Source organism: Nicotiana sylvestris, chromosome 12 (assembly GCF_000393655.2).
Source record: "Nicotiana sylvestris chromosome 12, ASM39365v2, whole genome shotgun sequence".
NCBI classification, from domain to species: Eukaryota; Viridiplantae; Streptophyta; class Magnoliopsida; order Solanales; family Solanaceae; genus Nicotiana; species Nicotiana sylvestris.
In genome coordinates, this window is record NC_091068.1 from 133,930,779 (window position 1) to 134,002,867 (window position 72,089).

The 72,089-nt window shown below is 38.3% G+C and overlaps 1 protein-coding gene and 1 long non-coding RNA gene across 2 annotated transcripts; both read right to left on the reverse strand.

The window, feature by feature from the left end:
* Nucleotides 1-16,454: 16,454 nt before the first annotated feature.
* LOC138883773 (uncharacterized) lies at nt 16,455-22,607 on the reverse strand. The gene is made up of 3 exons (XM_070164484.1): nt 22,116-22,607; nt 17,891-18,190; nt 16,455-16,598 (listed from the first exon to the last, which is right to left on the reverse strand). The coding sequence occupies exons 1-3, from the start codon at nt 22,605-22,607 to the stop codon at nt 16,455-16,457; spliced, it is 936 nt and encodes a 311-aa protein (XP_070020585.1).
* Nucleotides 22,608-23,517: 910 nt separating this feature from the next.
* Nucleotides 23,518-25,957, reverse strand: LOC138884211 (uncharacterized). Its single transcript, XR_011404395.1, has 2 exons — nt 25,501-25,957; nt 23,518-24,271 (listed from the first exon to the last, which is right to left on the reverse strand). It is a non-coding gene; the product is annotated as an uncharacterized lncRNA (long non-coding RNA).
* Between the last annotated feature and the right edge of the window lie 46,132 nt (nt 25,958-72,089).

The following is a 72,089-nucleotide window of genomic DNA, read 5'->3' on the forward strand; positions in this document are numbered from 1 at the left end:
TAAATAATTGTTCAAATGTTCAATTCCAAAAATACCCCTCCGACCTTACTAAAATTACCATTTTACCCCCTGAACGTACGACAATTTACCAATCTACCCCCATCAGCTATAACCAATTCACCTAATCAATTCCAACCAAAATATAGCAAATATGACCAATTTCTAAACAAACTCAAACAACAAATCCCATGAACACAGATTGAACAACATCAAATTAATGGGAATAAGTTAACCATATTGGGAACCAATCCTGGTTAACTTAGACACAAATGAACGAGCAAGGAGACAACAATATTAACAACAAAAGTAAACTTGAAACAACATGAATCATAATTAACTGAATCGAAATGCAAACTGAAATCATATGTTGAACAACAAAAAGCAGGAATTATTTTGACTGAACAATTTTTTAACAACAATCCTACTTTCAGATTTAACAAAAATAACAAATTGATCATAACAAACAAATAGATTCAAATCACTAAACTCAAAGCAATCAATTGAACTTTAAATTAGATCTAACAACATTATAACAAGGATGAAAATGACTCAAACTAAAATGAACACTCGACATCAAATCACTTGACGAAAATCTAACAAACTTCAAACAAAATGAATACAAATTATCTCTACTATAAACAAAGACCCGGGTTCGAATTCGAACCACACCACTGGAACACAAACACAAGAAGAAAAGGAACAGAAGATGAATTCACTGAATGAAAACTAAGAGACAAGAAAAATGGAAACCTACTAGTTTGAAGCCCGGATTCGAACGGAACCTCGACGCACTAGTTGACTGGAGTTAGAAGCAGAACGATGGGGGTCATTGGTTTTGAATCCAAATGCTCGACGACGACGCAGCAACACAGCTGAAGCAGGTGCTGGACGACTGGAAGCTGAAGCAGATGCTGGACGACACACAGTCGAGCTTGGAGCTTACGTCGTTCATGGGAGGAGCAGGGATGTCGACGACTGGAGCTGGAGTAGCAGTCTTAGAGATGTTGCTGCTTGTTTGTTTTCGACGAGAATGGGGTCAGCTGGTCTGTTGAAGACGAAGCAAGAGAAATAGTAGGTGATCGGGTGGAGAAGAAGAGACAGCAGCAGCCGTGGGTGTCGAGCTCAAGATCAACGACGAAGAAGACGAAGCAGTGGCAGTGGGGTCTGTTTGGACGTAGCAGAAGCAACAGTGGTGAAGCAGGGGTGCTGGTTCATATCTGCCATGGATGTGAGACGGAGCTCGAAGGTGGTCGTTTGGTCGTTCATAGCTTGAGGACGACAATGGAGATGGTGTTGGTTGTTTGTTCGAGCTGGGGTCGTGAGGGCAATGAAGAGCGACGTGTGTGTGTGTGTGTGTGTTGAGGGTGAGGCATGAGAGGGAAAGGCAGCAGCCATGGCTGCTTGCTTGGGGAAGGTGATAGAGAAGAAGAGGGAAAGAGAGAGGGGGCGGATGGGTTTGGTCTAGGTTTAGTTTTTTTTTTCTTTTTTTTGTTTTGTGAAATGTAAGATAGAGAGATAGGGGTGTTGGGTATTTGGGTTATGGACTGGGTCGACCCGGTTTGAAATGGATCAGGTCATAGGGAAAGGTTGGGTATAAGTGTTTTGGGCCTCGGTTCAAAATTGGAGAAGAGCCCAATTCCGATTTTCTTTATATTTTTGCTCTCTTTTCTTCTTTTATTTTTCTAAAATTATATTCTAAAAATCCTTAAATTATCATATAGAACTAAATTAATTTATAAAAGCACAAATTAACTCCCAATAACAATTAACACACAATTAGGTAATAATTAAGCATAAAATTGTACAATTGGACATTAAATGCTAAAAATGCAAAAGATGCCTATTTTTGTAATTTTCATTCTTGTAAAACAAACTTAATTATTCCTAATTGTAGAATTAAATCCTAAATGCAAATGCGACATATTTTTGTATTTTTTTTATTAATTTAACAAATAAACATGCACAGACAAATACAAATAATTATCCAAAATGTCACAAAAATTCTCAAAATTTCACACCAAGGAAAATCGTTTTATTTTGAATTTTTTGGGAGTAATTCTTTCATAGGGCAAAAATCACGTGCTTACAGCTGCCCCTCTTTGCCCGAAGACACGAAGGGTTTTCGTGCAAAGATAAAGTAAGCGATCTTTGCCCATCCGAGTACTCCGTGTGAAGCATTTTTTGAAAAAGATTTAACTGAACCTTTGTTTCAAAGGTTTCCTACTTATCCCTTGCTAGAAGGGAATCAGGTTAATGTAGTTCGCGAAGTTTTGGTAGCTGGGACTACCATGGGACTGTGATTTTGCTGTTACTGCTGCTGTATGCTGTTACCACTGCTTTACCGATCTCTTTATTACACCGTGCTAAAAAGAAAACAAGAAGCTAGGCTAGACTACGGATCATAAGATCTCATCTATCTTCAACTTGATCTTGTTGCCTTGCTTTCTTGTCGGCTTGTGTTTCTTCCGGTGCTTTTATTCTGAGAACTTGGGGATGACACTGGCCTTTTGCTTTTCTGAATACCAGTTTTCATCATTTTGTTCGGTCCGCTGGGGATATGGCTTCCTTCATCAAATTTTGTTATGCCGAGGATTTTTTGTTGTAACCTTCTGCCTTCCGGTGGGTTACTGATTTCAAGACCTGAAGTATAAGACTGAAATGTATTCCCTCGTTATACTGGTGGGCGACCTAGGACATGAAATAAAAAAACAGAAATGTATTCCCTCGTTATACTGGTGGGCGCCTAGGACATGAAATGAAAAAACAGAAATGTATTCCCTCGTTATACTGGTGGGCGCCTAGGACATGAAATGAAAAAACAGAAATGTATTCCCTCGTTATACTGGTGGGCGCCTAGGACATGAAATGAAAAAAATAGAAATGTATTCCCTCGTTATACTGGTGGGCGCCTAGGACATGAAATGAAAAAACAGAAATGTATTCCCTCGTTATACTGGTGGGCGCCTAGGACATGAAATGAAAAAAAACAGAAATGTATTCCCTCGTTATACTGGTGGACCCCTAGGACATGAAATGAAAAAACAGATATGTATTCCCTCGTTATACTGGTGGGCGCCTAGGACATGAAATGAAAAAATAGAAATGTATTCCCTCGTTATACTGGTGGGCGCCTAGGACATGAAATGAAAAAACAGAAATGTATTCCCTCGTTATACTGGTGGGCGCCTAGGACATGAAATGAAAAAACAGAAATGTATTCCCTCGTTATACTGGTGGGCGCCTAGGACATGAAATGAAAAAAACAGAAATGTATTCCCTCGTTATACTGGTGGGCGCCTAGGACATGAAATGAAAAAATAGAAATGTATTCCCTCGTTATACTGGTGGGCGCCTAGGACATGAAATGAAAAAAAACAGAAATGTATTCCCTCGTTATACTGGTAGGTGCCTAGGACATGAAATGAAAAAACAGAAATGTATTCCCTCGTTATACTGGTGGGCGCCTAGGACATGAAATGAAAAAACAGAAATGTATTCCCTCGTTATACTGGTGGGAGCCTAGGACATGAAATGAAAAAATAGAAATGTATTCCCTCGTTATACTGGTGGGCGCCTAGGACATGAAGTGAAAAAACAGAAATGTATTCCCTCGTTATACTGGTGGGCGCCTAGGACATGAAATGTAAAGACTGAAAAGTATTCCTCTCGTTATACAGGTGGGCGCCTGTTCTCGACAACGACTTTGAAAAATAAATCGTCATTCCTCTCTTCAGGCGGGCTCCTAACTTCAACAACAACTTTGAAAATAAAATGTCATTCCTTTCTTTAGGCTGGCAAGATTTCAACAACTTTTAAAAAATAAAACGCCTTTCCTCTCTTCAGGCGGGCTCCTGACTTCAACAACAACTTTGAACATAAAATGTCATTCCTTTCTTTTGGTTGACGAGATTTAAACAACTTTAAAAATAAAATGCCTTTCCTCTCTTCAGGCGGGCTCCAGACCTCGACAACGACTCTGAAAAATAAAATCCTATTTGAGGGCGGATGAACCCAACATATCCTATTTGAGGGAGGATGAACCCAAAATATCCTCTTTGAGGGCGGATGAACCCAACATATCCTCTTTGAGGGCGGATGAACCCAAAATATCCTATTTGAGGGCGGATGAACCCAACATATCCTATTTGAGGGCGGATGAACCCAACATATCCTATTTGAGGGCTGATGAGCCCTACATATCCTATTTGAGGGCGGATGAGCCCTACATATCCTATTTGAGGGCGGGTGAGCCCAACATATCCTATTTGAGGGCAGATGAACCCAACATATCCTATTTGAGGGCGGATGAACCCAACATATCCTATTCGAGGGCGGATGAACCCAACATATCCTATTTGAGGGCGGATGAACCCAAAATATCCTATTCGAGGGCGGATGAACCCAAAATATCCTATTCGAGGGCGGATGAACCCAAAATATCCTATTCGAGGGCGGATGAACCCAAAATATCCTATTCGAGGGCGGATGAACCCAACATATCCTATTCGAGGGCGGATGAACCCAACATATCCTATTCGAGGGCGGATGAACCCAAAATATCCTATTCGAGGGCGGATGAACCCAAAATATCCTATTCGATGGCGGATGAACCCAAAATATCGTATTCGAGGGCGGATGAACCCAAAATATCCTCAAAACTTGAAAATGTCTTACCTCAAAACCTGCTGGGGATTATTTTGCTGGGGATGAATTTTCCTTTTCTTCCTTCCCCACTCTGGGTTGTCCGACCCTCTCGAAACTTGGTCGAAAATCTGTCGAGGATGCTTCTACATCTCGTTGATCTGCTGGGGATAACACTGGGAACCGCTGAGTAACACTGCTGGGGATAACACTACTGAGGATAACTTTGCTGAGTAAAATATGTTGTCTTACTCCTTCCAAAACTACTTCCTTTTAAGTAGGATGTTTCATTCCTCTGCAAACTGTTTCCTTTTGCAAAATTGGTTTTTTTTTATTTTTATTTTTATTTTTATTTTTATTTTTATTTTTATTTTTCTTTGTTTTGCTGGATTCTTCCTTCGAAGACTACCTCCCTTAAAACTCGTTTTGCCTTTTCCCAAAAAACCGCTGAGGATACCTATTTTCACCAAACTTGTGTTGGACTCCTCGAAAATTTTTGAAATGAACGAAAATGTTCTGCCCCAGTTTGACAATCTTTCTTGCGGCACATCTTTCTGTCATCGGTAGCATTCCCTGTCCCTGCTTCAAATCAAAGAAAATTTGGTCAGTTTAAAAAGTGGCGGTTGGTTGTGATACTCCTGCTGGGGATGCCATCAACCATTCTCCATCTATGCGTTTTCTGTCCATCTCGAAGCTTGGGCTGATACCTTCCACCCTTCTTGACGATTCATTATTCCCAAACCTCTTAACCATTTTCCCGGTCTCCTTATCTGACCTCACGCATTTTCATGACAGCTGATGTAACTTGAAGATCGTGCTTGTTCATTGAGATGATCTGCTGGGGATAACACTCCAAATCTCTGTTTATTCGTGTCACTGAAAGCAACCTTTTTTGTTGGGGATATCCCTCTTCTTTTGCGGCATAGCAAGTGAAACTAGCATTTCCCCCGACCTTTTAGTCTCATCTGAATTTCCCAAATCATGCCCACTGCTCTTCGCGTTGTTCTTTGTTGATTTAGACCATTTGGGTGTTCTAATCGGATCTGGTCTTGCATAATTGGAAAGCTGATGGCAGATTTTGAAGTCATTTCTCACTTGTTCTGACCAAACAGACTCAACTGGGGAACTTTTCTATGAAAGGAGAAAGATAAACAAAAAGGGAACCGAATAAAAGACAAAGAAAAAAGATGACTCTTTAACAAGAGAAACTATAAATAAAAGCCTATCAAACGCAGATACCGACTCTAATAATCATGACATGCACATGTGGCCTATCCTCTACCGTCAATTGTCTTTCAAGACTTCATTTGGCGATTCCCCATCTGATTCTTAATCTTATTCGACTTGTAGTGCCCGAAGGGTTTTCACTATCAAGCCTCTCTCATTTTGTTTTTTCTCTCAGCTTTCCTCATCTTATGGTGTCCGTAAAGATTTTCACCGATAAGACTCTCTCATTTGTATCACTTTCCAGCTGGGGATTTGGAGCGTTGCCGATATGACTCTTTCTACTGGGGATTCTTTTCGGCTATCAATTCATGTCCAATCCATGATCCTTTTCTCTGTTGTGGATCGGGGTGCTATTCCCGACTTTCGTTTGTATGACTTGGCATCTTTCGAAGACTGGTCAAAAGGTCTTTCTTTGGACCGTAATGTGGGGTTTTGGATAGGGCTAGAAAGAAAGGGTATTAAAGGCTCAAAAACAAAATAAATTTGGGGTTCAAAATTACAACCTTCGGAATCATATTTGCTTACAACAAGCGCAACTCTTGCCCCAGTTTCTTGCTTGGGGGATTTTTATTTTTGTTATACTTTGTTACACTATGTACACTATGCACATTATGCACATTATGCACCCTATGACCGAGCTGTGAGGCGCCTACGTATCCTCTTTGAGGAATCAGGTCAAACGTAGTTCCCAATTCCTCTTTTGTTTTTCATTTACCTATTATTTTCTTTTCTTTTCTTTCTTTTTCTCATTTCTCCTTTCTCTTTTGTCGTTTTGTTGTTTTCTTTTTTTTTTTTTTTCTTTTTCTTTTCTTTATCTTCCATGCTTGTGTTTTCTAGTCGTTGCTACTGATTCCGAACGAGGGGTATGAAAGAAAAACAATAAGGCTCAAAAGGGGTAACGAAGGATGAAGTGTTTAGGTAGCGGAATAAAATGCCTTCGTCATTCCAGTCATCAAAACATGCCAAATGCAAACAACACAATTAAACAAAGATTTGTAGCCTCTTCTGATGGTGCTGGACTTGACAATTATATTCACACATTTGCTTTTTCATTTGTTATTTCTAAAGCACCATTGGGCGACACTCTCACTCTCATTATCATGAAAGGCGAATCTTGCTTTTAACGGTTTGCTTTGTGTTTTACTTGCCCTAGTTCCGTATGACTCGAGCTCCGAATAATCTCAAACCGTCCTTATTTTCTTTAAATGTTCTGATCACCTTTCCGGGGTTTTATGATTAACTATTAGGATTAGGCCCAAACTGTGTGCGCATGTCATGTCACTAGAATCGGCTGAACAAAATGATAAAAGAACTAAACAAAAAGATGACTGGAAATAATAAAAGACCGGATTTTGCATTTGACTAATGGTGAAATGGTTTAAATAACAAGACAAACAAAAACATACCAGAATAAAATCCTAAAACAAACCTGGACAAAACTACACAAACCGCTATGACAAAAATGGAAAGATAGGAGGATTTGACACAAGATAATGTCCGGATTACAACCCTAAGAATAATTCAGACAACAGAAATGACAACAAAATTAGCCATCAAAGATCCTCTCTGGCGGACCAAGGAATGGAGCGTCTTTCCAATTGCCAGGCTCGGCATCTTAGCCACTGAATTCGGCATCAACCTTACTGGGATCTCCACCAACATATAGCACTGAAAACTTTGCCATGCGCGGACCCCCAAGGATCTTAGAAGAATTCTCATACTCCTTTTCAAAACAAATCATATTCGACCTATGCATCTCACTTCGAATAGGCGATGGACTTTGGCTAGTGTCTGTTGCATCCGGATTTTGCACGACAATGTCACCTGCATCAATAAGCTTCTGAATTGCTTCCTTCAGTCTCCAACACTTCTCTGTGTCATGCCCCGGTGCACCTGAGCAATATGCTCACCTTCTAGAAAAATCAAGCTTCTTTGACAGAGGGTTTGGCATGTTTATATGAATCGGCTTCAACATGTCCAGTTGCTTCAACTTTTGGAACAAACCGGCATATGATCCTCCAATAGGGGTGAAAGCCTTTCTGTTTTTCAGCAACCTCTCATTCTTGCATGCTTGACTGGGCCGGAAACCTGATCCAGATGGATTTCGGTAGGCTTGTGAGGGTGGATAGGCATTTTGTGGAGCCGGGCACCTGGAAAGTGAAGTATGGTTTTTAGGGTCACGGGGAGAAAAGTGGTGTTGGGGAGGGGAGAAGCATTGAGAAATCATAGCCGGAGGGCGAGTGATGGAGCTACTCGGGTGGCTGGGAAAGCTGTGATAGGCGGTTATATATGGAGAGTGTAGGGGAGCGTCTGGCCTTGTGCTCGGTGTTTGGGTAAGGACAGATTCCAGGAAGCTAGGTGGTGGCGGGAGTGGTGCTATCCGAGCCATCCATGCCCGATACATGTCTGCCACATGCTGTCTCAGCATTTTTACTTCTTCTACCAACCCGTTGTTCCGTTCGACTAGTTGTTGTCGGTCATCGGTACCGACCCACTCGGTTCTGAGGTTCTGTGTCATTGTCCTTTTTTGCTTTGCAGGGAGGAGTTATCACAACCAACCACTTTTCTATATATGAATACAGAAAAGTGAAGCCATCGCGTTAGTGTTAGGGCATTTGACAGATAATCATATATCAGAGATGCAATGCACTTAAGCAGTCAAACCGTTCTATCAGAGATGCAATGCACCCGCGCTTTCCTTTATTTTTCTTTCTCTTTTTTCTATTATTATTATCATTCCCTTTTTCAATGGTGGTCGAATTTTATGGAGATTGCCTACGTATCATGACCCCGCATGAATCAGACCTTGCGTAGTTCGGCCAAAATGAAAGGTAACAACAATGAAACATTTTTTTTCCTTTATCAATTTTCATAATAAAACAAACTGGGTTTCAAATGTTTAAAGATGACCTACAAACTCGAAAATCAAACAACCCACATATTCTAATCAAAAGATTTACAAACTCAAAAACAAAAGGCCAGCTCCCTTTCTTCGTTTGACAAATGCAACCAAACGGTTATTTTTGCAAATGTGGCCCCTTCCAAATTTCACATGAATTTTGAGGCCGGGGAGGATTATTTTATGACACTTTACAAACTTGTCCATTTTTTTTACGAAAATAACCTTTCGACAACTGAAAGATACTCTAAGGCTATTTCGGCAAGAACGGTTTAAGACGCGGCCGAAGCTGGCTCGACTTATTTTTGACTAAAAATCCAAACGGTTTTTACTTGACCGCTGACTCTTTGTTTTTTTTTTCAAATTACAATAAAAACTTGGTGTTGCAAACACGGCCCTTCAGCGCCTCGGGGACGAAGATTTTTAAGGCTGTGTGGGTCAACTAGACCAAATCTTAGACATGACCCAAAAGATGGTTGTTTATGCAAAGTCAGCCTTCCGGCATCCCTTTCGGAAACATTCGGCTATGTCTTGACAAAACAGCGTCACCCAACTTCTTTATGATGAAATTAAACTTTGGCATATATATATATATATATATATATATATATATATATATATATATATATATATATATATATATATATATTTGCTATTTTTTGCAAAAGGGGAGGTGGGACATCACCCGACTTATTTATGACAAAATTATAATTTTGACATGTTTTTTTTTGTTTATTTATTTGTTTTTGGCTATTTTAGCAAAAGGGGAGGCTGGACCCGATGAGGGTTGCCTACGTATCTCACATCCGGTGAGAATCAAACCCGCGTAGTTCGGGTGATCATGAATAAAGTAAATAAACTAACTCTTTTTTTTATTTTTTTTATTTTTGAAGGAAAGACTTATAAAGAAGAAAGGGAGCATTTTTGCAAAGAAGGATTTCTAAAGAAAAAGATTTTTTTTTTTTTTTTGAATTTCGAAAGAAAAACTTCTAAAGAAGAAAGAAAATATTTTTCGAATTTTACTTTCAATGAAAGAAATGCTTCTAAAAATATTTTTGAATTTTGAATTTTCTTTTCAATTTTGAAAGAAGAATGAAAATATTTTCGGATTTTTTGGAAGAAATTAAAAGAAAATATTTTTATTTTTATTTTTATTTTTATTTTTTTTAAAAAAACAATTAAAAAGACTCTTTTGGATTATTTTTTTTTGAAAATTGGGGGTCTAAAAAAAACTTTTCTAGAAAGGAAATAAAGAAAAATACTTTTTGGATTTATATATATATATATATATATATATATATATATATATATATATTGCAACAAATAAAACCACGCTCAACGCACGACTCTTTTTATTTTTATTTTTGGCATTTTCATAAACAAATAAATAAATAAAAAAATTATTTAAAAACTTTTTCATTTTCATTTTTCATGGCAAGACAAACTATTTTTCTTTTCTTTTTTTATTTTATTTTGAAAACAAGACAAAGTGAAAAAATTTTCTTTTTCGTTTCACCAAAATGACCAACCTATTCTTCCAAACTTAAAATAAAAGTCTCTTTTTTTTTTGAGTGAAATAAAATAAAACATTTTTCTTTTCTTCATTTTTCACAAGATTTTCGGCAGAATTTCGACAGTATTTGGGTATTGTTTTTTTTTTCAAAAATAAACAATTAACTCCCTAACCGCTATTTCTTTTTTTTTTCTTTCCTCAATTTCACAATATTCCTGATATTCAAAAGTCGGTCAACACACAAGTCCGAATCAAATAAATGCGCAAGTAGCAGCAAGTAAGATGCATCAGGATGGTCATTTTCATTTTTGGTACACCTGTCCTAGACAGACCCAACCCCTGTGTTGAGCCTCCAAAGTCAAATGCACGTGATGCAAACAAACGTTCCTACTAGTGATCCGACATGAAGCTGAGTTATTCTAGGTTCATAACCTGGGTATTTGTTCTAGACTGTGTACCCGAGCGGACAACTCGAGTCGAGGAGGGGGCTACGTACCGGGGACCCGCGGGATCGTCCGACTTTGTAACTTGTCTAGCCTCTTTCTTATTTCAGGTATTGACACTAACAGAATAGGGAGTCTCGACCAGCGAGCTCCTCCCCGGAGGTAAGAAGAGAAGGGTTTCGGCACAGTTTATATACAGTTCAGATAACATCAAAGCGGTAAAAGCATCATTTAGCACATTGAACCCAAACATGTAACAAAATCAGATAAACCAAATATAACAATTTATCTAAGCTCGAATTTCTAACCCTGAACCAGTGGTTCTGGGTTATTTATCCCCAGCAGAGTCGCCAGAGCTGTCACACCTCCTTTTTGCGCCCCTGCGAGGGGTGAAGGAGTTTTTCCAATTAAAGGACAATCGAAACGGGATTTGTTTGTTTATTTCAGAGTCGCCACTTGGAAGATTTAGGGTGTCCCAAGTCACCAATTTAATCCCGAATCGAGGAAACGAATGACTCCATATTACAGTACGCGAACCAGAAATCCGGATAAGGAATTCTGTTAACCCGGGAGAAGGTGTTAGGCAATCCCGAGTTCCGTGGTTCTAGCACGGTCGCTCAACTGTCATATTCGGCTTGTTTATCTGATTTTATACAATTATGAGCTCATGTGCAAATTTTAGCTCTTTACCGCTTTTATTATATTTTTAAAGGAATGTGAACATCGCTTAAGAACATGTCTTTGGATTGCGTCACATGAAATGTACCCGCAATCCGGGACATATTTTTATTCAATGTTTTGGGATTTGGATTTGGATCGCATGAAATGCACACCCAAGTTTAAGAAGGTAAAATTATTAAAATGCATGCCTAAAGCGATTAGCGTATTATTATTTCTGGGTAAGGCCGTGGAATTTTGCTAAACGGTCCATCCCGAAGTCTAAGCAATTTTAAAACAAATATTTACCGAGGGCCCCGCAATTTTGTATTTTTATTCGGCGAGTCTCATCTCAGTCTTATTTTTTTTAAAGGAATTTGCAACGTCATGGACATGCATCTCGGACCACGTCACAATCAATATACCCGTGATTAGAGACACATTTCGACTCCATTGAGATTTGGATTTGGGTCACATAAATGTGCACCCGAATTTTAAGAAGGTAAGATTAATTAAATCGTGCCTAAAGAGTCTAACGCGTTATTATCTTTGGGGAAGGCATTGAAATTCACTAAACAGTCCATCCCAAATTCTAAGTATTTATTATGACCAATTATTGAGGGCCCCGCAATTTGCATTTTTATTTGGCGAGGCTCGTCTCATTATTTTTTTAAAAAAAGGATAATCTTAGAATGACTACATTTTTTATTTTTTCGTTTTTCTCTAAAATAAAGGAAGAAAAGGTCCTACTTTATTTACATACTTTCAAGTTATTATAGTTAAGTTTCGAAAGTGAGTCGTTTAAAGAGTTTACATGGACAGCGCATAGAATGTTCTACATACAGACAGTAAAAGAAAGAAAAGACTACATTAAACTACAACTTCAAATATTTCTCATTTTTTGCATTCATGCTTCAAGTAGCTTACAAGATGAACCAGTGTATCAGTTTGTGTACCTGGTATTTGGAAAGCAAGGAAAGAAGATGAAGATCAGTAGAAGCAGCAGTAGTGTAAATACACAGCAACAACAGGTTCAGCAACACAGCAAAACCAGTAACGACCAGTAGAATAACCCAGTAACAGATTGAAAAACCAGCAGTACCGGAATGCAATCGCAGTCAAAGCAGAAGAGAGACGGATACAAGATGCAGTAGTTTACTGATTTTGAATAACACCCAAGGAAAGGCAAACGGAAATTATTCAAGTAAAAGTTCAAATTGTCTTTCTCTTTTACTCTCAAATTCTGATTTCTCAAAATTCAATCAACTCTCTCAACTTTTTTCTTCTTCTAAAAGTCTCTTCCTTTCTCTCTCTCTAAGTCAAAGTCCTTCAAGTTCTCCCCAAAATTTTCTCTCCTAAAAAAATGTCCTCCTTAAAATGTGTCAAATGACTCTATTTATAACAAGACTCTTGTCTTGAACCCCCAACCCGAAATATTCCCTTAATTGCATGCTTTGTTCCCCATTACCCTATGTCTTCTTTATTTTAAACCCTTGTCCCCCATGCCCACATGTTTTGTCTCCCACTACATTAAATAAATATATCAACTTCACCTCATTATATCTTGTCCCCCATGCTTAACTTAAATAATTACATTATTCCCCCCACTACATTATGTTTTGTCCTCCACTATGTATTATTTTAATATTGTTAATGCCTAGTGGACAGAGCACTCAGATTAAATAATTGTTCAAATGTTCAATTCCAAGAATACCCCCTCCGACCTTACTAAAATTATCATTTTACCCCTGAACGTACTGCAATTTACCAATCTACCCCCATCAGCTATAACCAATTCACCTAATCAATTCCAACCAAAATATAGCAAATATGACCAATTTCTAAACAAATTCAAACAACAAATCCCATGAACACAGATTGAACAACATCAAATTAATGGGAATAAGTTAACCATATTGGGAACCAATCCTGGTTAACTTAGACACAAATGAACGAGCAAGGAGACAACAATATTAACAACAAAAGTAAACTTGAAACAACATGAATCATAATTAACTGAATCGAAATGCAAACTGAAATCATATGCTGAATAACAAAAAGCAGGAATTATTTTGACTGAACAATTTTTTAACAACAATCCTACTTTCAGATTTAACAAAAATAACAAATTGATCATAGCAAACAAATAGATTCAAATCACTAAACTCAAAGCAATCAATTAAACTTTAAATTGGATCTAACAACATTATAACAAGGATGAAAATGACTCAAACTAAAATGAACACTCGACATCAAATCACTTGACGAAAATCTAACAAACTTCAAACAAAATGAACACAAATTATCTCTACTATAAACAAAGACCCGGGTTCGAATTCGAACCACACCACTGGAACACAAACACAAGAAGAAAAGGAACGGAAGATGAATTCACTGAATGAAAACTAAGAGACAAGAAAAATGAAAACCTACTAGTTTGAAGCCCGGATTCGAACGGAACCTCGACGCACTAGTTGACTGGAGTTAGAAGCAAAACGATGTGGGTCATTGGTTTTGAATCCAGATGCTCAACGATGACGCAGCAACGCAGCTGAAGCAGGTGCTGGACGAGTGGAAGCTGAAGCAGATGCTGGACAACACACAGTCGAGCTTGGAGCTTACGTCGTTCATGGGAGGAGCAGGGATGTCAACGACTAGAGCTGGAGCAGCAGTCTTGGAGATGTTGCTGCTTGTTGGTTTTTAACGAGAATGGAGTCAACTGGTCTGTTGAAGACGAAGCAAGAGAAACAGTAGGTGACGGGGTAGAGAAGAAGACGCAGCAGCAACCATGGGTGTCGAGCTCAAGCTCAACGACGAAGAAGACGAAGCAGTGGCAGCGGGGTCTGTTTGGATGTAGCAGAAACAACAGTGGTGAAGCAATGGTGCTGGTTCATATCTGCCATGGATGTCGAGACGGAGCTCGAAGGTGGTCGTTTGGTCATTCATAACTTGAGGACGACGATGGAGATAGTGTTGGTTGTTTGTTTGAGCTGGGGTCGTGAGGGCAATGAAGAACGACGTGTGTGTGTGTGTGTGTTGAGGGTGAGGCGTGAGGGGGAAAGGCAGCAGCCATGGCTGCTTGCTTGGGGAAGGTGATGGAGAAGAAGAGGGAAAGAGAGAGGGGGCAGATGGGTTTGGTCTAGGTTTAGGGTTTTTTTTTTTTTTGTTTTTTTTTGTTTTGTGAAATGTAAGATAGGGAGATAGGGGTGTTGGGTATTTGGGTTATGGACTGGGTCGACCCGGTTTGAAATGGACCGGGTCGTAGGGGAAGGTTGGGTATAAGTGTTTTGGGCCTCGGTTCAAAATTGGAGAAGAGCCCAATTCCGATTTTCTTTATATTTTTGCTCTCTTTTCTTCTTTTATTTTTCTAAAACTAAATTCTAAAAATTCTTAAATTATCATATAGAACTAAATTAATTTATAAAAGCGCAAATTAACTCCCAATAACAATTAACACACAATTAAGTAATAATTAAGCATAAAATTGTACAATTGGACATTAAATGCTAAAAATGCAAAAGATGCCTATTTTTGTAATTTTCATTCTTGTAAAACAAACTTAATTATTCCTAATTGTAGAATTAAATCCTAAATGCAAATGCGACATATTTTTGTATTTTTTTATTAATTTAACAAATAAACATGCACAGACAAATACAAATAATTATCCAAAATGTCACAAAAATTCTCAAAATTGCGCACCAAGGAAAATCGTTTTATTTTGAATTTTTTGGGAGTAATTCTTTCATAGGGCAGAAATCACGTGCTTACAATTACAAGCTCAAAGGGGTTAACTACGATACATAACAATTAGGCGGGTAAAATATACATTTCTGGTTCAACAAAGAAACGCCTATATCACTTTCAAGACTGAACAAAACTACTATTTCGCTTTGCAAACACACGGGGCAAGTTCTAGACATCAAATGTAATGCACTGAATAACGCAAAACCGTACACACACATGACACATAACTCACTCAGGATTGGATTCATTAAGACACTCTAGTCAAAGTAGTTAAGCAAAGTTAAAATCATATAATTTAAGATACTTATACAAGAGTCAAAACTGAGCCTAAGCGTCGCAACCAAAGTACTCACTATTCTCAAGGCATAACAAAGTTAAGAGATATTGCTTCATTTCAAAATACAACACAATGACTCCTACTCCAAAAAAACAAAAAACTAACTACACCCTGTTCAAACAAAACCCTTGAAAAAGAACTGCGGCACAAAGAAAAACCAAGGGGGAATTACTACACTACCTACAAAGAAAATATTTTTGTCCTTTTTTCTTGAGACTTAAATCCCTCAAGAAAATTGTCTAGGATATCCATCGTCGGGAAAAGTCCAATCTTTACTATTTAAAAAATATTCAATTAAACTAACATAACTAAAATAGCATAGAAAGTCACCCACACAATCTCCTCACCCCACATTTAAAATTGTGCATTGTCCCTAATGCACACCATACTAATAAGAGGGTAAAAGAAACTCTCTGGTAGGTCAAAGGCCGAAGCACTAGCAGCTCATGGGGTACTCAGACTTCTCCCGGGCTTGGTCCTTCGTGCGGGTTGTAGACATGTGATTTTTTACCCTCCTCAAGATTTTTCATATTTTAGTACGTAAATATTTAATTTAGGCCTAATATAGTTATTCCAACTCATTTTTACTATTTTACTTTTATTTTATTATAAGAAACGAAAATTACAAAAATAGAATCATTAATGTTTTGTAGTCATATTTAATCTTGAAAATATACCAAAAAATAATTTTGTTTTAACGGGCAATTATTTTAAAAATTATTTTTACTTAAGTAGGGTTAATTAATATTTTTGGTAATATTTCTATATGGATAGATTTTTAGTTAATTAAGCTAATTTTAAGCAAAGCTAATCATAAAAGCCCAAATTTCTAGCCCAATACCCTTAACACCTTTCTTAAAAAACCTAGAGACCTAGTACACAAAAAAGACCTAGGGACTAATTAGCAAAAAACACAAAATATAAAGACTCTAGACCTACATAAACCTAACGCCTATCAGCTAAAAGAGACAAAAAAATACGCCTAAAAACCTAGAGACTCCTAAGAATCAGCAGCGCCGCAGAACACTTTTTTGGATCGCCACCCCAAGAATCCCCATCGTTCATCTGTTTCTCCAATTGAAAAACCAAACGAACAGACTCTCCCGTGACCCGTCTGTCCTGCTTCTTCACTATCTTCATTAACAAAAACACACTGGGATTAAAGGAGAAGCAGCAGCCGAACGCTCCGACCACAAATTTTGGGGGCGTGGGATTTTTCTTTTATCTTGGTTAGGTTTTAGGTTTAGGAATTGAAAATTTTGATCAAACTTTCTTAATAATAAAGTTGGTTTTTATAGGCCGCTAGTTTAAATTTAGTTCATATAGTCCGAGGTGTGCTATCCACAATTTAATTTTACATGGTCCTTGTATTAATTTAGATATAAAGATGACAAATGCTCGTAGTTTACTTTAAGTGCATTAATTATAATTATCACAGTTATTACTAAAGCCCGGGGGTACATTTCATGTGGCTCGGTTCTAATTTCCAACAAGGTTAAATAGAACGTGTCGTGAACCACAGGTGCATTTCATGTGGCGTGGCTTGCGATATGTTTTAAATAACCTTGAATTAATTCTTTAAATAAGTAAAAGTGGTTTTCAAAAGTATAAATGTACATAGGTCTAAACATGTATTAAAATCAGATAATAGGCCAATAATAACAGTTGAGCAACCGTACTAAAACCACGGAATCCGGGAATGCCGGACACCTTCTTCCGGGTTAACAAAATTCCTTACCCGGATTTCTTTATTCGCGGACTATAGAATAGAGTCAATCTTTCCTCGATTAGGGATTTAAAATCGGTGACTTGGGACACCACAAATTATCCCAAATGACGACTCTGAATTTTAAATAAAAATAATCCTGTTTCGATTGTCACTTAAATTGGAAAAACTCACTTATACCCTTCCGGGGGTAGTAAAAAGGAGGTGTGACACGGGTACCTCACACTTAGTTCCAACCATCTGGTTTGCTGTTGCATCTTTCCAATAACTTTATTTTCCATGGTCCTAGAAGCTCAAAAATCGACATAACACAAATAATACAATAAAAAGAACAAAGCAGTAAAGTTGGGTTGCCTCCCAATAAGCGCTTGATTTAATGTCGCGGCACGACGCGAATCACTTTTTGCCTCCACTTTGAACTTATGAATTGGACCCCAAATTTTGATTCTGCTCTGTAATCATGCTCCTGGGGTGGTAGAACGAATTTGACTAGCCCAATAAAATAATGTAGTATTCTGCACTTCTCGGCCTTTGGATGAGGTGTGTAATCCCGACTTTCTAGCAAGAAGAATTCCAGAATGTAAGCATTTTGTTCCTCATTCATTGACTCCTCAAGTGGCTCGGACGACTCTATTTCCATATCATCATCCAAACACAATGTGAAAAAATGCTTGGAGTGTGGACCAATGCGCTCAACTACATGAACATTGGGACTGTCTACATTCTCAACACTAATGACAACAGAGTCAACTAAATATGTATTCTCAATATCCTTAGTTGACTCTAGTATCTCTTCTACGATATCGGCATCCTCACATTTTAGTTTGATTGATTGTTGGTGTTTTACTTTGGCCTTCTCCTCTAGCTCCTTAATTTTTGTATCTAATTCACGCTCTTCTTGGATACTATTCACAATATTGGCTTGTTGAGCATTAAAAACTTCAACCAGTTGACTCATATGAACTTTCAAGTTGTGAATAGTTTCCTCCTGCCTTTCTATCTGCAGTTGTAATTTACTATGTTGTTCCAAAATGCACTTTAACATATCTTCGATCTTCTTTAGGTCAGCTTCCCTAGGTTTTTTATTCCTATTAACTTCACTAGAAAAAGAAGAACCATCAAAGTAAGGGGTTGGGGGAAGGTAAGAAATATAAGCACAACCGTGAAAGCGACCATCTTGACCACCACACATATCACACACATTCCACACATAAGATTGAGTTGGTGCACATAACTCGCTCTCGGGAATATTTTGATAATTTTGCCTGGGTGGTTTTCTTCACAATATGCATAAGGATGATTAAAAGTAGAATTACCAACATCAAAATTCTCATAATTCCGTGATGCCATGTTTCTCAAATAAACAAATAAAACTAAAATAAAAAAATCAAATACTAAAAAAATTAAAATAAAAGTTCAAACTTGAAACCTAGCAATATGTACACCTAATTAACTAAATAATTAAATTAGTAGATTAACAACTAAAGATACTACGGGTTGGAGAAAAGATTAAGGAGGTCTAGAGTTATGATTTTTCCAATTGTCGGAATCATTCCCGCTATGTCTTCTATAATTTCGCCTAAGTATTCTCTACCGATCATGAGCGCTTTGCGTGTTGTAGTTCTCTCCCGAGTAATTACGACAATTTACTAGACATACTCTCCCGAGTTATGCTAGCTGACTTTAATTACAACTCACTTAGATCGCACCCAAGGTTTCGTTATCCCTAATCCCACCTTTAAACCCTTGGTTATTGATTCCTCACATACGTCGGGAGTGATATTGTTCAACAACTACCTAAATATGCACTCTCTCCCGAGTAATACATACTAAATAGGCACAACTAATTGAGTATTCTATCAATTAACTACAACAAGAACATAGTTGAACAAATAGAGATTATACTACGGCTCAATTATATAAAAACATAATAAGAATTTATCCTACAAAAGGTTCCATCAAAACCCTAGATAACAAATTAGCTATTCATAATAGTATGTAAAACTACAATACTAAAAGTCATAACCAACAATGAAAAATAGGAATAGGAAGGAAAAACTCGTAGAAGAATTCCCCGCCTTGGTCCTATTGTGTCTGTGCCTCCTTAGGTCGAATCTGTGTCTCAAATCTGTCCAACCTCCTGAATAGCGTTTTTACATGTATTTATACCAAGTAGGGTCGGGCCCAAACAAAAATACCTTCTCCAGTGCGAAATAGGACAACCACTCTGTAAAATTTGCACTATCGCGCTGCATGGGGCGACGCACCATGCGGTGCAGCAGTGAGAAAGTTCAGATTGCTGATTCTGACAGGCTGCAGGAAATTTCCACTGGCGTGTTGCACTGCGCGCTGCAATAGCGGGAATTTGCAAAAATGCAAAACATGAAAGTTTTATCCCTTTCAAATAGTTTTCCAACGATATACTTTGGAGCCCAAATGGAGTTCTGAGTGAAAAGTTATGTGCATTTTACTAGACAATGCATCGTATGCCCGCTTGATTCTTTGTTTCGTTCTTAACTATCATCTGTTGATCCCCCAACACGATCCAAGCTTAATTCCTTGGGCTTTTACTCAGACTTCAAAGCTCCAAATCACTTGAATTCATTCCATAATATCTTCACAGCTCGGAATCACTCCTACAAGGCATAAAACACATAACTAGTGCAAAACACTAGCGATTAAAGCTCAAACTCAATTAAAGTGTAGTAAATTAGAGTGTAATAAGCGACTAAAATATGCAATTATAGCCGATCATCAACACCCCACACTTAAACCGTTGCTCGTCCTCGAGCAATGAAACTACACTTTATATAGACACGACCTTTTTAAGCAATTTCCCGAACTCATCACACCAAGAATATTTAAAATAGAATATGCACAAAAGTGTAACATCTTCACCTCAAGATTTGACTCACAAGTACCACGCATTATTCACAACTCACCCACTTATTCTAACATAGAGGTCACTGATATTACATTTCCTTCATGAATCAAGTGCCCTCACACAATAAAAGATAGTAGTTCCACACAATATAAAAGTTAAGAACCATTAGGAACTCAAGATAGAAAGAATTTACTCACTCTCAGAAACAACATTCATATGCCACAAAAGATGCACCATAGGCTTGCCCGTAGTGTACTACTCTAATTGAGATTATTCAGTCTAGGATCAAGTAAGACTTTATTTGGTTGTAATGTAGGCTGAGGGATGGATAGGATACATTTAGATATACAAGTGACTACACCTCCCTAATCACTTTAATACATACATTTAACATTTAAAACCCCACTTATGTCAAACCAAAACTCTACATTCACATCAATGTATATTAACTCCATACTTCTTTAAGCACAATTACGTCAAAAGCCACCACCACAAGGAATATTCTTCACAACAATACAACTATTTTTTTTCTTTTCTTTCTTTTTCAATTCAAGTGGCTCTTACTTTTTTTTAAAACAGTGCACCTTTCTCCTTATTTCATTAGTTCCACTCAAAATCCAAACCAACCACCCTACACTTTAACTTTTAAAAAGTTCATAACAATTCAAGTGCTCATGAGAGGTGAAAAGGTTCAAAAAGATGGTTAATTCAAACAAATGGGTAAGACTTGTAATGTGGTTGCCAAAAAAACAAGATTATAGGCTCAAAGAGGTTAACTACGATACATAACAATTAGGCGGGTAAAATATACATATGTGGTTCAACAAAGAAACGCCTATATCACTTCCAAGACTGAACAAAACTACTATTTTGCTTTGCAAACACACGGGGCAAGTTCTAGACATCGAATGCAATGCACTGAATAACGCAAAACCTTACAAACACATGACATATAATTCACTCAGGATTGGATTCATCAAGACACTATAGTCAAAGTAGTTAAGCAAAGTTAAAATCATATAATTTAAGATACTTATACAAGAGTCAAAAACTGAGCCTAAGCGTCACAACCAAAGTACTCACTATTCTCAAGGCATAACAAAGTCAAGAGATATTGCTTCATTTCAAAACACAACACAATGGCTCCTACTCCAAAAAAACAAAAAACTAACTACACCCGGTTCAAACAAAATCCTTGGAAAAGAACTGCGGCACAAAGAAAAACCAAGGGGGAATTACTACACTAGCTACAAAGAAATGTTTTTGTACTTTTTTCTTTAGACTTAAATCCCTCAAGAAAATTGTCTAGGATATCCATCGTCGGAAAAAGTCTAATCTTTACTATTTAAAGAAAATATTCAATTAAACGAACATAACTAAAATAACATAGAAAGTCACATAGACAATCTCCTCACCCCACACTTAAAATTGTGCATTGTCCCCAATGCACACTATACTAATAAGAGGGTAAAAGAAACTCCCTGGTAGGCCAAAGGCTGACGCATTAGTAGCTCATGGGGTACTCAAACTTCTCCCGGGTTTGGTCCTTCGTGCGGGTACCTCACACTTAGTTCTAACCATCTGGTTTGTTGTTGCATCTTTCTAATAACTTTGTTTTCCATGGTCCTAGAAACTCAAAAATCGACGCAACACAAATAATATAATACAAAAAACAAAGCAGTAAAGCTGGGTTATCTCCCAACAAGCGCTTGATTTAACGCCGCGACACGACGTGAATCACTTTTTACCTCCACTTTGAACTTATGAATTGGACCCCAGGTTTTGATTCTGCTCTGTGATCATGCTCCTGGGGTGGTAGAACGAATTTGACTAGCCCAATAAAATAATGTAGTATTCTGCACTTCTTGGCCTTTGGATGAGGTGTGTAATCCCGACTTTCTAGCAAGAAGAATTCCAGAATGTAAGCATTTTGTTCCTCATTCATTGACTCCTCAAGTGGCTCGGACGACTCTATTTCCATATCATCATCCAAACACAATGTGAAAAAATGCTTGGAGTGTGGACCAATGCGCTCAACTACATGAACATTGGGACTGTCTACATTCTCAACACTAATGACAACAGAGTCAACTAAATATGTATTCTCAATATCCTTAGTTGACTCTAGTATCTCTTCTACGATATCGGCATCCTCACATTTTAGTTTGATTGATTGTTGGTGTTTTACTTTGGCCTTCTCCTCTAGCTCCTTAATTTTTGTATCTAATTCACGCTCTTCTTGGATACTATTCACAATATTGGCTTGTTGAGCATTAAAAACTTCAACCAGTTGACTCATATGAACTTTCAAGTTGTGAATAGTTTCCTCCTGCCTTTCTATCTGCAGTTGTAATTTACTATGTTGTTCCAAAATGCACTTTAACATATCTTCGATCTTCTTTAGGTCAGCTTCCCTAGGTTTTTTATTCCTATTAACTTCACTAGAAAAAGAAGAACCATCAAAGTAAGGGGTTGGGGGAAGGTAAGAAATATAAGCACAACCGTGAAAGCGACCATCTTGACCACCACACATATCACACACATTCCACACATAAGATTGAGTTGGTGCACATAACTCGCTCTCGGGAATATTTTGATAATTTTGCCTGGGTGGTTTTCTTCACAATATGCATAAGGATGATTAAAAGTAGAATTACCAACATCAAAATTCTCATAATTCCGTGATGCCATGTTTCTCAAATAAACAAATAAAACTAAAATAAAAAAATCAAATACTAAAAAAATTAAAATAAAAGTTCAAACTTGAAACCTAGCAATATGTACAACTACAACTACACCGTTAAGTCCCCGGCAACGATGCCAAAATTTGATCATGCCCAACTATGCCTTATAAAAAGGACTAAGAGGTCATTGCAAATACAATTCGGTTTACAAGTCCGGAGTCGAATCTCACAAAGAACTAAGGCTTAGCTACAACTGTTCAATATTGCTAAGAAGACAAGCTCGAACAATTCCTAAGTTATAAATATTAAGATTCTTATATCTAATTAACTAAATAATTAAATTAGTAGATTAACAACTAAAGGTACAACTTGTTGGAGAAAATATTAAGGAGGTCTAAAGTTATGATTTTCCCAATTGTCGGAATCCTTCCCGCTATGTCTTCTATAATTTCGCCTAAGTATTCTCTATCGATCATGAGCGCTCTGCGTGTTGTAATTCTCTCCCGAGTAATTACGAAAATTTACTAGACATACTCTCCTGAGTTACGCTAGCTGGCTTTAATTATAGCTCACTTAGATCGCACCCAAGGTTTCGTTATCCATAATCTCACCTTTAAACCCTTGGTTATTGATTCCTCACATATGTCGGGAGTGATGTTGTTCAACAACTATCTAAATATGCACTCTCTCCCGAGTAATACATACTAAATAGGCACAAATAATTGAGGATCCTATCAATTAACTACAACAAGAACGTAGTTGAACAAACAGAGATTATAGTACGACTCAGTTATGTAAAAACATAACAAGAATTTATCCTATAAAAGGTTCCATCAAAACCCTAGATAACAAATTAGCTATTCATAATAGTATGTAAAACTACAATACTAAAAGTCATAACCAACAATGAAAAATAGGAAGAGGAAGGATAAACTCGTAGAAGAATTTCCCGCCTTGCTCCTATTGTGTCTCTGCCTCCTTAGGTCGAATATGTGTCTCAAATCTGTCCAACCTCCTCAAAATAGCGTTTTTACATGTATTTATACCAAGTAGGGTTGGGCCCAGACGAAAATACCTTTGCCCACGCGAAATAAGACAACCACTCTGTAAAATTTGCACTATCGCACCGCATGGTGCGACGCACCATGCGGTGCGGCAGTGGAAAAGTTCAGATTGCCGATTCTGACAGGCTGCAGGAAATTTTCACAGGCACGGCGCACCATGCATCGCTGTATTGGGAATTTACGACATCACAAAACATAAAAGTTGTAGCCCTTCCAAATAGCTTTCCAACGATATATTGTGGAGCCCAAACAGAGTTCTGAGTGAAAAGTTATGTGCATTTTACTATACAATGCATTGTATGCCCGCTCGATTCTTTGTTTCGTTCTTAACTATCATCTGTTGATCCCTCAACTCGATCTCGGCTTAATTCCTTGGGCTTTTACTCAGACTTCAAAGCTCCAAATCACTTGAATTCATTCCATAATACCTACATAGCACGGAATCACTCCTACAAGGCATAAAACACATAATTAGTGTAAAACACTAGCGATTAAAGCTCAAACTCAATTAAAGTACAGTAAATTAGAGTGTAATAAGCGACTAAAATACGCAATTATAGCCTATCATCACTTAGTATAACACGTTTCCCTTTATCATGTGTAAGGGTGTACCAAAAAAATTGATAAATCGCACCCAATTGATAATACGAGTTCAATCGAGAAAAAAAAATTCGATGTGGTTTGGTATTGAAAAAAAACCCGGCCGTAATTGGTTTGGTTTGGTTTGGTTTTAACAAAAAAAAAGTCAAAAGCCAAACCAATCCAATATTACATTTGTAATTTTAAAAAATATTTTTTATATATAAATATTTATTATAATGTAATTTATAAATATTTCTTAAACTTTCTCACAATTTTATCTTTTAATGTACTATTTCAAACTTGGACTTAACAATTTTGAATGGTCCAATAAGTTTTATAGCCCATAAATATAGTAACTTAAATACAATTCAAATCAATACTAATACTAACAAAATAAATTCAATTCAATACTAGAAATGATAATAGTGCTGGATATCTATTTTAGCCAGAATTACTGGATGTACTTCGTTTATCTTTTTCCTCAAAGCTTAGTCATGTAATTAATAGTACTTATTAGATGTAATTATTTTAGCATGACTTATATGATACTTTTAGATTATGTTCATTTTTATCATGGATTATTAATTAGCAATATTTGTTTTATGCTATTTTATTATCTTTGTTATTGAATATCTTAGTTCAATGCTATGACTCATCTCATACTATTGTGTTATTTTCTTGAAAATATATTATTTAATTGTATCATACTAGGACTAAAGAAATATTTCGAGCACAAGTTATATATTTTGTGCTATAAAGACTTTATTGGAAATATGAAAACCCGAGGAAATCCGGGATTGAAAAACCCGACTTGGTTGGTTTGATTTGATTTAGAGATTTAAAAACCCGACGCCATTAGTTTGGTTTGATAACTAAAAAAATTTGAACCAACCCGACCCACGTACACCCCTAATCATGGGTCTAATTTGAAAAAATTGTCTTAGTGGCAACCCGCTGTTAATAATACCTAAAAGCTAATGGAGGTAAGAATGATTCTAAATCATATACATAGAAAACAATCCATTCTCTCAGCACATTATGACATTACCAAGGTGTAAATGTATGTAGCAACATAGAGCAAGGGAATTCGACTTACTTTCTCGTGGAGGAACTTAGCCCAGAAACGTGCAACTGCTCTGTCACAAGGGTCTTTAGGTAAAGTGGAAGGGCCATCAAATGTGTCATCAATATATTAAACAATTACAAGTGACTCAGCAATGGGCTTGCCATTGTGCAACAGCACAGGGATCTTCTTATGAACAGGGTTCGATTGAAGAAGCAGAGGGCTCTTGTTCTGTAAATCTTCTTCTATCAACTCATATTCTATGCCCTTAATATTCAGAGCCCATTCAACTCTGCGACTAAAAGGGCTCCCACTATGTCCAAGCAACTTCACTCCTGACATACTCTTACAATTTCCAACTCTCACAACTGTTATTATGTTAAAAGATTTTGTTATGGTGGTATGAATTGATCTTGGTGTTCTTTTATAGCTTGAAAAATCATAAAGAAATTTCCTAGGCACCAATCAAATTTATTTCTTGTTTGACACTTGAAGTTGATTGATACAATGGTTGCATTTGCTGAATTGCGGTGACAACTTATTACCAAGTCGTGGAAGCTTCTATTCATTAATTATTGCTGGCTACTTTTGAAAGTTTCTAGACACACAGACTTGTTTATTAATGTAAAGATTGCTTGGAGCCTGGATTTTTAGCAGCTGGGACAACGATGTTATTTTCAATGCTGACGTATTCAGCTCCTTAGGCCCTATGAATCGTTTGCGGTTGTCGTCTTCTTACGTTTGGATTTGGCTTCTTATAGAAAGGTCTTCAAATATAATTTCGATTGGACTAAAAAACTAAACTATAATATTTAAAATGAATAATTTACAACAAATAAGTCCATCAAGACATTGAACTAAAACATATTCGGATATGCTTTTATTCCTCTTTAGATACTTTTGGATTTGAAAAAAGTTTTCCAAACCCATAGTCACATTTTAGTTCGGCAAATAATCCATTTAGTCGAGTTTTTGACTAATATTGTCCATTATCTTTGATGGTAGGTCTATTTTGGTCTTTCAAATATAACTTTGAGCATATTTAGTCTCTTAAGTATGCTAAAGTGGAACACCTTTAGTCCCTTATCTTTGATGGTAGGTCTATTTTGATCCCTTAAATATAACCCTGAGCATATTTAGTCCCTTAAGTATGCTAAAGTGGAGCACCTTTAGTCTCACTGACATAATCATCCAATATCAATTACGAGGTTGGTTTCGGCACTCATCGTCCTTTTAATTTACTTATCGAAAATATTTTATAAACCAACACCCAATAATAGTACAGAGCTGACAAATTTAAGATTTTAACTCTGAAACTTTTACTTCTAAAAATTTCGGTTGATTTTCCAAAAAGATAAGTTAAAATTTGAAAAAATTAGAGCTGCCCATATCACTTCTAGGCATATTATTGAAGCAAACGAATAACCAGATTGTATTCTCACTTTTAGCTTGAGCTAGAAATTATTTACATCTGGTAGCCGAAAAAGTATATAAAATTTGTATAATTTTTGTGTATTAACATACAAAATGTATATATATACAAAATAATATATAAATTTTATACATTTTCCAGGTCAAAATTTTAGAAGACACTATCTAAAAATGAAGAATTAAAATGATAATTTGCGTTATCCAATAAAAGGAGAGGAAATCTTTTGCTTCAAAGTTGAAGATTTGCTTCATGAATCAGAGTTGATTAACATCGTTAGTTTTTGAACTCATTCTGTCAATGAGACTAAAAGTGCTCCATTTTAACATACTTAAGGGACTAAATATGCTCAGGGTTATAATTTGAGGGACCAAAATAGGCCTACCCTTAAAGATAAGGGACTAAAGATGCTCACTTTAGCATACTTAAGGGATTAAATATGCTCAGGTTATATTTGAGGGACCAAAATAGACCTACCTCAAAGATAAAGGACAGTATTGGCCAAAAACTCCCATTTAGTCCTGTTATTCTATATTCTGATTTTAGTTCTTGTATATCCAACTTATCAATTATATATATAATGTGAGTGATTCTAATTCTCCCCAAAGAAATTAACAGACAATTAACTCCACCTAGGATCACTTTTGGTATTAAATCTTAGCCGGTGAAGAACCACTTGAAAGGCATGCCTCAGAGCCATATAAAAAGGCGAAGAAAGTTCGATATACCCAAACAAAAAATAAATCTTCTAAGTTCTAAGGGAGAGAGTTTCTATTCTCAATAGTACAACAAAGTTTTCAATTTGTGCACAGTATATGGCTGCCTTGTAAAATCTTCATCAATGTTTTAATGAAGATAACGAACAACAATTTATAGGAATTGAGATGATTATATGAATTCTAGTTTCAAACAAAGCTAAAGTCTTAAAATCCAATGAAATTTACTACTATGTCAACAAATCCGATTTTTTCTTCGCCAAAGAACTTCTTGTCCCTTGAGTTCATTGTCCAGATTCCAGAACTTTCAGTAGCTCATATGCTTCCTCTTTATCTTTCTCTTGCCTTCTCTTTTGCTCCACCAAGTTTTGTATACTGGTGGCAAACACTGGAAAAGGCAGAAAACTTTAGGATGATGTATTTCGTATAATTATGGGTGACAAAATGGTTCAAAGAAAATAGTTAACCACCCATATTATTCATTAAAAAATGGGTTGGTTAATAAACTATTTAAAAACGGGTCAAATATGGATAAGAACCATATTATCCATTTAGAAAATGGATAACCAATGGATAACTAATGGGTCTAACTTTTACATTTGTAAAGCCTCAAATTAGGGGTTCCTCAAGTTAGGGAGACTAAGAATTCTCCCAAAAGTGATCATATGTAAGAAGTCATGGATAATATGGTTATCCATATTATCCGCCGGTTAACCCGTTTTTTATTCGTATTAAATATGGGTCGGGTCAGATCCGTTTTTTATTATCTGTTTTCAACCCGAACCATACGGTAAGTACTTTTTTGAAAAACTATTTTTTTTTCAAGAAAGTCATTTTCTAGTTATTAGAGCACAAGTTAACTACCAGTTTACTATGTTTAGATTACTGCTTTGATCAGTTTTTCAGCCAGTAATTTGGATTTTATTATTCCTTTATTTCTCTAAAATAAATTCCTTTATTCAAGGAGTTTGTTTAGCAAGTAGTTTACTTCTCCTCTTCCAGAAGAGTTAGGTTAGGGAAGTGTTTATTTCATTATTGTATTTGTCACGACCCAAAATCCACTAAGGGTCGTGATGGCACCGGACACTGCTATCAGGCAAGCCAACCAAAATACTTAATTAAATTCTCGTTTTAAATACTTCTGAAATCACTTCTTTTATAAGTTTGAACAATATATAGTAAATTCCTCTAAATAAAAAATGAAACATTTGACAACTTTTAAATTTTTTGAATAAACCCATAGATATTCCAGAACCCGGTGTCACAAGTGCATGAGCAATTTCTAAGAAATAATGTAATACAAAAACTGTCCGGAATACAATATTGGAGAAAATAAATACAGTATTCTGAAAGAGACTTGTTGGCTGCGGGTCGTCTCGGGAAATGCAACTCACCTAAGTCTCCGTATCAACCATGCTGCTGCGCTCACTAGACCACTAGAGATGCATGTGCATGTGCAACAAAAATGCACAGAAGTGTAGTATGAGTACGAAAATAACGTGTACCCAATAAGTATCTTGTCTAATCTCGAAGAAGTAGAGACGAGAGGTCGATTTCGATACTTACTAGTGGTCCAATAATGTCATATCAATAATATATTAAATCGTGGATTTTTTAAGTCATGATTATAATCCGATAGGTTGAAGCAAGTAAACAATTCTCTCTTTTATAGGAAATTTCCAAATTCTTTTTCATCATTTAAACATATATTCTTAAGCCAGAAAGGGGCAACAACAACTTCAATAAGTTTCAAGGCAAGCAATACAAGCATGCGCAAATCATGCCGATGTCGTACGATCCGATCCAACAGAAATGTAAAATGCGCATTGCCGAGGGTCGAATGACGCGAACCATAGATACATCTATTACCCCGCTCGCGTATCGTACATGCGACGCGGTCAACATAAATAAATAAATACCCCGCTCGCGAATCATACATGCGACGCGGGCACACATAGATACACACAGTCAAATAGCCAATTAAGAGTTTATCGGGAAATGTTTATTCCAATAAAAGCCAATTCTCTTTTAATGATTTAAGAAAATTGAAGCTTAATCTGTTTAGAAATTCATTTACTAATTCGATGTGATTTAAGCAATTCAAGATGTCAATAATATTAAAAATAATTCAAGTATAGCATGATTTTGGATCCTAGACTACCCGAACAATAACATAATAGTAGCTACGCACGGACTCTTGTCACCTCGTGCGTGCGGAGCCCCCACAAATAGGAGCACATAATCAATTACCTCACCTATGGAGACAATTCCCTCTTACAAGGTTAGAAAGGAGGCTCACCTCGCTCCGAAGATCCATAACCGACATTCTACGCTCTTCCGAAACTCGAATCGATGCACAATGCTCCAAAACTAGCCAATAATTATGCAAATCCATTAATATATGTTCAATTACTCATTACAGTCCAATTTATAAAAGTTTCTAACCTCGATAGTTGACGAATACACCATCGGGCCCACATGCCCGGATTCCAAACTTTTTCAAAGTTTACCCATGAACTCACGAACTCAAATATATGATTTTCTCTTAATTCTATACCCAAAATCGTGGCCAAATTCCAATATTATCAATTTTTAGGTTTTCCTCAAACCCCCCGAATTTCTACCCATTTACATGCTAGAATCCATACATAATCGATATATTTAAATCAAGATAGGTGGGGATAGCATACCTTATCGTTGATGATGAAAATCCTCTCTTGAACCCCTCTAAGAATCGCCCAATCCAAGAAAAGAAAATGAAAAAAATGAGCCAAATCCTGTTTTTTTTAAAACACCCACTACCTCCAGCACTTTCCGCACCTGCGGTCCCTTGACCGCTTATGCGGTTTCGCAGGTGCGAGAGACCCTACCGCTTCTGCGGTTTCCTCCATGCTCCCCCTTTCCGCTTCTGCGCCCTCTCTACCGCATCTGCGGCCAAACGACCGCATCTGCGGTCCCAACTCTCTTCCGCCAATACCCCATCTGCGATCATAGGGCCGCTTCTGCGGCTCCGCACCTGCGGCCCTAGACTCGCAGGTGCGGTTACACCAGCAACTTTAGCTCTTCTTCAAACTCCAAATTCGATCCGTTAACCACCCGGAATCCACCCGAGGCCCTCGGGACCTCAACTAATCATACCAACCAGTCCCAAAACACATTACGGACTAGCTCGAGGTCTCAAATCATATCAAACAATGCCAAAATCATGAATCGACCTCCAATCCAAGCTTTATGAACTTTAGAATTTTAAACTTCAACTTTCGATGTTTAAACCTATCAAATTACGTCCGATTGACCTCAAATTTTGCACACAAGTCATATTTGACATTACAGACCTACTCTAACTTTCGAAATCGGAATCCGACCCCCGATATCAAAAAGTCCACTTCCGGTCAAACTTCTCAAAAACCTTCAAATTTCTATCTTTAGCCAAATGACTTCAAAATGACCTACGGACCTCCGAATTCGCTTCCGATCGCGCTCCCAATACTAGAATCACCATACGGAGCTATTCCCAGACTCGTAATCCCAACCGAACATCGATAACACTGAAATGCGCTTCAATCCAAACTTATAAAATTTCTTCCAAAATGTTAACTTCCACAATAGGCGCCAAAATGCTCCCGAGTCATCCAAAACGCGATCCGGGCATATGCCCAAGTCCGAAATTATCATATGAACCTATTGGAACCTTCAGATCCCGATTCCGAGGTTGTTTACTCAAAAATCCAATCTTAGTTAATTCTTTCAACTTAAAGCTTCCGAAATGAGAATTTTCTTTCCAAATCAACTCCGAACTTCCCGGAATTCAATTATGACCGTGCGCACGTCATAATACCTGAAGTGAAGCTGATCATGGCCTCAAACTGCTGAACGACGTGCTAGAGCTCAAAACGACCGGGCGGGCCATTACATTCTCTCCCACTTAAACATATGTCCATCTTCGAACATGCTAAGAACTGCGCTGGAGTTGTCTGAAATCATAGTTACACACCTTGTGTACCTACCCGTGCTACCACAACTTAGTTGAGCACATCGGCTCAAGCAAATCTAAAGATATTCTCTTTTTCACTTATGCAGATAAGCCTTAGAGCCCAATTCCAACATCCGGAATTCTCGGTCAGACCTGTTTCTAACATACAAACACCGTATCAATCACCACGCGATGTACCAGAATATGACTGCATACCCTTGCTAATTTCACACCTTGCACCGCTTTATTCACAGAACCACAATAACATTCTCTGAGCGTAATAACCAACATTTCCCGAATCTAATGCTCGCAATGCACCTCATGATATATATATAAGTCTTGTTCCAACTATTGCAATACTGCCACGACATAAGAGGTGTGTAGAAATTCATAACCGACTGCTGAATTCAACAAATCATTGGGTCTATATTTCCGAAAAGAACCATCATCTTATCCTGAAACAAATAATGATCTTAGTTCCTTAATATACTTCATATAATCAGATTGCACTGATCCTAAATCTAATGCTCTCGTCTCACCTAGTACGAACTGCTCAGGCAATAAGCCACCCAGACATGACCAAAAGTTTCATATGATGCCACAATATGCCAATAGGCTACCAATTCGAACGCGATACCAAGGAAATCAAACTTTGAAAAGGAAATCCAATTACACCGCTCGCGAATCATACATTTGACGCGGTTAACATGCTAAACAGACACATCGCTCACGAATCATACATGCGACGCGGTCAACATAATTAAACAAACACCCCGCTCGCGAATCATACATGCGACGCGGGCACATAGCTAATATGAGTTTTCCTCATAAAAATAGGAAACCAAACACATAAAAATAGATATGGGGAACTGTACTCAGCATCACACTGTTGCAGCGCGCAACCCGATCCAAACAACATAACCATGGCGGCGTGCCACCCGATCCACCCATAAAACTCACATAAGGAGATACACACCGAGCTAGATTGCTCCTTTTAATAAAATACCGAATATCGGTCACAAACACACTAAGTGCATAATTCCATCCCTAGGGAGACGTATAGCGCAATAAGCTACAAAACTCAAGCACAACTGAGGTGCGGTATACGATCTGAATCTCAAAGCCATCCTGTTCACATAACATCATCTTTACGCGGAACCTCAACACATAGGAAATTCACAAGCCGTCTCACAACTCACACGGCTCAATACATCATTATATGAAATAGCTGACAACAAAATAACACCCCGACTACTCTTTCATAAGGAGCGCTTGGTTGAAATGAACACATCTGGCCTGATATAGAGCCCATATTCACATTTAAATCCATCCACCGACCTCAAGTCAATCCTGATCGTACCAAACTAGGCCAATAATCTTTTAAAGGTCCATACTAACTCCCCTTTCCTCATAACACACAAGAACAACCATCACAACTGGAGTACTCCTCTATAGTCCACAACCTCATAGACCGAGTACCCTCAAGGCATCAATTCTCAATTTAACGACATCACTACAATCTTCATACTTAGTTTAACTCTTCATTCAATCAAGTGACTACATGCCACACTTATACAACCTTCCCGTGGGGCACGCTCCCACAACCTTTCGTAATAGATAACGAGTATGTACATCCAAACCACCGGCCGCACTAACGCTGAAAAGCGATCAAGAATCTTTAACCAGGATGCAAAGCCTTTTTCACAAAACACCAATCTCAGGTGACGTTGAAGACAATACCAACTTACCTTAAGCATCGAAACTCCTTTCCTGCTCATCCGAGCTCGTGACATCCTTGTTAACACCGAACTGCAACCTTGATCCTAACTTCCAATTCCATACCACTCATCGTACCCAACATGCCATTATACGATAGGACACGTTTCATCATAACTTCGGAACCACTAATAGATCAACACTTCATCATATAAAAACTTTCCACTTAACTCACTTTAGGGGAACCATAGCAACACACAGGTGAATTCTCATAACCGTGGAATATGCAAATCTCAAAGTAGTGGTCTAAGCCACCATAGCCCTTCCGGGATCCGCTTACACATAGCAGACCGTAACAGTATAATGTTTCTGAATAATATCAATTAAAGTGGCTGACAAGCCTCGCACGTAGCGTCACAAATCGCTTGCATAGCTTGATCATACTGAAGGAACTGATCACTACTGCCCACATGCCAATTTAACTATGGCTAACCAATCTATGTCCTTCCAATTTACCCTCGATTGTCTTAGAAATAATGATGACTCCATTCAACACATAACACACTCCATCCGCACCCATCTCAGTGACCTTGAATCACGAGACCATGTTGTCTCAAACCCCACGAACCATTTCATACCTCCCAAATGCTACACTGCAAGTCAAAACATCATAGAACATCCTGGGCCTCTTCTCATAAGCTACTGCGAAAGCTTGATTCTTAATTGTACCTATAGGCTCGAAATCATTAGGCACCATACTTTACCCCTTCGAATTCACTAGGACCATTGTTGAGAGCCACCCGCTGTGACTGGGCCCCGAATATAATCAACTCCATGATTCTTCTAGCACATGCATACCCTCCCGACGAAGCACCCAGCAGAATCACTTCCCTCAAAACCCGCACTTATACAAGGTATAAATCCTGAATCCTTCCCCAAGTCTGAGTATAAGCCAATAAGGCCAATCATAGCACACCTTTGACAATTCCTTTACTCAAATTATCACTTATGCTATTTTCCCGTAGCTGAAATAACTTACCAATACGCCGATAACCCGAAACCTCACAAGAAGATAACCATACAACCCAATCATCGGTGGTGGGACTCTACCACTTAGCTTGAAGCCACTATTACACAACTCTGGAATTCACTAGGATTTCTTATCTTTTCTTGACATAACCATGCGCAATCAACCGTAAATATTCTCGGAATCTTTCCGTAAAACCCCTTTTTATACTCTAAATCATTAACCACATTCGCAAGACCGATCTCTTTGCTGTATAACCAATAAAATTCTTCGCATAAGCTTTGCCAACCATGCGACTGCCGATCTGCTCACTGGAGATAACCCACCCGTGGAATTTATGTGCCGACATCTCCCAACGCTGTTGCACGGGTACAATCACTATGACATCAATAACCTATCCTAAGCCCGAGCTCACTCCCTAGCTGCACGAGTCCATTCATCCCTCGTGGACATCAATTTAATGTGCAGCAACATCCTTCCAATTCAAAGTTACATTGTATCCCTCTTCATTTCAAGCAGATCCTTTCCGTTATATCAAATCTCCTGCCGCATAATAGCCCATGCTTCAAATTAATCCGTAGATCCTAATCGCCAATCACTAAAATCCCCAAATCGCTCCAAACCCTCCTTAAGGGGTGTAGTCATCTTACCACCAGACACATATGCAACTCCGCCACTCTTCCACTTTGGCAAAACTCACCCCTTTAATCGACTATCCGACCTTTGCTTCTTATACTTGACCTTCTAGAAGGTTTAACCACCGCTTGACACTTCCCACATGTTTTTCATCATCGTTTGCTGCTCACTTATTGCCTTACCTTCGTAGCACTTGAACCCACAAATCGCTACTAACTTTAAACCTTTCTGGATATCATCTTTCTCTAGCCATCGACATTAGAAACATCGACTAAATACTGAACCATCGCACCTCGCAATCCCTGACCGTCGCTTCTTCAATACTGTCTTGCAATATCTTGCTCCGAAGGCGAATTGTAGAAGATCATAACACCGGCGAACCTAGTACATTCAATAAGGACAACGACACCTCATCATAGAAGAAAATCCCACCACGCTCGCAAATACCAAGCCTTGTTACTCCATCAACCTAAATCTGAACATCCTTAGCCTGATTGCCTTTCTCCCGTTGGGAATAAAATATCGAATCTCTAAATCATGCAATGAGTAAACCTCCCTTCAAGTCGTTCATTGACCCGACACGTAGGCAAGTATCCTTCCATCACATCAATACTGCGCGACAATCGTTCATAAGCATCATGGCAACTTGTGCCTAGCCTCAGAGCTCTCAGAAGTACCGCTACTGAGCTGAAACAATAGAATATCCTTTCACAAGGCAACGATAATAGCTCAACAACCCCGCAAGGAGAAACACCCCGTACCACATTCGTGGTACCATTACACTCTTTCTATTCTTGATTTATAACCAGCGGTTCGCATCGCGTAAGATTGAGTAGGAAGGAAACAAGGGCATAAGCCTCAAGGAATCAAATCGCACGTTGAGAAATCAAGAAGGGAAGTACTCCTAACAGCCTTGTAGCCTCCCGAAGATAAGTACAAACATCTCCGTACCGATCCGCGAGACTCTACTAGGCTTGCTCATGACTCGTGAGACCCTAGGGAACCTAGTGCTCTGATACGATGTTGTCACGATCCAAAATCCACTAAGGGTCATGATGGCGCCAGACACCGCTGTCAGGCAAGCCAACCAAAATACTTAATTAAATTCTCGTTTTAAATACTTTCGAAATCACTTATTTTATAAGTTTGAACAATACATAGTAAATTCCTCTTAATAAATAATGACACGTTTAACAACTTTAAATTTTTTTGAATAAACCCGTTGACATCCCAGAACCCGGTGTCACAAGTGCATGAGCAATTTCTAAGAAATAATATAATACAACAACCGTCCGGAATACAATATTGGACAGAAAATAAATATAGTAATATGAAAGAGACTTGCTGGCTGCGGGTCATCTCGGGAAATACAGCTCACCTAAGTCTCTGTATCAACCATGCTGCTGTGCTCACTAGGCCACTAGAGATGTATGTGCCTGTGCAACAAAAATGCACCGAAGTGTAGTATGAGTACGAAAACAACGTGACCCAATGAGTATCCCGTCTAATCTCGAAGAAGTAGAGATGAGAGGTTGACTTCGACACTTACTAGTAGTCCAATAATGTTATATCAATAATATATTAAATCGTGGATTTTTTTAAGACATGATTATAATCCGATAGGTTGAAGCAAGTAAATAATTCTCTCTCTTATAGGAAATTTCCAAATTCTTTTTCATCATTTAAACATATATTCTTAAGCCAGAAAGTGGAAACAACAACTTCAATAAGTTTCAAGGCAATCAATACAAGCATGCACAAATCATGCCAAGGTCGTACGACCCGATCCAACAGAAATGTAAAATGTGCACTGCCGAGGGTCGAACGACGCGAACCATAGATGCATCTATTACCCCGCTCGTGCATCATATATGCGACACGATCAACATAAATAAACAAATACCCCGCTCGCGAATCATACATGCGACGCGGGCACACATAGATACACACAGTCAAACAACCAATTAAGAGTTTATCGGTAAATGTTTATTCCAATAAAAGCCAATTCTCTTTTAATGATTTAAGAAAATTGTAGCTTAATCTGTTTAGAAATTCATTTACTAATTCGATGTGATTTAAGCAATTCAAGATGTCAATAATATTACAAATATTCTAAGTGTAGCATGCTTTTGGGTCCTAGACTACCCGGACAATAACATAATAGTAGCTACGCACGGACTCTCATCACCTCGTTCGTGCGTAGCCCCCACAAGTAAGAGCACATAACCAATTACCTCACCTATGAGGACAATTCCCTCTTACACGGTTAGAAAGGAGACTCACCTCGCTCCGAAGATCCATAACAGGCATTCTACGCTCTTCCAAAGACTCGAATCGATGCACAATGCTCCAAAACTAGCCAATAATTATGCAAATCCATTAATATATGTTCAATTACTCATTATAATCCAATTTATAACAATTTCTAACCCCGATCGAAAAGTTGACGAATACGCCCTCGGCCCCACGTGTCCGGATTCCAAACTTTTTCGAAGATAAAGTTTACCCATAAACTCACGAACTCAAATATATGATTTTCTCTTAATTCCATACCCAAAATCGTGGTCAAATTCCAATAATATCAATTTTCTAGGTTATTCTCAAACCCCCGAATTTCTACCCATTTACATGCTATAATCCATACATAATCGATATATTTAACTCAAGATAGGTGGGGATAGCTTACCTTATCTTTGATGATGAAAATCCTCTCTTGAACCCCTTTAAGAATCAATTTTTTTAAAATACCCACTGCTTCCAGCACTTTCCGCAACTGCGGTCCCTTGACCGCTTATGCGGTTTTGCAGGTGCGAGAGACCTTACCGCTTCTGCGGTTTCCTCCAGGCTCCCCATTTCCGCTTTTGCGCCCTTTCTACCCCAGATGAGGTCCTGCATCTGCGGCCAAACGACCGCATCTGCGGTCCCAGCTCTCTTCTGCCAATACCCCATCTGCGACCATAGGGCCGCTTCTGCGGCTCCGTACCTGCGGCCCTAGACTCACAGGTGCGGTTACACCAGCAACTTCATCTCTTCTTCAAACTCCAAATTTGATCTGTTAACCACCTGAAATCCACCCGAGGACCTCATGACCCCAACCAATCATACCAACCAGTCCCAAAACACATTACAGACTTGCTTGAGGCCTCAAATCATATCAAACAATGCCAAAATCATGAATCGACCTCCAATCCAAGCTTTATGAACATTAGAATTTCAAACTTCAACTTTCGATGTTTAAACCTATCAAATTACATCCAATTGACCTCAAATTTTGCACACAAGTCATATTTAACATTATGGACCTACTCCAACTTTTGGAATCGGAATTCGACCCCGATATCAAAAAGTCCGCTTCTAGTCAAACTTCTCAAAAACCTTCAAATTTCTATCTTTAGCCAAATGACTTCAAAATGACCTACGGACTTCCGAATTCGCTTCCGATCGCGCTTCCAACACCAGAATCACCATACTGAGCTATTCCCAGACTCGGAATCCCAAACGGACATCGATAATACTGAAATGCGCTTCAATCCAAACTTATGAATTTTTTTCCAGAATGCTAACTTCCACAGTAGGCGCCAAAACGCTCCCGTGTCATCCAAAACCCCATCTGGGCATACGCCCAAGTCCGAAATCATCATACGAACCCGTTGGAACTTTCAGATCCCGATTCTGAGGTTGTTTACTCAAAAATCCAATCTTCGTCAATTCTTTCAACTTAAAACTTCCGAAATGAGAATTTTCTTTCCAAATTAACTCCGAACTTCCCGGAATTCAATTCTGACCGTGCGCACAAGTCATAATATCTGAAGTGAAGCTGCTCATGGCCTCAAACTGCTGAACGACGCGCTAGAGCTCAAAATGACCGGCCGGATCGTTACAGTATTTAAACGCTGCATTGATTCAATAAATATAATTAAGCTTTTGTGCTTTACTCTTGTTCTTTTATGGTATCAGAGCAAGTAGAGATCCTGGGTTAGAATCTCACCCCCACCCAATATCAGGCTCATCAAATAAGGCTCATCCCCATCTTTTTCAGCATCTTATGTTATCAAGTACCAAACTGTTTTAAATAATATTTAATAATTTATGGGTTCCTTCACCGGTTCTATGGATTGATAAAAATTATAATATACACCAAATATACTTGGCTTTTTACATTGAAAAATAAAAGTAAGTTTCAAGCATTAATTGAATATCATTTTAATACGAAAGTTCGCTCTATCTATATAGATGGTGGTGGCGAATATAAAAGTCTTGATCCATACCTAGGGTATTGAACATCTTTTATCTCCCGCATACAGCTCCAAAGGGTCGACCTTGCCGAAAGACGTCACATGTATTTTATTGAAACGACAAGAACTTTACTTCATGAAACTTTGCTTTTATCGACTCTTTGGTCCTTTGTTGGTCAACATGCAATTTATCATATAAACGCTTGTCAACCTCATTTTTACAAAATAAATTTTCTTTCCAAATATTATTTTATCAAAATCCAAATTATAATTCCTTAAAATTTTCCGGATGTCTCTGTTATCTCTAGCTCAAACCATATTCAAAAAGTAAATTAAAGCCACAGCCACTACCTTGTGTTATTTAAAAAAATCATCATTGTCATCAACATTTTGATTTGAAATCTTCCAAAATATATTTATATTGAGATGTAAAATTTTTGGAAAATAATTAGCCTTATCAAAATATATTTTTAAGTATTTCTTCAACTTTTAAATCCTTTGCGTATGAAAATCCAACTGAAGCTAACCCAATAAAATTTCCTATTTTTTCTCCCCCTATAATCAATGAATTACTCAACCATATACTTATCCAAAATACAGATAATACCAGAGCTCTCAGAGATACCGTCTCATCTGCATGCTCACCTACATACTATGTTGTTCTTCCTGATTAAAATGATACCCAATCTTATCTCCCATTGCCATCCTTAATAGTTGTCTCTAGAAATTCAAACGTCTCCTCTCCAACACAATCACTACCTATATTATCACCACTTCCTTCCTTAACGCCTATATATTCTCAACAAATATCCACTTGAGTTTCACAACCTGATGGTAGGCTAGATCACGTATTTTAGTAATAGTTTGAACTTCAATTACTGTATTTTACTTGTGTTTGAGCTTAAATGTTAGTGTATTGCATTTATTATATATTTTATGCCTTACAGGAAGTGATTTCGAGTTAAAATAATATTCGGGAGCTAAATTGAACAAGTTGAAGCTTTAAAGTCTAAGTAAAAACCCAAGTGATTAACCCAGGATCACGTTCCGGGATCGGGAGCCAAGTCTGGATCTCAAAACACGAAAAAAATGATTTACTCTGGAAATCCCTCACTACTGCGCCGCATGGGGCGGGGCGGCGCAACAGTACATTTTGGCTGCTATCTATCAAAACTTGCTCTCTGGACTTTCCCACAAGCGCCCCGCATGGGGCGGCACACCTATGCAATTTTCTCAGAGTATTTGTCCTGTTTCAGCTGGAAAAAGGTAATTTCGCCTAGGCCCATTCCTATAGGGTATAAATATACAAAAAGACATTTTAAAAGGGACTTTTAACCTTGAAAGCTTTGGGAGAGCATAGACGGTCACAAGACACGAGATTCCATCATTCTTTCATCAATCTCATAAGAAAGTTTGGATTGTAACGTGAGATTGATGTTTTCTTATTCTTTAATTATATTTGTGATGACATCCTCGATGATTATGGAGTAGTTTACCTTAGGGTTTGACGGATATGGTGGTTTGATAAATATTTGTTGATTTTTAACTCTAGTTCGTGCTTGAATTCGTTTATGGAGTTTTGAATTGTTGCAATTTTTATTCATCAGTTTATTTAATCGAAAGAGGAATATCTTGGTGGTTATCTTTGCATTATTTTATTTGATTTAATTCATTAATTTTCTTAAGTAATCGAAAGAGCTTGTTGAATTGTTGATTGAATCAAGTTAGGAAAATATTCGAGAGATGTTTTCCTAAGGACCAATTCATTAACGTATTCTTGCATACTTCACAGTGCTTATACTGTTTCACCTCGTAAAGTTAAGATTTAATCGAGAGAGGAGTCTTGGCTACATATTTAAACTAATCATCGAGTGAATTCGTGAGAATCATTAGAATATTATAGTGAATTAATCTGGAGTTAGATCCCAAATAGCTATCTTGCACCTATCCTGTCAAACCCTTATTCCTCACATTTATAAGAAACCACTCTGCAAATCTTTAATTCCTTGCTGTCAATTGTCAATTGGTTTATTTTAGTAGTTAAACGTAGTTCATAATTATTACAAATCCAGTTTTGATTTTCCTAAATATCGTTAAGCTAGAAATTACTTAAGCATTGTTTAAATTCATTTTCTGTGAAAACGATAATTAAACTATACTATCTTTGATTGGCGAGCACTAATTTTATGTTGTGTTTTGCGCTCGTCACAGCCTTAATCACCAGCTTTACAATTCTAGACAGCAGTAGAATCACAAAATGACATCTGCTAGCCAAAACTATACTGCTCGTACCACTGCCTCAATCTTGCTACCCCCACCCCACGACCTTCCCCTGAATCTGCTACAGTCACAGAACCTTAATAACTTTCTCTTCCTCCTCCAAATTGTATTGTGACTTGCTCACAACACAACATTTACAAACAAAAAATCATCCTTGACTTCATGGCTCACTTATCCCCCACCATCACCCTTACCAGTTTTAAACAAGCTAACAAACACCCAGTGTGGCAGAAGCAATAAAAAGTAAATTTGATGCATTATTAAATAATTGAGAATTGGTACTACATGACCCTACAAAAAATCTTATCTCTTGCAAGTGGTTATACAGGATAAAAAAAAAGCTGATGGGACAGTGGACCGCTATAAGGCTCGACTTACTGCAAAGGGGTTTACGCATTGCCGTGGAGTTGACTATCACGCCACATTAGTTTGGTGGTAAAATTAATTATGTGCGCTTGTTGCTTTTGATTGTTGTCCAGTAGAATTGGGACTTCCGATAGCTTGATGTCAGCAATGCATTCCTGCAGGTAGGGTTGTTCAAAACCGAACCGAAATCGAAAAACGAATCAAAATCGAAGCTTAATGGCTTATTGGTATCAGGTTAATGGTTTAACGAACGAGGAACCGATTAAATTTTTTTTATTAACGGCTTATCGGTTTGGGGGCGAATTATTCAATTTTCTTAACGGATAATCCGATAACCCGTTAAATATATATATATATATATATATATAAAAAATTTATTTCTGTATAATCTATCAAAGTCAACAAAGTTATCTACTCTATTACTAGGAGTTAGGTCATTAGCCAATGCTTATGCTATACGGATTAATGGCACGTTATTGGAAATCTTAGCTCATGAATCTTTATTAGTTAACCAATGTATTCCCTTCTGTAATCAGAAGAAAAATAATCACCCCAGCAAAATGTATAAATCTACAGCCCCCCACTCCACCAAAGAAGCAAAGCAACTAGTCTATTTTTTTCTTTGTTTTCCCTTAGTTGTTGTGCGGAAAAATTGGTTATAAACATATCTATCACAAGACAAAATGACGGGATCGAGAGGGATCAAAATTTGCATGGCTTTAGTTGTAGTAGTGATCATGATTTCAACAGGGGCAATGGCTCAATCCAACTGCATGAACATGTTCTTTGGCATGTATTCATGCCTTAGCTATGTCACTGGAAGTTCAAGAATGAGGTGATCGGACATAAAATTTCGATTTCTGAATTTGTATGCTAGGCTGTTAGCAAACAATTAATGCACACAATATAAATTGAATTAGACCAATAAACCGCCCGATAACCGCCCGATAAAAGCTAACCGATACCAATCCGCCTGATATCTTATCGGGTGGCTAGTGGATTAATACATTTAAAAATTGCTAACCGATAAGCAAAACTATTAAGAGTAAATAACCATCCAATCCGCCCGATAAGCAGCCCTACCTGCAGGGTCACCTAGAAGAAGAAGTCTACATGATCCAACCTCCGGGTTTTCAAAACAAGCAATTCCCCTATTATATATGTCGTCTAAAGAAAGCCATATATGGACTCAAGCAATAGCCTTGGGCTTGGTACAATGAACTAAGACGTTCTTTCTCTACTTGGGATTTGTCAAGTCAGAATCTGATGCTTCACTTTTCATTCGCAAAGTGTCTAAAAATATTTTGTATTTGATGGTTTTGTGTCGATGATATCATCATTACCAGGAATGACAACTCAGATGTAAGTCAAGCTATCTTTTGTCTTGCTGGACGTTTTTCCACTAAGGATCTCCAGAACCTTAAACTTTTTTCTCGGAGTTAAGGTGCTTCGTGTTGCAGATGAAATTACTTTATCATATTCAAATTACATAAATAAAGTCCCCTCTGAAGAAAACATGAAATATTGCAATTCAGCAGAAACCTCAATGAGTGCCACTAAAATTCTTCAACTAAATGATGGAGCGGAACCAACTGGTGCATAATGGTAGGCTAGAAACCTGTATTTTAGCCATAATTTATACTCTAATTACTGTATTTTATGTGTGTTTGAGCTTAATTAATAGTGAATTGTACTTATTATGTATTTTATGCCTTGCAGGAAGTGATTTTCTAGTTACAAAGATAAGAGGGAGCTAAAAAGATAAAAGCCCAAGTAATTAAACCAAAATCGTGTTTGGGGGTCAAGGATCGAGTATGGATATCAAAAACTGAAGAAAATAAAATACTCTGGAAAATTTACACATGCGGCGCAACTGTGTTAAATTCTACTGTCCGTATGAAACTCGCTCTCTGAACTTCCCCACTACCACACCGGATGGCACATCGCGGGGTGCGACACACATGTACAAAATTCTAAGAGTATCTTTTTTTGTTTCAGCTTAAAAAGGGTAGTTTCATTTAGGCTCACTCTTACATGGTATAAATACAACAAAAAAGATATGTTTGGAGGGACTTTTTACCTACGAAAGATTGGAAGAGAATTAGAGACTCAAATCACAAGGATTAATCATTCTTTCCTCAACTCAACACCCGAGTTTGGATTGAATTCATATTTTCTTATTATTCAACTTTATTTATGATGAATTTCTCCATGACTATGGAATAGTTTTCCTTAGGGTTTGACGGATATGGTGTTTTAATTTATATTTGTAGATTTTAGCTCTAGTTCTTTCCTTGAATTCTCTTATGGAGCTTTGAATTATTTGTAACTTTATTCACCAGTGTATGTAATCGAAAGAGAAATATTTTGGCGATTATCTTTGCATTATTGTATTTGATTTAATTTAAGAATTCTTTTAAGTAATCAAAAGAGCTTGTTAAATTGTTGATTAAATCAAGTTAGGAGAATATTCGAAAGACGTTTTCCTGAAGACTAATCCATTAGCGCATGCTTGCGTATTTTCACAGTGCTTATATTAGTTCACTTTGCAAAGTTAAGATATAATCCAGAGAGGACTCTTGGCTACATGTTTGAACTAATCATCGAGTGAACTAGTGAGAATCATTAGAACATTAGAGTAAATTGAACTAGAGTTGGATCCCAAAAAGCTATCTTGCACCTATCTTGTCACGACCCTTATTTCTCCTATTGATTATTTTGGTGTTGATCAACATTTGTCTTTCTGTGATCAACTGTTACTTGTTTTAGTTTTAATAGTTAATTTTAGTTATTAATTATCTCATCCAAAATGTTAATCATCCTGAATATCATTAAGGTAGAAATTACTTGAACATTGTTTAAATCCAATACATATGGAGACGATAATTAGACTATACTATCTTTGGCTAGAGAGCATCAATTTCGTATTGTGTTTTGTGCTCGTTAGTGCAACTCACTACAGGAGAATTCTTGGAAAACTCCAGTACTTGTCATTCACTCGTCCAGACATATGTTTCTCTATGAATAAATTTTCTCAATTTATGCAACCCCCGTCTGAAGTACACTAGAAGGCACTCAAATGTACACCATTAATCAAATTCTATAGACATGTCATTAACAATTCCAATTCATTTCCATTAACAACTTCGTTCACCATTTTGAAGATATTACAAGTTTTATACAACATTGCCAAACATCAATATTTTTACTTTAATTCCAATACCCGACACTACCCACAACTTGTCTACGGAGCCTCTAAATACAACTGAAGAGTAATATGGAAATGCCGGCAACAAGGCTCCGGCAATACCTCAAAAGTGGAAGTCCACAACAAAAGATGTACAATATAACCCCTTGAAGGAGAAAGGGGCTCACCAAGACTTTGAGAAGGAGGTACTCCGCTACGCGCAATTGGCACTATCCGCAATGGAGCCACCTACATTCATTTAAAAAAATGTAGCGCCCCCGGCAAAAGGGACGTTAGTACCATGGAATAGTACTAGTATGTATAACTAAATGCCATCTAGTTAGAAAGAACTTTCATACCAAACATAAGGAAATCACAAGTATAACTCAAAAGCTTCAAACGATCACAACATTATCAAGGTAAAAGAATCATACAATTTTCACATTTTATTTCCATAGCCTTTAGTTTGGAGCATTTCATATTGTTCATCATTGTTCACAATACCACCGCTAGCTTGAGCGGAGTCCGATCTCGACCCGATCGGCTAGGTTGCCTCACTAGAGACATACACTTCAATCACAATCTCATTTTCCCTTTTTATCTGGGATTCTATATCAACACAATTGTGCGGCATGGAGTCCGGTCTCGGTCCGATCGGCTAGGCCTCCTTGCCAAGGCGTTTCCCTTTTCTATCAATCATCTTAATTCAATCTTTGTTTCACATATGTCATTTCATAGGCACTTGGGGCCACAACTATCATGTCATATATTTGGCATTAGGCCACATTTCACATCATTCCCAATTTCAATATTAGATTTGTAATTTAGGATAATATGTGTACACAAGAGCAAAAAAAAATTGTAAGCATAGATGAGACTTCACATAGAGGACACAACATATGCAGCTTCAATCTCAATTTAAGGTCTAAGCATTTCAGTACATGATTCATATTCCTTGCACCCTTTCAAGCTATCAAGAATAGCACATTTATCATATTGAGACACATCTTTAGCGCATATAAGGTCACAACCCCAAATTCATGTGAAACAACAATCAACACAACAATTCAACTTTGATCTTACCGTATTTACACAAACACCGGTGGAGCTCAATTTCTAAAAGATGGGGTTTTAGCTATACATACCTGAAATTTGCACCTTAATGATACTACAATGATCCAATACACTTAAGCAACTTCAATCTACAATACAATATTCAATAGGGCCAATATTAGTAATAAATTCCATAACTTCTGCCATTTAGGCATATTATCAAACACCTTGTAGGTATAGATTTTTACATCATATAACCGTAGTATTAGTTCATCCAACTATCACTATTAACCAACAATTTATTCCACCATCGTTCCTAACCAATTTATATCTTCAAACAACATATGTATGACCATCCATTCACACCCAACCATCAACCTCCTTAATTAACCCATTACACAATCTTTACAACACCAACACAACCTAGGTTAGGCACTTATGGCTTCCAATCACCATACCATAATTTCTAACGTATATATCATACCTAAATAATCAACATAGAGTAGTTAGAGATGATAGACATATCTCTTGCAGTAAGAATCTTAAGAATCCCCACTTGTAGTATTCTTGATCAATTTAGGAATTTGAATGGGAATCTATGGATTTTCAAGATCTATCCTTGTTAATACAAGTGTGTAGGAGTAGTAATCAACTCAAAATACTCCAAAAATATTACTTTGGATCATATGAGGGAAATATGGGACGGATTCCCCTTGATAGAGCAAGCCCTAGCTCAAACAAATGACTTAGAGACTCTCCACCCGGTCTTGGGGTATTTATAGGGCTGCTAGGCATGCGACCGCGGTCAAACCATGCCCGGGACGTGGTGGACGCGCTCTTACCATGGTCTGGCCGTGCTCGGAGGCAGAAACTATCAGTTTTCCCGCGGTCGCACCGCGGCTGCGCCGCAGACGCGCATATGACATAGGCCCGGTAAAATGGTCATAACTTTCTGTATACACCTCTAAATGACAAACGGTTTGATGCATTGGAAACTAGACTCAAAGAGCTTTAATTGGATATGTTGTGCATCACATAACACCTTATATAAATGTAGATATGCTCGTCCGAATTGAGGTCTTGTGCGTAGTCATTTACAACTTTAGCCTATTATAAAATTTTCAAACTTGGCTTAGACTTAGGCCCCTCCTTAGACCCCAAATCACTTATAATATGACTTATACGCTTATTAACATATACAATTGATATCCATTATATCATGAATCCTCATTTTCACACAAAATAAAATAATTAGCCTACCTTGACACCACGAAATCCTAAATTACTTAGCAAACTTTCTGGGGCTTTACACCCCTACACCCTGAGCACTGCTAGAACTAGGTTCCTTTCTAGCTTGACTGAGCCGCCCATCAAGAATGGCATTCATATCCTTCAGTCTCATTATCTCCTCATTAGCAGCACTCTGAGTATAAATCAACTGAGACATTGCAGAGCTGTTACCAACTCCTCCTTCTTATCAATACACTTGCATTCCTCCAATATATATATTGAGAAAATTTTCTTACGAGTTCCCACAGTTATTCTCCCTTAACAGACTTTGAAATGTTCAGAACTTTAGTTAGCAGGAACCCATATGGAAACGCATGGTTCCCATCCTTGAAGTCATCCACTTTTTTATGTGTTTAATTAAGATTCTGGATAGGTTGATAGTAGTGTATCCGTCCAAAGCCTCCAAGAGAACCAGGTCCACTCTCAATGCAATGAATCGTCTTTCAGCTCGAGGTAGCAGGACCTTGTTCACCATCTTAATCATGAGCTGGTATTCTTGAAGCATTGCCTTCTTGTGCACTCATTCTCTTTGCTGAATAGCGTGACGATTTAGAATAATCTTCCTAAAACTTGGGGAACATGTCCCCGCAACAGTTGAGATCCCCTCAGTAGGACATTAGAAATACTTCTCAATACAGCTTCATCCATCACAAAATCCACCCCATTGATCTTCAAGCAGATGTCATCCTCCACAGTGAGCATATCATCATAGAAACTACAAACTTCCTACTCATAAACCTTTGGACTCTGAACATTGAAAAGATGATCCCACTTCTAAAAAGTAAAAATTTCAACTAACTGCCTCATGGATAACCTTTCAAGAATGTCAGTATCAAACACTCTGCCCACAATATTTTTTGCTTCTTCAGATTTGCTTTCCTTTCACTCTCAGACACTTCCACGCTGGCCCTTTTGAGGAACAAGGTTCTTCATTGGCACTTGGCCTTCTCTTGTGAGATTTCTTCGTCTCAACACCTTTACCCTTCCTAGTAGGCTTCGCTTTCTCACTAGGCTCTTTCTTCTCAACACTCCTCTCTACCAATTTCAACATCCTTCACAGATGACACCTTTTTGGATTTTATAAGCACAGTTTTCTTAATTTACAAACAAGGGAAGCAGGTTCCTCATTCATCTCTTCATCCTCAACTTCTACAACATTGGCCGTAGGCATATCCTACTCATTAACTAACATACCCACCTTCACCAATCCTCTTCTCTTATTTTTCTCATTATTCTCCTTCTGAAAATTTTCAAGGGAAACTTTCTTCTTCTTCTTCTTCTTCTTCTTCTTCTTCTTCTTCTTCTTCTTCTTCTTCTTCTTCTTCTTCTTCTTCTTCTTCTTCTTCTTCTTCTTCTTCTTCTTCTTCTTCTTCTTCTTCTTCTTCTTCTTCTTCTTCTTCTTCTTCTTCTTCTAAACAACTCTCCTATTTTATAAAACTATCTCAATTGAGTCCTTTTCAATACTGTTTTTCCAATCAAACCTTTTCAAAACTATGTCAAGCACTCTCACTCCACTCTTAATTCCCTAGGTTCTGCCCCTCTAGTGTGTGACTGCCTTAGGATCCCTATGAGATCCCTCTGAACTCTAATGCACTGGGGCTGGCCCTTCCACACTGCACTTACTCAGTTATGGTTATGAAATTTGGGTGTTGAGCATTGCCCGGGATCCTTAAGGTCCTTAGGGAACTTCGACACATACGGACATGAGACTGGCTATAAACTTGGCATTTGAGGCTATGGAAAATCTGGCATCTTCAGGATACACTTGGTTCTGCTTCAGGCTCCCTATAGTTAACTTCTTCTTTTTCTTTAATTATTTATGTAATTTATTCAGCTGGTGTGTGATAATGAATTGTAAATAAATGTTGGGGATGGCGAGTGAAACGGGAGGGGTAGCTATATAATCCTATTAATATCATTGGGGTAGAAAGTACGTCATAGGCTTTGCATTATTTATATCTGCATTAGAATCCATGCTTTTATGATCAATATACTTATCCAAATTATGCCAAATATGCACTAGGTATCATGTTCCTAGGATTTCATGTCTACTATTTCAGCATCACTAATCCATGTTTTATGTATATAACTTAGAAATCCTGCTCCTAGGACAATAACAACATTAGCATAAAAGTTGTTACTCTTGTGCATTCAGAAGTCATATTTCAATAATTTTGCAACTCTTGTGTGCATTTAGAAATCATGCCTTAGGGATTTTATTTTTTAACAATCCCGCCATTTGCATGTGCATATTAGATACCCTGTTCTAGGATCCTGTTTGTATTTTGCTTAAGATGCCTAGTTAGTTACGGATTCATGAAAACGTAATAAAAAATAATCTCACATTATGATGTTTTCTGAATAAAACTGGTAATAATCTCTGCATTCTCAGATTCGTATCAACTAGAACAATATGCTCTTATGGTAAGACGGCTTCTAAACTATTAATTATTCTGGTAACTATTATGCATGATCCCACGCCTAGGCAGGCCTATAGGGAAATTAAAGTCCTGCAACTATAAAATTGCTTTAAAACTGCTCGTATTCATAGGTCTAAAATCAGTAGGTCTTTGAAAACTGGGGTGTCACAAGTCACGAGCATCTATTAGAGTATAAATACAACTGCAAGGCCTGAAACATATAAAATAGGACTGATAAACAAAAGGAAGAAATGCTGTGCCGCGAACGCTGGCAGTCACCTTGCTAAACTCCGATAACTTAGCCTCCGATCAGCTCAACACCCGCTACCGGCGTGCAGCCCGATCCAAAAGTATCCTCACAATACAGGCCCTAGGCCTTACTCAGTCAAAAATCACATAAGCCACTCGGGCAACAGTAAAACATGATGCTCAGCCCAAAAATGTTGTTCGAAATATCATTTCAAGTGTTAAAGCAAAATAAACTTGGCTGAGTCTTGAAAACAATGGAAAATAACAATGACTGAGTTCAACTATAAAAATCAGAACAGTGAGGAATATCAAAACAATCCCCGAAGGGTTCAAATAGCTGGCAATAGGCCCAAATATGGCATTCAACCCAAATAATGATGATAACAATTAGTTTTCAGTTAAATACGCGGTAAAATCATCAATTGGGATGGACCAAGTCACAATCCCTAATAGTACACGACCCTACGCTCGTCGTCAAGCATGTACCTCACCTCAATATAGAACTACGATGTGCAATGCGGGGTTTCAATCCCTCAGAGTATCATTTACAATCATTACTCACCTCGAACCGGCGAAATCTCTAGCTCGCGACACCTTTGCCCCTCAAATCGGCCTCCACGCACGTCGAATCTATCCAAAACCAGAATGAATACGTCACAATATGGCAAGGGAACAAAGCCCAAGCGAAAACAATCGAAAAATATTGAAAATCCCGAAATTAGCAAAACCCGAGCCCCAGACCCACTTCTCAAAACTCATAAATTTTCATATCATTATATTCCTTATCACCCCACGAGTTCATACATACCAAAAGTTCTCAATTCTGACCTCAAATGGTCCTTTAAATCCCAATTCAAAAGACCAATTTCTCAAGCCCTAACTCTTCAATTTTAGGCTTAATTTTCCGTGAATTTTCTAGGTGGATTTCACAATATAATCGAGTTTTAGGTTCGAAAATCTTACCTCCAATCAATTCTCCTTGAATCCCTATTTAATCACCTTCAAAAAGTTCACAAAATACTCAGCCATGGAGGAAAAATGGCTCAAAATCGCGGATAAAATAACTTATAAACTTTCTGTCCAGGGGTTTTCGCATCTGCGACCCACCACCGCTCTTGCGGTACCGCTTCTACGGTCATTTTCTCCACATATGCGGAAATCACTTAGGGGGCCAACAATCGCATCTGCGATCAAATCCCCGCATCTGCGACATCGCAGATGCAGCCCTCATAACCGCTTTTGCGGTCACTGAACAACAGGTGCATTTTCGCTTCTGCGACTAATCAACCGCACATGCGGCGCCGCATCTGTGGTCCACAACCCGCAGATGCAGAAATAACAGAAGCAGCAAAATCTGAAACTGCAACAATTTCTAAATTCTCCGATAACCACCCGAAATCACCCCGAGGCCCCCAGGACCTCAACCAAAAGCATGAACATGACCCAATACCTTATTCAAACTTGTTCCAATCATCAAAACACTTCAAACAACCTCAAATCCATCAATTCACATCGAATTCAAGCCTAAGTTTTTCTAAAAACTTCCAAAATACGCTTTCGATCAACAACGCAACCAAACCACGTCCGAATGACCTGAAATTTTGCACACACATCACAAATGACATAACGAATCTACTGCAACTCTCGAAATTCTATTCTGACCCTCGGTTCGAAATCTCACCTATCAATGGGAATTCGCCAAAATACTAACTTCGCTAATTCAAGCCTAATTCTACACCGCACCTCCAAAACCAATTCCGATCACGCTCCTAAGTCATAAATCACCCAACAAAGCTAACCAAATCATAAAAATTCTGATCCGAGCTCATATACAAATAAGTCAACTCTTGGTCAAACCTTTCAAATTTAAAGCTTTCAATTGAGACTGTTCTTTCAAATTCATACTGATTTCCATGAAAACCAAAATCAACGATTTACATCAGTCAAAATACATCATACGGGGCAATTCACGCCCGAGAACTGGCGATCAAAGTGCAACGACAGGTCGGGTCGTTACATCCTCCTCCACTTAAACATACGTTCGTCCTCGAACGTACCCAGAGTTGTTCTAAAAGCCAACCCGTAGTGAATAACTTTACCATGCATATACCCGGGGGTGATCCCATGTCACCCTATCTCATATAGGTCTGATAGCATATTGCAACTGAAATTACACAATCCAGTCTAGCCCATAAGCCATAGAACCACATTTCCACTGCCGAAACCATCAATACGATCAAAACCTCACACCTATACTCTGAATAGACCCAAACCAGCTATAATAACCCATGCCTGCAACCTCGGGAGCAATCCCATGATATACCACATAACTCAAACGCTCGTAGCGATAACTTCTATTTACAGTAGCTGCCCACAACAACCGAATACTGGTAGAAAACCTCTTATCAACTAAAGTCTCATTCCAACACTTCCATATACTGCCAATGATAAATGAAATACGCACTAAACCATGACCATTTCTCAGGTCAACCATTCATGAAGTTACTTCTCCCCTGACAAATACCATAGCAAATTTCCGAGCCGAACCTCGATCTTATCCTTCCAACATGCTGAAATTGAATCCGTTTGTATTCATTAAAGATCCCAATGAACTCATCTAATCCAACACAACTACTCAGGTGACATGACATCTCAGTACAGACTAAGGCCCCAACTTGCGCAATACGCGCAATAAGCAACAATCCGAACGTACTAAAATCATGAAAATGACTCAAATGAAAGAGTTGTACCGCAAGCTCACCAGTACCACCACAACACAAGGCTGAGAACCCGCCTCACATCATAGAATAGAACACACGAATCTAACCCGCAAGGTTATATCTCTATATAGCTTCGCTACAATGCACGATCCTATCAAACACTGCTCTACATAAAACACCCCAAGTCACTATGCTCGAAATTGACAACCACGCACAATTTGACGCCTGGAACCAAAGCAAATCACTACACCCACGGTGAAACAAGGAACATATACCACACAGACCCGATAGGACGTAACCGATACGCCCTCCACCGAGCAACACCTAATTACTGTTCCCGCTCGACTTCTACTATGAACCCCAATAGAACCTCACCATATGTGCCTATAACCAACAAATCATAACATCTCACAACACAGAAAGGCAACTCATAGATCTCCCAGATAACTAGTAATCTCAATAACGATCGAATCAACCTGTCCCTCAACAATACAGTTTGGGGCCAACTAAGATGACTCAGCTAGAACACACATCCACATTGGCCTGCCAATGAACTCCTTATCAAGGAAGTCTGAACTTGCTCCTTCCACTACTATAACTCCTACCGGAGCCGTACAATACGTTGCCAGGCACCAAATCAATAGCGAAATCAACAACCCTGCCTGGCGACATGCCCGACCACAAGAAACACATTCGGAGAGTCCCTCAACACTGGAACTGAATTAGTGGTAGAATCCTCTACACTGACATCCATCACGAAGGCTCAATTAAGAAAGGCAATCCTTCCCAGCCATTCGCTGGGTCTTGAAATATAACCCACTATACTAGAACATAATCCACCGCACCTCGCCACTCAACCCATGGCATTTCCGGCATAGCCCATAGCGTAATAGTCCAGAATAACCCAACACTGAGACAACCAGTCTAAACTCCAACATCTCATCCAACATCTAATATACCAATAAAGAAAGATCCACTTGAGCCTCCAAATCTTGATAGTCTCTAAACAGTGCCGATACACATGATCCACAACCACAACATAGCCTGAATATGAGAACATCCGTCTCCAAATCCACACGACCCATGAATCACCATATTCGATCCCAATTTCGCCGTCCGAATACGTGCTATGCCTCAAATACTCAATCATTCCACGATAGATACTCAAAATTTCCCCGTGCCACCAAGCAAACTCGAATATCACCAGTCGATCTAAAAAGAAAGTGCCGCAATACTATCGAAGTACCATCAGCTTAATCACATTATCTTTTCTGAAACATATACCCTCGTCAAATCACCCCAATTAGCACTACCACTTCCTTAATCATCTGAAACTGCCCGTGCTGCCTAAGGATTCATGAATTTCCGTTCAGAACTGAACCGTAACCTTCCACACGCAATTGTCAATCCTCCACAACCTACCGCATATACCATACCATTTCAGGATAACATGAGAACTTCATCTTCCTTCCGAGCCACAAACAACTACGTACTCAATTGGTCAAGAACTTTCCATTGGTCCCAATCTAGAAGAAAAATCACTATACATCCCATGCTCCGCATGCCCATAGAAAATATACAACTCCAAACTGTGGTAAAAACCATCAAGAACTCTCCGAGTTCCCTTTGCACAAATCAGACACGTCAGGACTGAATCCTTCTAACTCGATCAAGCTAAGCAAGCCATCAAAACCTAAGAGCATCCCCACAAAATACCTGAAAGAACTCATTACCTCGAGCACACACAAGGAATTAATCATATCCTTACCATACCGATTCGTTCTACTATCAAACTATTCCATTCATCTAAATTTCCTCCTGATTCATTGTCAACTTGATATTTTCTCTTACTATAGCACCACAATTCCTCAATCCAGGCTCACCATACGAGATCTAAGCACAAGACCACACTGTCTAAGACCTATAAGCCGCTGAATACTCACTCAATTACTCCCAGAAACACCACATTCCATAACACTTTACTCTGAGGAACTTCATGCGAATCTAAATCCGTTACCTTTGCTTTCCTGATACTAATACATAGAATCCTATAATCAATATAGAAATATCACAAGTCTTGACTTCTTCCAATGAAAACACAGTTTCTAACCCCGTATACAATTTTAAGATACCCAATTGTTACATGTAGAACCTTGAACACATTAGAACCATTCTCGAGAGTCACTCACTCTCTTCAAACTGCAATTAGCCTGATCAAATGAACAGAACCACCCGTGCCTCATTAGCACTCTAACACCGCAGAATGAAATCCTCATCCTAATACATCCAAGCAACTTCCCGGTCTATGCACCAAGCATTCTTTACCAACAACAACTTAAGACATCCCATGATTTTTTTACTCTATGAAGCATAATATAACCTTTGTCAAAAATTTTCCTCTACTCGAGTCATCCTCAGTCTCAATTTCTGCAAGCCATAACTGATTCGCCCACATGCCTCAAACTGGAACCAACATAGCACCTGACCGTGCAACCAACTACTCACAGCAGACTCCCCTACTTGGCTCGGAGCCATAGATAAAAATACACTCGATAACTCATAACACTTATACTCTATTGATGCCACAATACCATAGTGAGATTAAGCTCAAATCCTTTTGTAAGCTTGTCAAAACACAGATTATCTAGTACTTTAAATCTTTTGCAAATCTCGCATTCATCCCCGTAACAGTTAAGCCCACTTTCTTAAGCGACCCGAAATTTCAAATTTCAACATGTACTTTTCACTTACACCTGAGATCTTCTAACATACACATAAGGATCACAACACTTCAGAACACCCCGTAGGAGATAACCCACCTGCTTCGCCTCAATCTAACATTTCTGTATACCTTCCACCGTCATACACATTACACAGTCACTTAGTCTTCCTGCGTCTGAACTCGTACCGCAACATAAAATTTACTTCACTATCAACTGGAAAACATGAAAAGATCCTTCACACGCCCATAACTCAGGGCTATACTTCGAATCAAGATGGAATTCAAGCACCTAATAGTTCTTCTATACTCCAGCCGACCTTCCTCGTTACTTCCAAGTCATATAGATACATCTCGCAGTACTAACATACTCACCACTCATTTATCCAACCGTCACTTACACGAATAGGGACAATACTGATCATATAAGTGCCACACACTTGCTCACACAATCAGCACCTCGGTGCTCAAGCCATAGGCAAAGATCCGGCCTCAAGTCCTCCAGACTGGCCCAACATCAACTCATAGAGATCGCATCTCGCCTCTTGATCGGGGAATCACAAGCCATCAAGGCACATCTGATACTGAGCGCTCATGCGCGCATGCGAACATGCAGAAGGAATTTTAAGAGTTACTTTTCAAGCTGGATCAAGGACGCATGATAAGAATTCAAGAATGTGAAGTTTTTCCTAAAGGTTCTACAGCCTCTCAAGGATAAATATAGACGTCTCCGTATCGATCCGAGAGACTCTACTAAACCTGCTCATGACTCGTGAGGCCTATGTAACCTAGGCTCTGATACCAACTTGTCACGACCCAGGCCCCAATCCGGTCGTGATGGCGCCTCTCGTGAAGACAAGGCCAGCCAACCAACCCATTTCGCCTTTTCAGAATAGTTAATATTAATAAACAATTTTAGCATAATTAAATAACCACAGTCTAAACAAAAGTTTGCCTTATTAAGTGCGGAATACAACCCAAACGCAGCCCAAACCGGGGTGTCACAAGTCACGAGCATCTATTAGAGTATAAATACAACTGCAAGGCCTGAAACATATAAAATAGGACTGATAAACAAAAGGAAGAAATGCGGTACTGCGAACGCTGGCAGTTACCTTGCTAAACTCCGATAACTTAGCTTCCGATCAGCTCAACACCCGCTACTAGGTGAACAAATATCTGCATCTGCACACGAGGTGCAGGGAGTAAAGTGAGTACTCCAACTCAGTGAGTAATAAAGTTAAATAATAACTGAGCAGTAAGAAATCACGTAAAACAAACCATCATGCTGTATAGAGAAGTGTAAAACCCTTTGAGAACAGCAATGGAGCTGTGAAATCTTTAGAAAAAACCATCTTAGCTCAGTTTAAACATCATTTGAGAATGACTTTTTCAACAGTTACACAAATGAATGAAAACAAATAGTGCAGATAAGCACAAAAATCCGCCCCTCACGCACAACACTCAATTAACAGATAATGCCAGGAAATCAGGTAGATATCACATAAAGTAGCACAAACAACAGATAATGGTAGACAAATGAAATAAAGTAAACACATAGAACAGTACCAACACCACTACGGCGTGCAACCCGATCCATATATCGCTGCGGCGTGCAACCCGATCCATATATCTCGTCGACGTCGCTCACTGGGGGTGTGCAGACTTTAGGAGGGGCCCCTTACGGCCCAAGCGCAATATCAAGCCATCTCGTGGCATAAAATCTAGGCCCTCGTCCTCATATCAATCAACAAGCCACCTCGTGGCGTACATATTTCAGCCCCTCAGCCTCATAATCAAATCAGTATCTCACTGCTGCAGCGTGCAGCCTGATCCAAAAGTATCCTCACAATACAAGCCCTAGGCCTTACTCAGTCAAAAATCATAGAAGCTACTTGGGCAATAGTAAAACATGATGCTCAACCCAAAAATGTTGTTCGAAATATCATTTCAAGTGTTAAAGCAAAATAAACTTGGCTGAGTCTTGAAAACAGTGGAAAATAACAATGACTGAGTTCAACTATAAAAATCAGAACAGTGAGGAAATATCAACAACAAACCCCGAAGGGTTCAAATAGCTGGCACTAGGCCCAAATATGGCATTCAGCCCAAATAATGATGATAACAATTAGTTTTCAGTTAAATACACGGTAACATCATCAATCGGGACGGACCAAGTCACAATCCCTAATAGTACATGACCCCACGCTCATCGTCAAGCGTGTGCCTCACCTCAATATAGCACTACAATGTGCAATCCGGGGTTTCAAACCCTTCGAGTATCACTTACAATCATTACTCACCTCGAACCGGCGAAATCTCTAGCTCGCGACGCCTTTGCCCCTCAAATCGGCCTCCACGCGTGTTGAATCTATCCAAAACCAGAACGAATATGTCACAATATAACAAGGGAACAAATCCCAAGCGAAAATAATTGAAAAATATCGAAAATCCCGAAATTAGCAAAACCCGAGCCCCGGGCCCACTTCTCGAAACTCAGAAATTTTCAATCATTATATTCCTTATCACCCCATGAGTTCATACATACCAAAAGTTCTCAATTCTAACCTGAAATGGTCCTTCAAATCCCAATTCAAAAGTCCAATTTCTCAAGCCCTAGTTCTTCAATTTTAGGCTTAGTTTTCCATGAATTTTCTAGGTGGATTTCACAATATAATCGAGTTTTAGGTTCAAAAATCTTACCTCCAATCAATTCTCCTTGAATTCCTATTTAATCACCTTCAAAAAACTCTCAAAATACTCAGCTATGGAGGAAAAATGGCTCAAAATCATAGATAAAATGACTTATAAACTTTATATCCAGGGGTTTTCGCATTTGCGACCCCACCACCTCCTGCGGTCATTTTCTCCGCATCTGCGGAAATCACTTAGGGGGCCAACAATCGCATCTGCGATCAAATCCCCGCATCTGCGACATCGCAGATGTGGCCCTCATAACCGCTTCTACGGTCTGTGCCCAGTAGGCACATTTTTGCTTCTACAACTAATCAACCACACATGCGGCACCGCATTTGCGGTCCACAACCCACACATGTGGCACAACATCTACGGTCCACAACCCGCACATGTGGCACTGCATCTGCGGTCCACAACCCGCAAATGCGGAAATAACAGAAGCAGCAAAATCTGAAGCTACAACAATTTCCAAATTCTCCGATAACTACCCGAAATCACCCCGAGGCCCCCGGGACCTCAACCAAAAGCACGAACATGACCCAATACCTTATTCAAACTTGTTCCAATCATCAAAACACTTCAAACAATATCAAATCCATCAATTCACATCGAATTCAAGCCTAAGTTTTTCTAAAAACTTCCAAAATACGCTTTCGATCAACAACGCAACCAAACCACGTCCGAATGACCTGAAATTTTGCACACACATCACAAATGACATAACGAATCTACTGCAACTCTCGAAATTCTATTCTGACCCTCGGTTCGAAATCTCACCTATCAACGGGAATTCGCCAAAATACTAACTTCGCTAATTCAAGCCTAATTCTACACCGGACCTCCAAAACCAATTCCGATCACGCTCCTAAGTCATAAATCACCCAACAAAGCTAACCAAATCATAAAAATTCCGATCCGAGCTCATATACAAATAAGTCAACTCTTGGTCAAACCTTTCTAATTCAAAGCTTTCAACTGAGACCGTTCTTTCAAATTCATTCCGATTTCCATGAAAACCAAAACCAATGATTTACATCAGTCATAATACATCATACAGGGCAAGTCACGCCTGAGAATTGGCGATCAAAGTGCAAAAGCTCAAAACGACCAGTCGGGTCGATACAATTCCGGACAAACTTCTAAGTATAAAATCAACCAGCGAAGCTAATCGAATCATAAAAATCCAAATCCGAATTCGTCTACTCATAAGTCCACTTTCAGTCGACTTTTCTAACTTAACTTTCTAACTAAGAGACTAAGTGTTCATTTCACTCCAAAACTACTCCAAACACAAACCTACCAACTCGATACAACTCAACACAGCTGAACAACACATAAAGAAACGGAAATGGGGGAAACTGGACTATAACTTTCAGAATGACTGACTGGGTAGTTACAATAAGTATGTGTATTCCCTTTCATCATGTTTGTAATATATAAGTGAGGTCTCAATAAAGAGTTGGCTTGTACTGTTCCCAAGGGAACTGATATCCATCTGTTCCCTCTGTCATTCTCTTAATTTATTTTATTGGAACTTGTGCCATACATTTGACTTGTTGTATTGAGCACAAAGAGGCTTTATATCAGGTTCCCTATCTGGTTCTCATATGAAGTTTGTTAAATCATCAAAACAGAACAACACAAAACTTATCAATTTCCTTTTTTTGATGATGATAAACTTAGAAGTGAAGTTCCCCTGAGAACAAGATCTCCATATTGTTCCCCCTACAGATTAGCCATATCCCCCCCGAGAACCTGTTTCTCCCCTTCAATCTTTTACACCATTTTGGCATCATAAAAAGAATTTTATAAGTAAACACAAAAAGATGTCATGCAAAGTTAATTCATGTCACTTGTGTCCATACTTGATAACTAAAAACAGAACACAAGAGTATAACATGCACAGAAAATGGACTAAGATGCTCATTGAATTTAATGAGAAGAGCAAGTAGTAGTATCATCATTACAAAACAACAACAAAATAAACACTAAAGTACCACAGTCATAGGGACATGATTTCAAAATAGGACACTGGGAATAGAACATGGATGTATAAACTGGACACTAACAAGGGGACAATTTAGGGGGCACTGGAAGTGGAAGGGAAGGACGAAGGGGCAAGGGCTTTGAGGAGAACATCCACTCGAGCATTGGAAGACCGTTGCTCATTGATCAACTATTCTTTTAGTTCTCAACCTGTTTCTTTAGCTCTGCATTCTCAAACATCAAGCAGGCAACCCCTGCACCCTAAGAACTGCTAGAACTAGGTTTCTCTCTAGCTTAACTGAGCCACCCCTCAAGAATGACATTTCTAGCCTTCAGTCTCCTTATCTCCATATTAGCAGCACTCTGAGCATCAATCAACTGAGATATTGTAGAGCTGTTTCCAACTCCTCCTTCTTATCAATACACTTGCATTCCTCCAATGTATACATTGAGAACATTTTCTTATGAGTTCCCACAATTGTTCTCCCTTAACAGACTTTGAAATGTTCAGAACATTAGTCAGCAAGAACCCATATGGAAACCCATGGTTCCCATCCTTGAAGTTAGCCACCTTTTTTATGTGTTCAATCAAGGTTTCGGACAGGTTGATAGTAGTGTAGCCGTCCAAAGCCTCCAAGAGAACCAGGTCCGCACATAATTCAATGGATCGTTTTTTAACTCAAGGTAGCATGACCTTGTTCACCATCTCAAACATGAGCTGGTATTCTTGAAGTAGTGCCTTCTTGTGCACTCGTTCTCCTAGGACAATAACAATATTAGCATAAACGTTGTTACTCTTGTGCATTCAGAAGTCATATTTCAATAATTCTGCAACTCTTATGTGCATTTAGAAATCATGCCTTAGGGATTCTGTATTTAACAATCCTGCCATTTGCATGTGCATATTAGATATCCTTTTCTAGGATCCTATTTGTATTTTGTTTAAGATGCCAAGTTAGTTACTGATTCATGAAAGGTAATAAAAAATAATCTGACATTGTGATATTTTTTGAATAAAACTGGTAATAATCTCTGCATTCTCAGATTCGTATAAACTAGAACAACATGCTCTTATGGTAAAATGGCTTTTGAACTGTTAATGATTCTGGTAACTATTATGCATGATCCCATGCCTAGGCAAGCCTATAGGGCGATTAAAGTCCTGCAACTATAAAATTGCGCTTTAAAACTGCTCGTATTCATAGGTCTAAAATCAGTAGGTCTTTGACACTTCAGTCCTAATTCAATGTTGTATTCTTCCTTCTCACCTAGATATCATGTTCTAAGTTTTATTACTTGAAACAATCATTTGAGATGTGCATCTATTTGTTCTGCTTGTGGAGGTAAAAATGTGAGCCTTTATTTGTTCCTTCTTTATGTGCAGTCCTAATTGTTTTGATTGACGCTTAGAATTTTCTCCATTAAATACCTTAGGATAGTACAGAACTACCCAAAACTAGAGGTCTTAAGATACCTCCAGTACCACAATGAAGGGACGAGTAGTGCACACATAGGACATTTCTCAAGGTTACTAGAACGCTTTAGGCTATGACCAAGGGCAGGGAATTGGGTAGTAAAGATATGATGACTACGTGCAAATGTCACGTGTAGCCCCTCATTGAGGAGTGATTACCAGGCATTGTGTGGGGTGATCCTGTAGGCTAAACAACCTAGGACCCCTCTTTCCCAATTCCCGATGTTTAAACTTTACTTTTCTCTATATATGCAACTTGTTTAAGTCTTTTCCTTTTGTCTCACTACTTGAGTCATATAATGTCCAAAACATGCCTTTATTTGCAAGTATGTATTTAAACTATTTATTTGTTAAAAGGACTAATTCATAAGTATAAGTTCGGCCGGGACCCACCGTTGTGGACTGAGAGGGGTTCCTAATACCTTCCCCTCAAGGTTATTTCGAGCCCTTGCCCTAAATCTCTGGCAATGCAAACTAGTCTAAGAGTTAATCTCTCTAGGTGCCCTAACACACCATAATCCGTTAGGTGTCGACTCTTCAAATACCCAAATTCCAAAAGGAAATGAGTTATTACCCCCAAGAATGTCGAAACCCGGAACTCTCTCCGCGGAGGAAAAAAAGGTGCGCGACACTCGGGACCTCAACAATAATTTCAACAAGTCATATCTCACTACCCGAACTTAGTCGAACCTCCAGAACACCCAAAACAATACCAAAATACCAAATCAACCTCGAATTCAAGCCTACGAACTTCTAAACTTTCAAAATTCGCTAATGATGCCGAAACCTATCAAATCACGTCTGAATGACCTCAAACTTTGCACACACGTGAAAAATGACACTACAAACCTACTTCAACTTCCGAAATTTCATTTTGACCCCGATACCTAATTTTCCACGGTCAACCAAAACTGCAAAATTTCAAACTTTCGCCAATTCAAGCCTATTACCACTGACTTCCAAATTACATTCCGGACACACTTCTATGTCTAAAATCAATCAGCGAATCTAATGGAATCATAAAAATACACATCCGAATTCGCCTACTCATAAGTCAATTTTCGGTTGACTTTTCTAACTAAGAGACTGAGTGTTCATTTCACTCCAAAACTACCAACTCGATAGAACTCAACACAGCTGAACAACACATAAGGAAACAGAAATGGGGGAAACGGGACTATAACTCTCGGAACGACCGACTGGGTCGTTACAGGAAGTATGTGTATTCCCTTGCCTCATGTTTGTAATATATAAGTGAGATCACTATGAAGATGCAAGTAAGTGTTTGGTACACAACATGCTTCAACAACGACTACTACACTGTTGCGTGTGCAGTGCAACGACTTTAACATCTATAAAGAGTTGACTTGTACTATTCTCGGAGGAATTGATATCCATCTGTTCCCTCTGTCATTCTCTTAATTTATTTTATTGGAACTTGTGCCAGACATTTGACTTGTTGTATTGAGCACAAAGAGGCTTTATATCAGGTTCCCTATCTGGTTCTCATATGAAGTTTGTTAAATCATCAAAACAGAACAACACAAAACTTATCAATTTCCTTTTTTTGATGATGATAAACTTAAAAGTGAAGTTCCCCTGAGAACGAGATCTCCATATTGTTCCCCCTACAGATTAGCCATATCCCCCCCGAGAACCTGTTTCTCCCCTTCAATCTTTTACACTATTTTGGCATCATAAAAAGAATTTTATAAGTAAACACAAAAAGATGTCATGCAAAGTTAATTCATGTCACTTGTGTCCATACATGATAATTAAAAACTGAACACAAGAGTATAACATGCATAGAAAAATGACTAAGATGCTCATTGAATTTAAGGACAAGAAAAACAAACAGTAGTATCATCATTACGAAACAACCACAAAATAAACACTATTGTACCACAGTCATAGGGACATGATATCAAAATAGGACACTGGGAATAGAACATGGACTGATAAACTGAACACTAACAAGGGGACAATTTTGGGGGCACTGGAAGTGGAAGGGAAGGACGAAGGGGCAAGGGCTTTGAGGAGAACATCCACTAGAGCATTGGTAGACCGTTGCTCATTGATCAAGTATTCTTTTAGGTTCTCAACCTGTTTCCTCAGCTCTACATTCTCAGCCATCAAGCAGGCAACCCCTACACCCTGAGCACTACTAGAACTAGGTTCCTCTCTAGCTTGACTGAGCTGCCCCTCAAGAATGGCATTCCTAGTCTTCTGTCTCCTTATCTCCTTATTAGCAACATTCTAAGCATCAATCAACTGAGATATTGTAGAGCTGTTGCCAACTCTTCCTTCTTATCAATACACTTGCATTCCTCCAATGTATATATTGAGAACATTTTCTTATGAGTTTTCACAGTTGTTCTCCCTTAACAGACTTTGAAATGTTCAGAACTTTAGTGAGCAGGAACCCATATGGAAACCCATGGTTCCCATCCTTGAAGTCAGCCACCTTCTTTACGTGTTCAATCAAGATTCCAAACAAGTTGATAGCAGTGTATCTATCCAAAGCCTCCAAGAGAACCAGGTCCGCTCTCAATGCAATAGATCGTCTTTCAACTCGATGTAGTAGGACCTTGTTCACCATCTCAAACATGAGCTGGTATTCTTGAAGCAGTGCCTTCTTGTGCACTCGTTCTCCTTGCAGAATAGCCTAAGGATTTAGAATAACCTTCCTAAAACTTGGGGAACATGTCCCCTCAATAGTCGAGAGCCCCTCAACAGGCACATCAGAAATACTTCTCAATACAGCTTCATCCATCACAAAATCCACCCCATTGACCTTCAAGGAGATGTCATCCTCCACAGTGAGCATATCATCATAGAAACTACAAACTTCCTCCTTATAAACCTTTGGACTCTGAACATTAAAAAGATGAGTCCACTTCTAAAATGTAAATTTTTTAACTAACTATCTCATGGCTGACTTGTCATGAATGTCAGTATCAAACACTCTGCCCATAAAATATTTTAGTTATGTCCTTTCACTCTCTGACACTTCCACTTTGGCCCTTTTGAGTAACTAGGTTCTTCACTGGCACTTGGCCTTCTCTTGTGAGATTTCTTCGTCTCAACACCTTTATCCTTCCTAGTAGGCTTCGCCTTCTCACTAGACTATTTCTTCTCAACACTCCTCTCTACCAATTTCAACACCCTTCACATATGACACCTTTTTGGATTTCATAAGCACAGTTTTCTTAGAGAATTTACGAACAAGGGAAGCAGGTTCCTCATTCATCTCTTCATCCTCAACTTCTACAACATTGGCTAGAGGCATATCCTCCTCATTAACTGTCACTCCCTTTTTTTCTACAAACCTCACTAACCCTCCTAAAATATATAAAAGGATTTGTAAAGCTTGAAAAGGATTTTAATTAAAAAGTGACAAAAATTGTGTTCAAAAGGATTTTTTTTAGAGTCGACAACTGACATTGGTTTCGGTGTGCCAGGCCACCGTTTTTAAAATGATTTGCCTTTTAAAACACTTTAGATTCCAAAACCAAGTCTGCACCAGAGATTCAGGTAATGTGGTTTATTTGACTCGGGGAGAAGGTGTCAGGCACTCCCCAAGTCCCATAACTAGTACGGTTACATACTTGATCTAATCAGCTTTTAAAATATTCAAGTTGAGATAAAAACTAACACAGAAAAGAAAAGAAAAAAAAAATACAAGAGGCTCGAGGTCATTCCCGCCTAATAAAATAAAAATAAAATAAGGCCTCCTAGCCTATACTACACCTCCATTGATGATGCCACGGTCTCCATTTACATCTTCGGGGCATTCCCCAGATAAAAATATATACAAATCCTTTGGGGCATTCCCCGGATAAATTTAACTAAGAGGAACAACCTCTCGCCTCAAAACTAACAAAATCCTAAGGTTTGCCTACCCGGGTATGGTCGGCCTAAGTATGTTCCTAACAAAAGTATCGAACAACAAAATTAATTTAAATTACGACTCAACTTAACAAATTGGCATGGTAAAATAGTAATCCAACGGCAAACTCGAGTACCATCAATTCTAATCATTGTTGCGGTCTATTTTATGCTCTTGATGAGTTTTAGCCCAAAAGTTTTAACCACACAGACCATGTGCATTCATCACTCTAAAGAAAACCAATCAAATTCACTTTAGTAAACATACCACGAGCAGAACAACCATTCGACATTCATAACCAGCAAAGATTGAGCATAGAACACATATAGAAAAATTCAAAATCAAAGTAAGTTATGAACCTCAAAATAATAGCTTTTTCTGATTACAGTAGCAGTGACGGAACAGGAATCGAGACCAGAGCTTGACCAGAAATCCTCGTTGGCAACCTCGAGCTCCGACCAAGCACCGGAAATTTTTTAATCGAACCCAAATGCCTCAACTACTCCATTCCGATACAACTTGTGAAATTCATATAGCCATAAAGTCCAAACGCTGTAGCTCTCAATTTTTGACAATAAACATGATGAGAAATGAAGTAGAGATACGAATTTGAATTTGGAAAGTAAGATTTAGCAATTGTTTTCACTTTTCATATTTGTACGACTTTTGTACAATTGAATCTGGGAATTAACGTGTGGTACTTTGTTATGATTGCTAATGGGCTTTTCTTGTTCCTCTCCCAATTTTGGACAGAGATTCGCCGTCCTTTTAAACGTGAGTCCTTTTGCTCAAGTGAGGAAAATCAGAGGGGCGACTCAATATTTTGAGGGAGTGGAGTGACGGCTGGAAATGGGGTTGTAGGGATTGAAAAACTTTGGGTAGGTTTTTTATAATTGGGTATTTTATATGGAGGTAGGGAAGGGATGATGGCCATTGGATTAGAAAAAAATAGATGGTTAGGATTAAATCTTGCACTTAAGTGGGTTAATGGGTTAGGAAGAATGGGCTCGGGGTAATTGGGTTGGACCATGTCTTTTGGGTTTAAACTTACGCTAAAGACACCAAATAATACAATGTATCTATAAAAATATAAAAATTACTCTAAATTTAAATAAACTAATATAAAACTAAATACTACGAGTGAAACTAATTTTTTTTTTGTATTTTTATTTTTTGTGAGAAAATAAGGTAAAAGGGTCAAAACTAATTAAAATAGCGATTTTAGGCCTAAACTAACATTTACATGTTAAAATATGAAAAATCTTGGGGAGGGTCAAAAATCACATGTCTACAGCTGCCCCTCTTTGATTGAAAATATGAAGTATTTTCAGACAAAGAACGAATAGACAGGTTTTTTGACCCGACCCTTATTTAGGAGAAAAATTCATCAGACTAGGTTTTCTATCTAGGAGAAAAATTCATCAGACTAAGATATCTATCCTAGGAGAAAATTCATGAGACTAGGTTTTTTATCTTAGGAGAAACATTCATCAGACTAAGATTGAAGAAAATTCATCAGGCTAGATCTTCTATCTTGGGAGAAAAGTTCATCAGACTAAGATTTTGATCCTAGGAGAAAATTCATCAGACTAGGTCTTCTATCTTAGGAGAAATATTCATCAGACTAAGATTCCTGTCCTAGGAGAAAGTTCATCAAACTAGGTCTTCTATCTTAGGAGAAAAATTCATCAGACTAAGATTTTGATCCTAGGAGAAAATTCATCAGACTAGGTCTTTTTGTTATCTTAGGAGAAAGATTCATCAGACTAAGATTTTGATCCTAGGAGAAAATTCATCAGACTAGGTCTTCTATCTTAGAAGAAATATTCATCAGACTAAGATTTTGATCCTAGGAGAAAGTTCATCAGATTAGGTCTTCTATCTTAGGAGAAAATTCATCATACTAAGACGTTTATCGTAGGAGAAAGTTCATCAGACTAGGTTTTCTATCTTAGGAGAAAGATTCATCAGACTAAGATTTTGATCCTAGGAGAAAATTCATCAGACTAGGTCTCTTATCTTAGGAGAAAGATTCATTAGACTAAGATTTTGATCCTAGGAGAAAGTTCATCATACTAGGTCTCTTATCTTAGGAGAACAATTCATCAGACTAAGATTCTATCCTAGGAGAAAATTCATCCGACTAGGTCTCTTATTTTAGGAGAAAGATTCATCAGACTAAGATTTCTTTTTATCTTAGGAGAAAAATTAATCAGACTAAGATTTTGATCCTAGGAAAAAATTCATCAGACTAGGTCTTTTTGTTATCTTAGGAGAAAGATTCATCAGACTAAGATTTTCTATCCTAGGAGAAAATTCATCCGACTAGGTTTCTTATCTTAGGAGAAAGATTCATCAAATTAAGATTTCTTTTTATCTTAGGAGAAAAATTCATCAGACTAAGATTTTGATCCTAGGAGAAAATTCATCAGACTAGGTCTTTTTGTTATCTTAGGAGAAAGATTCATCAGACTAAGATTTTCTATCCTAGGAGAAAATTCATCAGACTAGGTTTTCAATCTTAGGAGAAAAATTCATCAGACTAGATTTGATTGGGAGGAAAATCCATCAAACTAGGACTTTTATCCTAGGAGAAAAAAGGTGAAGAGCAATGGCAACATTTTATGCACACTAGCAAGACAGGTAAGGGAAAAGATTTGAGAAACTCCCCTTTGTCGATTCTTCTCTTTTTTTTTCCTTTTCTTTTTTTTCTTGTTTTTGAACCCACTTGCTTGCACTGCTTTGTTCCTGTTTCAAACAAAGAAAACTTGTAAGTTTAAATGTGGTGGTTAGTTTGTGGCCTTGACCTTGAGGGCAGCTGCTTCTACACTTGCCAAAATAACTTTGATTTCAACTTGGACGACCTTGACTGTTATCGACTACCCATTTTCTTTCAACCCTTATCACAGAAAACACCTCTGCTCCATTCGATCCCAATATCCTCTATCTGTTGCATTTTGCTCATGAATTGACATTTACCGAACCCTTGAATTTCACATAAATCCCAATGCATGTTGATTGTTACCAACTCAATGCGCATACCACTTTTCCTTGACTTATGCCATTTTGATGTGCTAGACAAATTCGTTTTGTGCAATTGGAAAGTTGGTAGAAAATTTTGAAGTCATTTCTCACTTGTTCTGACCAAACAGGCTCAAGAAGGGACTCAAACAAAACAAGGGGAACAAAATAAGGGACAAGGGAAAAAGATGATACCTAACAAGAAAATTACAAAGTAAAATCTTATCAGATGTGGATACCAACTCTAATGACCATGACATGCACCTTTGGATTAAGTAGCCTAGTCTCTCAAGCAAGTCTAATATTCAACTCTTGTTGTACCTCTTCGCTGTGAAACTGGGCTTCAACGCTTCAATTGTCCTATTTGATCCACAATCCTCAGTCGACTTGTAGTGCCCTGAAGGGTTTTTACCATCAAACCTCTCTCACTTTTCTCTTTTTCTCAACTCACCGTCGCCTTACGGTGCCCATAAGGGTTTTCAGCGATAAGACTCTCTCATTTATCATTTTCTCTTTTTGCGATGAGAACAAGGTATTACCCATGATGTAGGAAGATCATACTTTCGCCACACACTTGATTTGGCATCCTCAAAGATTGGTCGGAAGGTCTTTCTTTGGACCATAATGTAGGCTTTTGGATATGGTTAGAAAGAAAGGGTGGCATGAAGGCTCAAAATAACTAAGATGAAAGGGTTCAAAATTACAACTTTTGAAATTAGATCTTTTGGCAAAATTAAAACTTCTGCCCCAGTTTCTTGGAGTTTGGGGATTTTTTTGGATTTTTGCTTTGATGGGATTTCTAAGAAAACTGCCCCACTCTTGACTTCGTGGATCATGCAATATTTTATTTGATGTGACCAAACCGTAAGGCTGCCTACATATCTTGTGATGACAAGAATCAGGTCAAATGTAGTTCAAACACAAAGTTGGTTTTTTTCTTTTTTTTTTCTTCTTCTTTTTCTCTTTTCTTTTTTCTTTTCTAGTTCCCAACTCTACTTCTGATTCCAAAAGAGGTGTATAGAACAAAGCAAATTAAGGTTCAAAAGAGGTAGCAAAAGATAAAAGTGTTTGGGTAGCAGAATAAAATGCCTTCGTCATACCAAACCTTAAAAATGCCAAGTACAAACATGCAATTGAAGATAAGAAAAGAAATCATACACAGTATCTATTGACGGCATCAACACAAACAAAAAGTGCCAATGGGAAATACCTTTGGCCCAATGCATGACCCTTGCCAGTTCGGAGCAAACTTGATTCAACCTTATCTTGTTGTGGAAGAATGCATTTCAACACTGAATGATTTACCTCAAACTGCTTGAGAGGAATTTCGTTGTTGTATGCTCTTATCAACCTCTTGATTTCCCAGACTAATTGCCTCAGTTTCACTCAATTCAAGCTTTAGGTTATCTCAAGATGCGTGAATCTTTACTTGTTTCCTCAAATGCCTCATTTTATCATATTCAAACTGTGTCATTGCTTCATGATTAGACTAAATTTCAAGACTAGACTGAGAATTATGCGTGCATGTTATGTCACTAGAGTCAGCATGAAAAAAACTATAAGAGGAAAAATCACCTAAACAAAACTGACTAGAACTAACAGAAAACATGAGATTGCATTAGGCAGATGGTGAAAAGGGTTTGAACAAAACAAGAAAAATAGACATGGGTTACAACCCTGGAACAATCCTAAATAACGCTAAACGAGTTAGTACAACTAAACGAACTAGACAAAATGAAAAGAAGAAGAAGAGTTTGAGCCACAAGAAAATATCCGAATTACAATCTTGAAATAACCCGGACAAACAGAAATGACAACAAAATAAATCACCAAAACTCTTCCTTGGCTAGCCAAGAAAGGAGTGTCTTTCCAATCACTAAGCTCGACATCTTAGCCAGTGGATTGCACATCAAAATTGTTGGGACCTTTACCAATTTCACTATCGTTAACTTCAGTCAGCATGTCACCAAAGTGTGCATCATCATGTGCAGGTAAAGGATTCTGCGCGATATTCTGGGTGTCATTGTCCTGGACCACAATTATCCCTTCTTGAATCATTCTTTCTATCTCTATTTTAAAATCCCGACAACTTTCGACATTGTTCCCCTGGGCATTAGAATGGTATTCACACCTTTTAGAAGAGTCAAAGCTTTTTGCACGCTTGTCCACATGATTCAGAGGAATAGGTGCAATCAGGTCATAATGCTTTAGTTTCTCAAACAAGTTTGCATATGACTCTCCTATCGGTGTAAAATTATATTTCAACCTTTGTTTACCTCTGTCCCCCTGGCTTGGATGTGGGTTATGAGACACTTGAAAATTTTGTGGAGGCTGGTGGAGATTTTGCACTGATGGCGCTCGCCTTCTGGGGTGTCTTGGTGGCTGGACAACATACTGGGGTGGAGCAACAGAGTACTGTGGGTTCTCAGGGGAATTGTCATAAAACAAACGAGGCTGGTCATGCCTTCGAGATGTTCTTATAGGACCTCTTCTCGACCATGATGTCATCATGATTTCTTCAACCTTCTCACTCGTGCCACTAAAATTACTAGATTCAATTTGGACAGCCTGAGTTGCAGCTTTGAAAGTTGCTTGAATTATAATTTTGCCTGTCTTGAGGCCATTCTCTACTATTTCTCCCATTTTGATTGCTTCCGAGAATGATTTGCCAACTGCGGATATCATGTTTTGAAAGTAATCAGGCTCTTGAGCCAGGAAGACAGTGATTAGTTCGTGGTCATCCATGGGTGGCTTAACTCTAGCAGCTTGTTCTCTCCATTTAATGACATATTCCCTGAAACGTTTAGTCGGTTTCTTCTTTAGATTTGAAAGGGAATTGTGGTCTGGGGTAATGTCGATTTTATATTGGAACTATTTGACAAAGGCATGTGCCATGTCATCCCATACATACTAGCAAGATGTGTCTTGACCCATAAACCATTCGGAGGCTACACCCGTAAGGCTTTCCCCAAAGTAAGCCATCAGTAATTCTTCATTTCCTCCCGCACCTCTCAGTTTATTGCAATACCTTTTTAGGTGGGATATGGGGTCTCCATGTCCATCATACATTTCAAATTTGGGAGTCTTTAAACCAAGTGGCAAACGAACATCAGGGAACATGCATAGATCCTTGAACACAATACTCTTATGACTTGCCAGCTCTTGCATGTTTTTCAACTGTTGTTCTAAGCGTTTCAGTCTTTGGGTTATTTCTTCCGATGCTACCTTTGGGCCAGACTTCTCAATCTTTGCAGGAAGATCAAATAGGTAAGAGTTGTACTCAGGAGGTGGTATTGTTCTTGTTGGGTAGCAAATTGTGACTCATGAGTTTTACTCTGCACCACCGCTGGCTGTGGCGTGGTGAAGACAGGCATAACTGTAGTGGTTGTCTGATTGGTTGTCAATGGCAAACTTTGGGAGTATGCAACAGAAGTTTTAGCTATAGTCGTGCAATTGGGATAAAGACTGAACCTAAATGGATAGAATTGATTGGACAATAAAACCAGAGTGGTAGTAGCCAAGATGGGTGTAAACTCTGG

Coding starts and splice junctions, on each gene's coding strand:
- LOC138883773 (XM_070164484.1), bottom strand. CDS start 22,607: ATGTGTGGTGGTCAAGATGGTCGCTTTCACGGTTGTGCTTATATTTCT. Junction 18,191..22,115: donor TAGACAGTCCCAATGTTCAT/GTAGTTGAGCGC, acceptor TTACAACTGCAG/ATAGAAAGGCAGGAGGAAAC. Junction 16,599..17,890: donor TAGACAGTCCCAATGTTCAT/GTAGTTGAGCGC, acceptor TTGTTAATGAAG/ATAGTGAAGAAGCAGGACAG.